Source organism: Dromiciops gliroides, chromosome X (assembly GCF_019393635.1).
Source record: "Dromiciops gliroides isolate mDroGli1 chromosome X, mDroGli1.pri, whole genome shotgun sequence".
In the NCBI taxonomy this organism is placed as follows: Eukaryota; Metazoa; Chordata; class Mammalia; order Microbiotheria; family Microbiotheriidae; genus Dromiciops; species Dromiciops gliroides.
This window is the reverse complement of record NC_057867.1, coordinates 82,175,994-82,248,082: the sequence shown is the minus strand read 5'-3', so window position 1 is coordinate 82,248,082 and position 72,089 is coordinate 82,175,994. Positions and strand designations below refer to the sequence as shown.

Here is a 72,089-nt window from a genome sequence, read left to right as displayed (position 1 = left end):
TCCTAGCTCAGAGGCAAGGTTGAGTTTGATCCCTCCTTTTGTGACCCTTTTGGCCTTTAGGATGTTATGTATCCCCTCTTTTTTAGGGACACCTCACTCTCTTTGTATATACCGGACTCCTTTTTTGGGGAATTGTGTTGCCTACACATAGTATTATACACATAGAATTGTGTTGCCTTTTCATACTGGGATACTGTCAGCGTTCAGATGCATCTAGAACTTGCTCAAAGCCTAGTATTGGTTTAGGGGGGAATTCTGTTCCCCCTGACCAAAAAGGGGAGAATGGCAATCCCTGGGAAACACTGGGATACTTCCCCTGTTCTGACTAGCAGTATTTGATATCCCCTGCCTCCAAGGTAACTGCCTGGGATTCTGGGATTCGCTGCTGTCAGCAGCAGTTTCTCCTTGCCCTTGTTCCTTGACAGAGATTGCTCCAAGGACACTTCTGCAGCCTTTTCTTCTTGCAGTTTGGCTATTCTGTTGACCCAAAGGTGACCTCTGCCTGCCTTTGTAGGCTAGAAGTGGCCTCAAACCCAGCCTGTGGTTTTCCTAGGAATGTGCTAACATCCTGCAATAAATAACTTATGCACCAGCCTCTGTTCCATCTACTACCTCGCCACCCCCTTTTTGAGTGTATTGAACCCTCTATCTGTAAGTCCCCTCACTGAACTTCCCGGTCTGAGTAAGAATACATTGTTGATTCCTTAGCTCTGAATAAATGCCTTATTTTATGTATTGATCCTGGACTTTATGATCCTTGAAGCCCTTGTGATCTCATATCATTCCTGGTTGTTCAGAGACTTTCTTGGGAAATTCAAGAATTCTGCCTTGTATTAGGGCTAAGGATAGACTTGGTGGGAGGTGATCAATGAATCTTGGGCTGGCATTATGGATGGCACGTTTGTTCCGCCTCCTGCTGTAAGTCTCCTTACCTCAGTTGGCAAATATCGTTCCTGCTCTCTTTTCTCTTAATCTTTCAATGGTTCTGTGTGTTTTTATATCTGCATGTGCATATATGGCTATGGGTGATGTTTGGGACAAACTGCCTCAGTTTATCCAAATAACTCGAGGAGACCACCAAGTCAAGCAGAGACAGATTTATTACATCCTCATGAGGACAGGCAAAACCCAATTACACATTGAAGTCTTGCAAAGATATGCCCAGTCCTCTAGGTTTTTATGGTAATCTTGAAAAGGACTGTCCCCATGTACACCTAGGGTGGATAAGCTCACAATCTAACATCCAATCCTGTCTCACCCAAGATGCGTACGCAGCTCGTGATCCATGTATGGAGACATGTCCAAGAACAAAGGGGAGAAGGGGAAGGGGTACAAGTCTGAGGAATGTCAAAGAAAGAGGGAGGCAGAAATCACTCCCTTATCTGCCATGACAGGGACTGGGATTCTGACATGTGAGAGGGGAGTTTTTTTATTACAGGCCATAAACTAAGGTGCAGCTGGCATGTGGGAACTAAGCAGAAGTAAGGTAAATAGTGTTAATTGGTAGAACTGTGACAAGTAATAAAACTTACTGGGGGACTGGATATCTCCCAGACCCCATCCCCAAAGTTTACAGAACTGTCCCAAGTCCATTATCTCAACAATAAAACTTAAAGGAGACAGTGAGAATTTGACAAGCAATTAACTTTTAGGCAAAGCAAGAGGCTAGCTATTCTGGACGGGGCTAGGTATCCTTCATACTCCATCCTCAGAGTTTAATCTGACTCAAATCCATAATTGTCCCACACAGGTGATATCTCCTATTGATTTGTAGCACCTGGGATTTAGGTCTGTGCCCACCTAACTGCTCAGACAAAGTGAGGAAGAAGCCTGCTTCTCTTCTGGGTGGAGGGATCAGAGTAGAGGCCTGAGAAGGAGCTAGCATGAAGGCCAGTGGGATTCCAGGTTTCCTTGGAAACATACCAGTCACCATGGCAACTGGTAATTGAGAGCAGCTGCTACCACTTCCATGGCGGCTGAATTCTTCCTTCTAAGTCTGAAGGGCAGGGCCCCTTCTGCAGAGGCTTTGTCAGCTTCCCAATCCCTCCCATCCCCCCATTCAGGACCAAAAGGAGAGAATCTGAGAAAGCTAGGACCCAGATGAATGGAAAGGAGAGGAGGACAATAATTGGCAGTGCCCGTCCTCAGCACCCCTCCCCAACTACCCCTACAGTCCCAGTGGGGATGCAGGAACCAGCCTCCGGGTTCCTGCCTGGAGTCACCATTGGGATCCCCACCTGCTGCAGAGACTTTGACAAATGCCTTTTCCCATCACCCCCTCCCTTCAATGTCACACACAGATTCTGTCCAGTTATTTAGAAGAATGGGGGCAGGGTTGGGGGGCTCTATTTGGCCTGGACACAGTCCTAGGTCAGGGATCCCCAAATTTGTAGAGACTCTGCCTAGGTTACCCCCATGTTCTCCCCTCACACTGCAAACAGTGATGATGCTGATTCAGACAGAGGAGAGGAGAGTCTAGAGGGAAACTGGGCAGGGGGCCATGCCTTCGGGCTCCAGATTTAAAAAAAAATAGAGGCTTTTCCATCATCCCACAGTGAGGGAGAGGAATTTACAGATCTGTGGTAGAGAGGGCTGGGGATGAGCGAGTGGGCATTTTCTGTGTTCCTAAAATTACCCTTCACAGACAGACCTCTGCTAAATTCAAGATGCACAAAGGTGGAATTAGCTGTTTTCAATTACTGGTTGCCATGGTTACTGGTATGTTTCTGAGGCAACCTCAATCCTGCTTTCCCTCTTGCTGTGTCCTTATCGGGCCTTTATAAACCCTCAGCCAAGAAGAGATATGCATACACAACCATATATGCACATAGAAAGAGAGAGAGAGAGAGAGAGCCAGAGACAGGGAGAGACACACCAACACACACACATACAGAGGAGACACACACACACATACATACATATATATATGATATAGTGGGAAATGGGGTACGGGTTGGGGTTGGGGTTCTTGGGAATTCCTCTTTAAAGAATTACACCCTCTTGCACACAAAACTTAGTTAGAACAAGGTGATAGTTTATTTAGGAGCAAGGGAAGGGAAGGGTGGGGGGAGGGAAACCATGAAAGAAATCCTTAGACTTTTCATGGGGAGATTTGGCATAAAGCACATGGCTCAGAGGTACCAAATCTCCTCGAACAGGAGACCGGAAGGTACTTTTATAGAGGACTGATGGGGGTGGACCATCTGCCCATGAAAAGTTCCTTTAGTGAGAGAGGACCATCCCCCACTGGTGGTAGCTGGGGGAATTGGGTGAGCAGTGGAGGACCATCCCCCACTGGTAGTGACTAAAGGAATTGGGTGAGGGGTGGCTACGGATCCCTCTTCAGGACACAAAGGCCGAAGCCACACCCAAACTTATCTCCCCAGGATAAGGGAGACCGGAATGAAGGGTAGGAATCCCAAGCTAGCTCAGTCCGATTTGGTTCCTCTAGGCCTTATCGGTCCTCTGGTTTAGTTTCTCAAGGAGAAGATTCCTCGGTGTGCCCCAGAGAAATTCTGGGGTGCTCTGCGCCCCATGACATATATATGTATATATATGTATGTGTATATATATACACACACACACACACACACACACACACACACACATATATATATATATATACACACACACACACACACACACACACACACACACACACAGACCCAGAGACAGAGACACACACAGAAAGACAGAGAGACAGAGACAGGGAGGAAGACAGCAAGAAAGAGAGAGAGACACAGACACAGACACAGACACACAAAGAGAGACAAAGACAAAGACAGATACACACAGAAACAGAGAGCCAGAGAGAGACACACAGAGACACAGACAGAGACAGGAATAGGGAGACACAGAGAGAGATAGAGACAGACACAAATTCAGGAACAGAGACAGAGAGAATAAGAGGGACAGAGAGAAGGAAAGAGACTGATAGGCAGAGGCACACACACAGAGACAATAGAGAAGCTGACTGCAGAAAAACATGTATAAGAAGCAGCTGTGGTGACCAGACTTGAGTCAGAAGGAGCAAAAGTGCAATCCATCATGGCAGGAAAAGATTCACTGATGATCTCCCAGCCAGTTGCCAGTAAGTCTGTCCTTAGCCCAAATACATGGCTCAATTCTTGAATTTCCCCAAAAAGTTTCTGAATATTAAGGAATGCTATGCAGATCACAAGTGCTTCAAGGATTACAAAGCACCTTTCACATGCCACATTGGGACTAAGGAGCAGAATCCACAAGACAGTAACATAGAAACAGTTTAGAAGAAGGAACCCAAAATAGGTACCTGAGAAGCTTTAACTCTAGGGAAAAACATCAAGAATAAAGAAAGGCCAATTAAATATAAGGGCCATGAATCAATTAATTAAAGTCTAGAATAGAGAGAAAGTGAAGATTAGTAATAAAGAAAATGAGGGAATGAAATCCTTTTTAGAAAAAGCAGAAAACAACATTTTGGAAACTAATGAATCAAGATGATGAAGGGGGGAGGGGGAGAGGAAGAAGGATTCTTCTTGGTTGCCCGACTGGGAGGAATGAAAAAAGGGAAGAACCAAATAACTAGATGAAAGGAAGCCAGACAAAGGAACCATTAAACAAAACTCTGAAACCAATGAGAGGGTGGAAGTGAGGGTGAGAAGACTGATGGGATTTAAAGAAGATTAGACAGAGTTCCGTGTTTAGAAAGTAAGATGAAAACAAGTCCTAATTTGGTAAAAAGAAAATAATATTCAAAGCAAATGAAGGGAAGTCTAACTCTAACTCATAACTTTAAATGTGAAGGGGGTAGCGAAGAAACCCTGAGAGACAAGGTTTCCAGGTGTTAGTATTTGATTTAAGATAGCCAATAATCACTAAATGGATGGTCAGTGCTTATTCTTGGGAACCAAAGACTCCTAGGGAGACTCTGAAACACCTGAAATCAGCTGTGTTCCTTCTGATAGGGAACTCCGCTCATAAAATAAAGAAGAATGAAATGAGCAGAACCAAGAGAACATTGTGGTTCAAATCTGGCCTCAGAGACTTGACACTTACTAGCTGTGTGACCCTGGGCAAGTCACTTAACCCCAATTGCCTCACTAAAAAAAAAAAAAAAAAGAAAACAAAAAAATTAAAAAACAAAAACAAAAGCAGCCAGAACAAAAATGAGGGGCTAGACAAACATTTATTATGCATCAAGTAAATACACAAAAGCCAATAATCAAAACATTAAAAGAGATACAACAAAGTAAATGCAACTGAAAGGAACCATAGAAAACAAACCAATGTCAGTAGTAAACTTCTGTGCTCCAAATGCCTTAGCATCTATATTCATAAAGAAAACGTTAACTGAATTACAAGAAAATCCAGACAGTATAACACGACAGTAGCAAGAAATTTCAAAGTCCTCGTACCTTTAGATACTTGTGACAGAAAGATAAATTAAAGAGAAAATATGGGAAGAAACAAATTGCTGTAGAAATTAGTGCTAAAAGACTTATGGTGTTTTCTGAATGCCAGTAGGAAAAAAAACCCACCTACATCTCTCTACATGAGATAAAATTTTGGCCCAAAACCATGCTATTATTAAGGAAAATAATAAAATTCTTTTGGGAAAAGAGAAAATCTAGATTGTCAAGGGAAATGTTGAAAAAGGAAAGAAAGGGGAGCTAAATCCTCTGGGACACCGATGGGTGTGATGAATAAGGATCTAGGCAAAAGAGACTGAGATAAGTAAGATAGGTAGTAGGAGGAGAACCAGGAGAGAGTAGACAAGAGCAGCTTGAGAAAAAAATCACTCCAATAACTTCTGGAACTCAGAGGTGGTGATGTGTCAAAGGCTCATTTATTATTATTCTGGTGGGTGACCAAAGATGCAGACTTGAGGGCCAGTTTTTATCTCTTCCCATCCCTAACTAAATGGCCCATCCCTTTTTCAAGGGTTCCCTAGGGATAGAAATCTCTCAATCTGAATACACAACTGATCTTCACCTAGGGATCTTTATTCATTCTGAGAAGAGTCAACCCATCCCCCAATTCCTCACCACCAGCAAACCAAGAGAGGAGAGAATATCTGGGAGCAAAGGGTGACCAACTGTGTCAAAAGCTGCAGAGACAAAGAGTAGAATGAGGATTGAGAAAAGGTCATTTGCACTCATCCACTGTTGGTGGAGTTGTGAAAAGATCCAACCATTCTGGAGAGCAATTTGGAACTATGGCCAAAGGGCTATAGAACTGTGCATACCCTTTGATCCAGAAATACCACTGCTAGGTTTATATCCCAGAGACATCCCCCCAAAGAGAAAAAGACCTCTTTGTACAAAAATATTTCTAGCAGCTCTTTTTGTAGTGGCTAAGAATGGGAAATCAAAAGAATGCCCATCCATTGGGGGGATGGCTAAACAAGCTGCGGTATATGATGGAATATTATTGTGCTGTAAGAAATGACAAAGCAGCATGACTTCAGAAAGACCTGGAAAGACTTGTATGAATTAATGTATAGTGAAGAGAGCAGAACCAGAACATTGTGCACAGTGACAGCAATATTGTTTGATGAAGAACTGTGAATGACTTAACTATTAGCTGCAATACAATTCTAGACAATCCCAAAGGACTATTGATTGATCCACCTCCAAAGAAAGAACTGATATCGATGGAACACAGCCTGAAGCATGATATTTTTCACTTTCTTTCATTTTGAGTTTTCTTGTACAAAATGACTAATATGCTAATGTTTTACATAATTGCACATGTATAACCTAAATTTGCTTACTGCCTCAGGGAGGGGCAGGGAAGGGAGGGAAGGAAGGCTAAAATTTGGAACTCAAAACTTTAAATAAAGATGTTTATTATCAAAAAATAATTTAACCTCAAACAAGAGAAAAGGTCATTTGATTTGGTGATGAAGACATCATTGGTAACATTAGAGGGAGGAATTTTAGTGGAATAATGAGGTCAGAAGCTAAATTAAGGGATTGAGAAGAGAAAGAGAGGAGAACAAGTGGAAAGCCTTTTCAAGGAGTTTAGTCAGAAAGGTCAGAAAAGATAATAGTTAATGGGGATGGAAGGATCAAGTGAGGATTTTGCAGAACAATGGAGGAGACATTGGAATGTTTGTAGTGAGTGGGGAAGAAAGGGAACTTGGTATGACAAAAGACCTCACCATGGATGGACAGGCATCAAAGAGGCTGGATCATGACTGTCAGGGCACTATAGCAAGGGAGACTATAGGAATTGTGGAATCCTGAAGTTCATGGCCTTTGACTTCAAATCACATTGTATTGTATCCAAAAGGAGGAATACTGGAGTCTCTGTTGCTTGAAAAAGAGTCTTTGATAGATTCCTCATGGTATACAGCAATATTGTTGTCATTCCACTAAATGTAACAAATTGTTCCCTTCCCATGGAAAACAATGGAATCTTGCCTTCTGTGAGTCTGCTATCTAGATGAGGATTAGTGACATTCCAGGAAACCAAACTAAGTTTTCTGTCTCTCATGTCCAAGACACACCCTTGGTTAGCCCAATACTGTGCATACCACGGACCCCAGCTGTTTCATTTCGGTTGGGTTTGTATTGTTTTCAATTGGTGGGATAGGTTACTTCAATATAAAGGGATGGTATACTGCTACAGGGAAATCACTCACATTAAATATTTGGAGGAAAATCATCTAATAGGAATAGAGAGCTCCTGTTACCATCACATTGATTTGTATATGGGAAAAAATGACAAACACATCAGATAAAGACTAAGTGAGTATGCCTACAGAATCTTCCCGTCCAGGCCCTGGAATTCAGTACCTTCTGTGCATTTGTGAACCTTTTCTCCATTATGGTTGTTGGATGAAGGGACCTCTCTCTTCCAATTGTCATGGGGAAAATAGGGTAAGGGTTTTGGGGTAGGGGTAGGGGGTTGGGGTCCTTAGGAATTCCTCTTTAAAGAATTACACCCTCTTGTACACAAAAGCAATTAGAATAAGATGGTAGTTTATTAGGGGCAAGGGAAGGGAAGGGAAACCATGAAGGAAGTCCTTGGACTTCTCATGGGGAGAAAGGCATGGCACAGAGAAAGTGGCTCTGAGACACCAATCTCCTCAAGCAGGAGACAGGCAAGTACTTTTATAGAGGACTGATGGGGGTGGACCATCTGCCTGTGGAAAGTTCCTTTAGTGAGGGAGGACCATCCCCCACTGGTGGTGGCTGGGGGAATTGGGTGAGGGGTGGCTGCAGATCTCTCAAGACATCTCCTCTGGACACAAAGGAAGCAGCCACACCTAATCTTATCCCCCCAGGGTTGAGGGAGACTAGAATGAAGGGTGGGGGTCTCCGAGCTAGTTCAGTCCTGATCTGGTTCCACTTATCTCTCTAGGTGTGTCTGTCCTCTGGTTTAGTTTCTCAAGGAGAAGGTTCTTTGATGTGCCCCAGAGAACTTCTGGGGTGCTCTGGGCCCATAACACAATCCTTGACCATCCTTGAGCATGAAGCCTTGCCTTAGGTTGAGAAAACTGCTTTGAATAGAGTAAACAGTATTTGAGTAAACAAAACACAGTGGCATCTCCTGGCACCTTGGCAGAGAGATGGAAATTAGGACCTACATGAAGTCAAACAAATTTCCCAATACTCATTTCATTCACTCCTTTTGTTTCTGTCTGGTTCTCCATCAATGGGATACAAGATATCCCAATAAAGTAATGTTACAGGTTTTGATGTTAGCAAGACACTTCTCTTTAGATTTCTTGTTGATGCTCATCAAGCAGCCGGTCCATCCTTCCATTTCATGTTTACGTTGTGGCATAGAGCAGGAATTGTGGATTCCTTGAAAGTAAAACTCCATAAATCATGGACTTTGAGAAGTGATTTGGGTCTTGTCAAAGAGACTTTTCCTATATTCCTCCTGGTTTAGAGCAATTTTGTTATTATTTAAAATTTAAATTATTTAACTTAAAATATTGTTTAATTTTCATTTATTTATTTATTTAGCGAGGCAATAAGGGTCAAGTGACTTGCCCAGGGTCACACAGCCAGCAAGTGTCAACTGTCTGAGGCTAGACCTGAACTCAAGTTCTCCTGAATCCAGGGCCAGCGCTCTATCCACTGAGCCACCTAGCTACCCGCAAAACAAAACTTTTCAATGGAAAATAAAAGAAAATACTAGCCAGCTGGCAAATACTTCTCTTTTTTGGGGGGGCGGGCAGGGCAACGAGGGTTAAGTGACTTGCCCAGGGTCACACAGAGGCAATTTTTTTTTAATGTGGAAAGGGGGTAACTAAAACACAGATCCCAATCTTGGCCTGAAAAGGGCTGCTTTTTTTTTTTTTAAAGGGTACACACATTCTTTTAGGAGCTTCACTACTGATGTTTAATGGTGGTGTGTCTGTTAATCTGTTGGCCTGATCAGTCTGTGCAATGTTGTCTGTGGAAAGTGTAAATGCTTGTTTCTTCAGTGAAAAGCCTGAACAAGAGTTTGTCTTCTCTGCTATTTTTTTAACGCCAGCCAAATTAAAAAGGCAAGAAGAGACACAGAAGAGAAAAAGGGGTCTTTATTCCCTAGTCTGATAAGGACACCCTCAATGGAGTAAAGATTGGTGGTAGATGAAGGAATGCAATAGCATGGTCTCTTGCGACATCTTGTGATCACATTGGGGGATAGCAAGTATTTGTTCTGTGACAACATTCCTTTGATTCATTTCATTTCCCCTAATGTCATCCCTCTATTTATCCTAGTCTTTATTAACCATCCAAATATTTTCATTGGAAATTTTGTCAGTAACTTCTCCACACTGAAAAGGTACCTTACCTGCCAAGGAGAGGTCAAATTCATAAAGGGAAAGCAGAGACTTCTACTGAAGACTCAGACTAATAGCACCGAGGAATCTTCCTGTTCATCGCTTTAGCACCAGAGTCCATCGGTTTTGTGCCTCTTTATTTGTTTTTTGTTTGGTTGGTTTTTTTGTGAGGCAATGGGGCTGTGCATCACTCTCACCCTGTTACAACGGACCTTTCCTGCCAATCTTCTAAGCTGTCTTTGGCTGGAAAATGATCTCACACCATCTTTTTCTGGATTCTGCTGCTCTAGGAATTGTCTTATGGCATTATTTGGAGGTTTTTGGCATGATCGTGTGGGGAGCTCCGAGAAGTTACTGCCTTCCTCTGCCATTTTGGCTCCACCCTCATTGTTTGGCTTTTAAAGCCCTCTCATGTAAGTTTTAACAGGTTTTTCTGAAAACATCCTGCTCATCATTTCTTTTTGTTTGGTTGGTTTTTTGTGAGGTAATTGGGGTTAAGTGACTTACCCAGGGTCACACAGCTCATCATTTCTTATAGCACAATAGTATTCCATCACAATCATATACAGCAACTTGTTTAGCCAATCCCCATTTGATGCTCATACTCTCAATTTCCAATTCTTAGCCACTACAAAAAGAGCTGCTATAAATATTTTTGTACAAATAAGTTCATTTTCACCTTGTTGACAAAGGTCCATATAGTCAAAGCTATGGTGTTTCCAATGTAATGATTGGAATGATGCCACCTACTGGAGGCTTACTATAGGAAAGCTCCACCATGAGGAAAATGCCTCAGAGGGCAAGGCCATGTGGCTTTTCCTTGGCGTCAGGAAGTGACGTTTGCTCATGGGTGCTGTCTATCAAGGCTACCAGCCAATCAACTTGAGGAGCCTCCTATTTTCTTGGAGGAGACAGGAAGGAGGAAAGAGGGCCTGCGCAGAGAGCTCTCGCTCTTTTGGGTTCCTGACTTGATGGTGGTGGTGGCGGCAGAGGACTTCACAGGAAATTTGAGGAAAGATAGGAATGCCAGGCTGTTGGAATTCTGTTCTCAATCTTTCTCTTTCTATTTTTCAATAAACCCTTAAAAACCTAAACTCGTTTTATCAGTGATTTTAGTCAGTTTCCCCCAAAACTGGGGGAACAGATTAGAACCCACATTTAGAATCTTAAATTACACACTAGTACTAATGTATGGCTGTGAGAGTTGGACTATAAGGGAAGCTAAGAGCCGCAGAATTGATGCCATTGAATTGTGGTGCTGGAGAAGACTTTGGAGGGTCCCTTGGACAGCAAGGAGATAAAATCTGTCAATACTTAAATTAATTCAAGGGGCAGCTAGGTGGCACAGCGGATAGAGCACTGGCCCTGGAGTCAGGAGGACCTGAGTTCAAATCTGGCCTCAGACACTTAACACTTACTAGCTGTGTGACCCTGGGCAAGTCACTTAACCCCAATTGCCTCACAAAAACAAAAACAAAATTAATTCAAGCTTTTCATTGGAAGATCAAATACTGAAGCCAAAGTTTAAATGCTTTGGCTACATAATGAGACGACAGGAACAACTGGAAAAGCCCCTGATGTTGGGAAAGATTGAAGGCAAAAAGAAAAGGGGACGGCAGAGAATGAGATGGATGGATAATGTCATGGAAGCAATGAACATGAGCTTGGACAGACTTTGTTAGATAGTGGGGGGTAGAAAGGCATGGTGTGCTATGGTTCATAGGGTCACGAAGAGTTGGGCACAACTGGAAGACTGAATACCAACAAACAACAATAAAGAGGCTGGACTGGACATCAAAGAACCTGACTCACATCTGGCTTCTGACCCTTGGGTGACCTTGGGAAAATCAGGCCCCCTCACTGGACCTCTGCTCGTCTACTCTATAAAAGTCTCTAAGACCTCTTTCATCTAGAGGAAAGGTGTCAAACATCAGGAAGCATGTTAAAATGTAATTGGGAAATATTTCATAAAAGAAATAGAACTCCAATACAATATGGATAACATTATGGTTTTTTAATAATTTTTGCAGGGCAATGAGGGTTAAGTGACTTGCCCAGGGTCACACAGCTAGTAAGTGTCAAGTGTCTGAAACCAGATTTGAACTCAGGTCCTCCTGAATCCAGGGCCGGAGCTTTAACCACTGCACCACCTAGCTGTCCCCATAACATTATGTTTTAAAATAGAGTCAATATGTGGTCTTCAGAGATCCATATGCACAGATTAGTGATTCCCCATTTCTATCTGAGTTGGACCCTAGCACCCTAGAGAGTCTAGCATCTCCCCTCCAAACCTAGGCCTTTGAATACAACTCAGGAAACATTTATTGTGTCCTTGCTGTGTACAGAGTGGACTCTGTGCTTTTCACTGGCAATACAAAGATGAAAAATAACACTGCATGGACAGGGGGGAAAGGAAGATTAGTGGGAAGGGACAGCGACAAAGGAAAAAAAAAAGAAAAAAAGAGCATCAACATAACATCAAAACACACACAAAAAAATAAAAAATAAGTTCAGAAAAGAACACAGAATAAAGTGGACATTTTGTTACTAAATTATTTAAGAAATGCACAAAAACGGCATGTGACATGAGCTGAGAGTTTCACACATGATCCTCTTTTTCTCTTCTCTGTGGCTTTGAATGTTTGAGCTTGGTGATGACTGCCAAGTTCCTGATCCACAAAGACATACACCTTTCGATCAATCCTTCTTTGTTTCCAGGACCCTAGCCTGGAGGAGTGTGGGGGCAAGGAACGTGGCACTGCGGGGATGGAGGTGGAGACAATGTCCCCCAGAAACCAGCAGGATCCAAGGCAAGAATCAAACCTGATCATCCATGTAAAGTGCTTTGTAAACTTCAAGGCCCCACATAAAGGTCAGCTGGTGGGAGATTGAGACAGCAGCAAGTGAGAGATCCAGATCTCATGGAAAACTGCAGAAAGAGAACATCCTGGTTCCTATCACCATGGGCAATTAAAAATTTCCCAGAGCCTCAGTTTCCTCACCTGCAAAATGAGGGGGTTGGACTAGATGACCTTCAAGGTCCCTTCTCCTGTTCTGACATTTACCATTCAAACATCCCTTCCAGCTCAGACTTACTATGAGTTTATCAATGTATTCCCTCCCCACACACCCCAAATCAGCTGAGCCAGGAGGACACCTACGATTCTCTGACCAAATGCCTCTTTATCCTGCCACTCACCTGCTGCACTGGACACTGAACTCTCTTGTCTGCGGGTTCTAAGGCCTAGGTAGCTTTGTCCCTGGGAGTTTTCACCAAGCAGCAAGTCTTGGAGTGAGGTCTTCTATGTGATTTTTTTTTTTTTTTACATATAAGGTATTTTATTTTTTCCGTTACATGTAAAGATAGTTCTCAACTTTTGTTTATACAGGCTTTACAATTTCCGATTTTTCTCCCTCCCTCCCCTCCCTCCCCCCTCCCCTAGACAGCAGGTAATCTGATATAGGTTATATCTCTATATATCTATATCTATATATAGATATCTATACACACATATATATATATACACTTCTATGTGATTTTTAGTAATAAATAAAGTAAAAGTGCACTTTCTCTAACAAAGCAGCACATGTGAACTCATGTGAACCCAGGAGCCCTTAGCCCCCTGCTAATGCACAACTGACTAATGCTACTTGGTCTTGCTCAATTAATGATTAGTCAATATTCACTGGACAGAAAGAAAGCCACCAATAGTCCCAAGGTAGCTTCACTCTGGGGTAAAATGGTTTAAAAAGGATTGTCCAAACAATAGAGCAAGAGGAGGGTCTTCGATGCCTAGATCAAGGGAGTCAGGCAAACTCTGTTGAACATTCTTTTCATAAGCTCACTAAAGGAAAGATTCAGTGTTTAGGAAGACAGCAGTAGCCAGACCACCTGCCAGGCCTAATTAATCTCTGGCTGCCAGGGAGACTGGTCTATCTCCAAGGATACAATGCATCCTGAATTGCCTGCATTCGTTCTAGCTGTTTACCTGGGCTGTGTTATGATTCAAATGCCAAGAGGAGGGGTTGTGCCTCTAATGCAGCTCACCGGAAGGCTGCTCTGCTTCCTTCATGTTAACAATGTCCCCCCATCCCCCTCTGGCAAAAGACTCCTAGGGACATCAAGGAAAATAAGTGGGAAAGTACGTAAAGGTGACCTAACCAGGGGGCGGATTATAGGATACTATGGCTTTAGCTGTATGGCCAGAAAGGAAATCTGACTTCCAGTTCACCCCATTAGGGCACCTGGCCTCCCATTCACCCCATTACAAAAGGGGAGGTATGTGCACAGGGGCATCCTCCAGGCACACTGCTATGTCCTTAGTCCACCCTTGACAGCTTTGGGGGATTTCCTTATCAATACTCTCCCAGGGAAGCATGTGTGTATACCTGGTCTCTTTTATGTTTGCTTGGTTTGCCCTTCTATATACAAAGGGGACCTTAGATCAGGATGACAGGAAATCCACTTTGTCAGCTGGCCACCAAGGACTACTACCCACCCAGGTGCAGGTGCCTTATCACAAACTTCTCCCTATGATTCCCAATACTGGCTGGCCCAGCCTCCTTCTTCAGTATCTCCTTTACCTCAGCTTATGGGGAGAACTTATCCTTCTGAGCCCCTTCTGTCATCCAACAGCCTTCAAGGAATTGAGACCCAGGGGGAGAGGGAGGAGGGTTGGTACAACTCCCAAATGGATGAATTCCTGTAAGACCATTCTGAGTCGCTTTTTTTTTTTGGCCAGGCAGTGAGGGTTAAGTGACTTGCCCAGGGTCACACAGGTAGTGTCAAGTGTCTGAGGCCGGATTTGAACTCAGGTCCTCCTAAATCCAGGGCTGGTGTTTTATACACTGTGCCACCTAGCTGCCCCATCTAAGTCACTTTTTACTCCTCTAAGGACAAAGACCATTCTCTCTCTTATGTCAGACACTAGAAAGGATACTTGAGCTCCTCTTGGCCTCCCCATGGCACCCATCCCAGGATGGATAGGGGAAAGGTGAGGTTCAAAGGACCCCCATATATGTGCATGAGGATTGGCCTGCTGTCCCAAGTCTGTCCCCACTTCAGTCTATCCTCTATTCAGCAACCAAAGTGATTTTCCCCAAAGCCAAGGTCTGATGTGCCCCCAGCCCCCACTCCCTTAGACTCCAATAGCTCCCTGTGTCCTCCAGGGGCAAATAAAAATGCTCTGGTTGGCATTGAGCCCTTCAACACCTACTCCCCCCTCCTTTCCAGTTTTCTTACACCTTACTATTCTTACTTATACTTCCTTAGTCTACTTCTTATGCCACATGACCCTGGCCTTTTGGCTGTCATGAACAAGACCTTCCATCTCCAGGCTCCTGGGCATTCCCTTGGCCTGTTTTTCCTGGAATGCTCTTCCTCTTCAACCTGACTTGCCTTAAGGCCCAACCAAAATCTCATCTTTTACTCAAACTTTTTTCCTCAATCCCTCTTTTTTTTTTGGTGAGGCAGTTGGGGTTAAGTGACTTGCCTAGGGTCACACAGCTAGTAAGTGTCAAGTGTCTGAAGCCCAAGATCCCACAAGTAGAGATGGCAATCTGTGCATAGGGGGACATAGATATATTTGCCCATAATTATGGCCAACTCAAATTAAAGCACTCAAATAGGGCTTGTTGAGCTCTTTATATAACCTCAGTTAAATCTCACAGCAGCCCTGTGAGGAGGAGAAGGTACCAACAATATTATCCCGATTTTACAGATGAGAAAATGAAGGCTCAGGTCAGTGAAGGGACTCTTCCTGGTTAGAAAGGCTGAGCCAGGGCACACCCACCACCCAAGTTCTAGGAAGTACTCAGCACTACAGAGACAATGGAGGGGAAACAGTGGAAGGAACTGGATCTGGAATCATGGGACCTGACTTTGAAACTTGCCTGCTAGTTTTACCACCTGTGATCTTGGGGAAGTCCCTTGCCCTCTCTGTGCCTTGGTTTCCTCATCTGTAAAATGGGTCCATCTTGAAATGAAAGAAACCAAACAATATGACAAAATGAAGGTCTTTAATTGTGGAAGAAGAGTTACACCTGATGGTACTACCATAGCAAGTGCTAGGAGTACCCAAAGAGTGAGATGGGGAACAGAATTTATATAGGATATTGTGACAGAGAGAGCGAAGAGATTACCTTGTGAGGGGAGAGTTTGAGATTTACAAAATAACAAGAAGCCAGAATGACCATTGTAGTCTTGTGTTTGGTAAACCAAAATAACTGACATTTGTTTTATTTTATTTTTATTATTTTTGGTGAGGCAATTGGGATTAAGTGACTTGCCCAGGGTCAAACAGCTAGTAAGTGTCAAGTATCTGAGTCCGGATTTGAATTTAGGTCTTCCTGAATCCAGGGGCAGTACTCTATCCACTGCGCCACCTAGCTGCCCATAACTGATATTTGGGGACAGGAAATCAGTATCTGACAAAAATTGTTGGTAAAACTAGAAAACAGTTTAGGAAAATCTAGGTATAGATGTACATCTGACTCTATAGTGAAATTAGGTCAAAATCAGTACCTGATTTAATCATAAAGGATTATGAGTTAGGGAAGCATGAGGTATTTTACCTGTAACATGTTATGAGGAATGTATGAACTACCCCACAAGGATTTTATGAAACCCTTGATTAATAAGATCAAAATGCCCTCCAACTGAACTTCAAACTGAACTTAGATAGCTAGCAGATAAATCCCCATCTACTGACTTCTTTCCCCAGGATAGTAAGTCCTTCTCTTGTAAAAACATCTGGGCATCCTTGTTCTTACCAAACACTTTTTGGAAACATAATCTTAGAGTTTTCTTTAAGTCAAACTATCAAAATGATTGGCACTTCAAACGTTCTTGTTACAGTTGAAATTGTTAAATTGACTTGTTTTACACATTCTTGTTAGTAGTATTTGCTTTTAAGTTGAATTGTGTCATAATGATGGAACTGATAACACCCTGTTTATTTACCTTCACAAGGAAGGTGTCTCTGACATCCTGCTTTGAAAGGAGTCTCCACATGATTCATGCCTGCTTGTTCCTGGGACAAATAAACTGGTACTTTTGCTTTTTCCTGTCTGTCTCTGATCTGTTTTTTCCCATAGGAAGCCAGGCATGAAAAATAAAATTTGATGACACAGATTTATGGAAAAGGGCAGAATTTGTAACCAAACAAGAGAGAAAAATGAGATGAAAACTAAGTAATTTTGATTACATCAAATTAAAAATGTTTGCACAAAAAACCTAAGGCAGACAAAATTAGAAATAAAGAAGAAAACTATGGGGAAATTACAGAGTACATAATAAATTTTTTTTGAGGGGCAATGAGGATTAAGTGACTTGCCCAAGGTCAAGCAGCTAGTGTCAAGTGTCTGAGGCTGCACTTGAACTCAGGTCCTCCTGAATCCAGGGCCAGTGCCTTATCCACTGTGTCACCTAGTTGCCCCAATACATTCTTACATAATGTGAATTGGTGCCCTGAGGTAAAGAAGGAAGTCAGGGTTGGATCCAGGAAGGGGATCCTGGCTATGAAGGGAGGGGGCTGGCATATAGTTTAAAGACACATGAGGGGGGCAGCTAGGTGGCGCAGTGGATAAAGCATCGGCCTTGGATTCAGGAGTACCTGAGTTCAAATCCAGCCTCAGACACTTGACACTTACTAGCTGTGTGACCCTGGGCAAGTCACTTAACCCCCATTGCCCCGCAAAAAAAAAAAAAAAAAAAAAAAAAAAGACACATGAGGGAGAGGGAAAAAAGCTGGAGAAATCTAGAAACCAATGGGTGCCAGGACCAGCCACTTGGGGACCTGGCTGTATCTCACAGGAAGAACAGGTGGAGGGCAGATAAGTGAGGACCAGAGATGGACACAGACAGGGGAAGATGGGCAGTTGTGGAGGCCTGCAACATACATGCAGTAACTGAGCTTAACTGGATGGAAGAGAGACCCTTGGGGCTGGACATGCTGGTGGGTGGAACTGGGCAAAGGTCTCAAGCCAAGTCCTGATCCAGAGGTGGTGGTGTTCTTTCTGCTTTTCTCTTCTGCTTTTCTTGGAGACTTTCTCCTCTCTCCCTTGTTCCCTCCCCAATGTCCCCCCTCCCTCTCTGTCTGAGTCTGTGTGTGTCTTTTTCTCTGCCATTTCTTATCTGCCCCCCAGTTCTGCCTCCCCTTTCTCTCTCTCTTTTTTTTTTTTGCGGGGCAATGGGGGTTAAGTGACTTGCCTAGGGTCACACAGTTAGTAAGTGTCAAGTGTCTGAGGCTGGATTTGAACTCAGGTACTCCTGAATCCGGAGCCGGTGCTTTATCCACTGCGCCACCTAGCCGCCCCCCCTCCCCTTTCTCTTACCCCCTTTATTATCCTACTTCCCTAGTTGGTAAGATAAACTTGTATTGCCAATTGAGTATGCAAATATATTTTTCCTTTCTGAAACACTTTAGATGTGAGTGAGGTTCAAATGTTGCCCAACCCACCCTCCCTTTTTCCTTCCATTGTTAAAGTTCTTCCTGGGGCACCTCTTTTATGTGAGACAATTCCAACCCCCAGTCTTTTTCTTTCCCCTTCTCCCACTGTATCCCTCTTTCTCACCTATCCATTTTTTTTTAAGTGAGGCTATTGGGGTTAAGTGCCTTGCCCAGAGTCACACAGCTAGTAAATGTTAAGTGTCTGAGGCTGGATTTGAACTCAGGTACTCCTGACTCCAGGGCTGGTGCTCTATCCACTGTGCCACCCAGCTGCCCCTCACTTATCCTTTTTTAATCTTCTCAACCTAATCACTCAATCCCAGACCCTTCGTCTCTGTAGAGTCATTGTAACTTCCTAATAATGATAAAATTTTGAGAAGATGCATAAATCATCTTCCCCTATAGAAATCTACACAAGTTAACCTTCTTGAGTCCATCATGATTTCTATTTCATGTTTACCTTTTTTGGGTCCTCTTGAGTCTTGTAGGTGATTTTCTGTTCAGCTCGGGTCTTTTCATCAGGAATGTTTGAAAGTCTTCGATTTCAATAAAGATTGCGTTTTGTCTTGAAGGACTATACTCCATTGGGAGTAAGCCTGTGGTCACCGGTTTGTTTTCAGAGACAGTGTCTCCAGCCCCCGGATGTGTTGTCTTCATAATGTTTTAATACTAGATGTGTGTCAGCAGAAAGCAATTTTATAGTTACCGGCATGTTCTCAGAGACTGTGTCTCCAGCCCCAGATGTCTCGTCTAGTGAATGTTTTAAGACTAGATGCGATTTCCCTGAAAGTAATTTTGTAGTAACTGTTAAGTTCTCAGAGACAGTGTCTCCTGTCACAAGTATTTTTTCCTCAGTGTTCAGAGACTAGATGTGCTTCCCCAGAAAGCAAGCCTATAGTAAGTGGAATGTTCTCAGAAACAGTGTCTTCAACCCCAAATGTCTCGTCTGGTGAATGTTTTAAGACTAGATGTGATTCCCCTGAAAGTAATTTTGTAGTAACTGTTAAGTTCTCAGAGACAGTGTCTCCTGCAACAAGTATCTTTTCCTCTGAGTGTTTGGAGACTCGATGCATTTCCCCAGAAAGCAATTGTGTAGTAACAGGAATGTTTTCAGAAACAGTGTTTTCAGGCACAAGTATCTTTTCCTCTGAGTGTTCGGAGACTAGATGTGCTTCCCCAGAAAGCAAGCCTGTAGTAAGTGGAATGTTCTCAGAGATGGTATCTTCATCCACAAGTATTTTTCTTCTGAATGTTATAGTTGTCCTGACTTTGTTTTTCTTTTCTAAAAAAAATATGATATGTCATAAGGGATGGCTCTCAGGGAGGGGGAGAGGGAGAGGTAGGTATGGGATATCATGTTTTAAGAAGGAAAAAACATAGATAATTTTTTAAACCAAGTCAGGTCTCAAGGATATTAATGGAGGGAGGGGGAAGAGGATAAAACAGGGTTTTGAACACATGGAGAGACCACCACCACTGCTGGATCCAGGGCTAGGCTTGGGACCTCCAGTACAGGGAGAGGAGATCTTTGCTCTGTTCTGGCTACCTGCTGGAGTGCCCAGCCCCTGTGTGTCTGGCTTCTGTTCATCCATACTCAGGTATCTTAATGCCTGTCACCAGGCCCCACATGTCACCTGTTCTCTCCTGTCTGGGTCTGTATCCAGGCCCAAAGTGTTTGTACCTAATCCTCTGTGTTCTTTTGTTTTTTTGTTCCAGCCAGGACCCCATGTGGCTGGCACTGGCTTTGCATCTACCTCCTGTTCTCACTTCTCTGTCCCTGGACCCTTGGTGTCCTTGAACCTTGTGCAGATCCCCTCCTTCCACAGACATATGAACGCCTTCCAGCTTCCCCCTCTCCCTTCCCTAAGGGCAAAGTTGCATTTGGTAGAAAACAGAAGAGATAAGTGACACCAATTTGGAAAAATTGGACAGTGTATCAACTCCTAAAATGGAAATGGATAGCAGAGTGGATTACAAATAAAAATCCAACAATATGTTACTTCCTGGAAACACATGTTAAAATGTGAGGTACACATTGAACTTATATGCACCAAATCCCATAGCATCTAACTTTTTAAAAGAAAACTTAAGTGAATGACAGGTAGAAATAGATAGTAATAATATAATACTGGGGGATTTTAATCTTCCCTTCTCAGAATTAGATAAATCTAACAAAAAAGAAATAAGAAAGAAGATAAAGAAGTGAATAGAACCTTAGATAAGCTGGAAATGAGAGGTATCTGGGGAAAACTAAATGGAAATAAAAAGTAATACCCCTTTTCTCAGTGGTACATGGTATCTTTACAAAGATTGACCATATAGTAGGGCAGAAAAATTTTATAGCTAAAAGCAGAAATATTAAATGTTTTCTGTAAAGATCACAGTGCAATAAAATATATTAATTGAGAGACCATGGAAATATAGAAAAAAAAACTAATTGGAGTCTAAACAGACTATTCTTAAGGAATGTATGGGTAAAATAATAGAATCAATCAGTAACTTTATTAAAGAAAGTGACAATTATTAGAAAACAAAATATATATGGGATACAGCAAAAGCAGTAATCAGAGGAAAATTTTAGTGCTTACATCAATAAAAAAGAACAGACTAATGAATGGGGCATGCAATTAAAAAGAAAACTAGAAAAAGGACAAATTAAAAATCTCCAATTAAACACTAAATTGGGCAGCCTAAAAATTAAAGGTGAAATTAATAAACTTGAGTGTAAGAAAACTATTGGAGGCAGTTAGGTGGCCCAGTGGATAGTGCACCGGCCCTGGAGTCAGGAGTACCTGAGTTCAAATCTGGCCTCATACACTTAACACTTACTAGCTGTGTGACCCTGGGCAAGTCACTTAACCCCAATTGCCTCACTAAAAAGAAAAGAAAAGAAAACTATTGAATTAAAAAATAAATCAGGAACTGGTGTTATAAAAAATAAATCAGGGCAGCTAGGTGGCGCAGCGGATAAAGCACTGGCCTTGAATTCAAGAGAACCTGAGTTCAAATCCAGCCTCCGACACTTGACACTTACTAGCTGTGTGACCCTGGGCAAGTCACTTAACCCACATTGCCCCACCAAAAAATAAAAAAATAAATCAAACACATGAAGCAGTGGTTAGTATGACTGAAAAAAGATACAGAAGAAATCCAACTTGCTAGTATTAAAAATGAAGAGCAAATATACTACTTTTCTGTGCTTTTTCTATTTTTTAATATACTACCTAAAGAAGATGAAATCAAAGCAATTATTAGGAGTTATTTTGCCCAATTACATGCCAATAAATTTAACAACTTATGCGAAATAAAAGATTATTTACACAAATTCAAATCCCCTCGATAAGCAGAAGAGGAAATAGCATATCTAAACAGATCTATTAAAAAAAAAGAAATTGAACAGGATAAAGGAGTTTACTAAGTAAAAAGCACCAGGACCAGATGGAATGACAAGCAAATTTTATCAAATATTTAAAGGCCTACTAATTCCAATATAAAATAAATTATTTAGAATAATAGGCAAAGAAAGGGTCCTACCAAACTCCTTGTATAAAACAAGTATGATACTGATACCTAAGCTAGAAAAAATAAAAATAGAGAAAGAATATTATAGAAGAATTTCATTAATGAATATGGATGTAAAAATCCTACATAAAATACTAGAAAAAAGACTTCAACAATATATTACAAAGATTATACATTAGGACAAATTTGGATTCATACATAGAATGCAGGAATGGGTCAAGCTAAGGAAAACTAATAACATAATTGATTATATCAATGAGAAAGGTAACAAAAACATATGGTAATATCAACAGATGCAGAAAAGGCATTTGATAAAGAAGAACACTCATTTCTAATACAAGCACTTGAAAGAATAGGCAAAAATGGATTTCTTTTAAATTGATAAGAAGCATTTACCTATAACCATCAGCAAGCATTGTTGATAATGGGCATAAGCTAGAAGAGCTCCCAGTAAGGTCAGATGGGAATCTAGGTTGCTCACTGTCAACAATATTATTCAGTATTGTAAAGGAAATCCTAGCAATAGTGATAAGAGAAGAAAAAGACAAAGAAAGAATCAGAGGACTAGTGATGAAGCATACTATCCACCTCCAAAGAAAGAACTGATATTGATTGAACACAGACTGCAGCATACTGTTTTTCTCTTTATTTCTTTCATTTCCCCCCCTGGTATTTGAGTTTTCTTGAACAAAATGACTAATATGGCAATGTTTTACATAATTGCACATGTATAACCTATATTTGATTGTTTACTGCCTCAGAGAGGGTGAATGGGAGAGAGGGAAGGAGGGAGAGAAGTTGGAACTCAAAAGTTTGAAGAAAAATGTTTATTAAAATTTAAGAAAAGACACAATAATAAAGATAGCAAGTAAAAAAAGACAAGAAAAGCATAGAGATCCCTTCACAGAATAATGAAGAGCAGAATAGGCAGAATGCAGAGAACATTCTATACAATAATAGCAGTATTGTTTCTGGAACAACTTTGATTAACCAAGTTATTCTGACTATTAGAAATACCCAAATTTATTGCAAAGTGTCCAGGAAGGAAAAAAGCAGCTATAATATAAAAAAAACCCTGACATGTATACATACATACATACATACATACACATATATATATATGTACAGTTTATGTACACAAATATACACACAGACTTACTTCTACTGGTAGCCATCTCAAAGTTTGTGTGGGGAAGGGGAAAAAAAGAAAGGTGCATGATAACTGGGTGGTGTATTTGAAAGAAATAGCAAGTTGTACATTGTATATTGGCGATCTCAGGGCAGTGCTGTTTTTCTATTCCACTATGTTATAGAAATGCTTATTTTATTTCTTTAATTCAGAATAAAATAAATAAAAATCTAGCAAAAGAAATCAATACCTCACCCCATGTATCAAACAGATACAGGCATTAGATATGAAAGGGGAATCATGAGAAAATTAAGGAAACAGCGGGCATCTAGGTGGTGCAGTGGATAACACTGGCCCTGGATTCAGAAGGTCCTGAGTTCAAATGTGGCCTCAGACACTTGACACGTATTAGCTGTGTGACCTTGGGCAAGTCACTTAACCCTCATTCACCCAGAAAAAAGAGAGAAAATTAGGGAAACAAAGAAACAATGATTTTCACATCTATGGATGGGGAAAAGGTCATGACAGAACAAGCCACAGAGAGGATCACAGAAAACTAAAGGTATCATTCTGCCTCTATAACATTGAAATATCTTTGCCCAAGCAAATCTAATGCAGTTAAGTTAGAGTGGTAACAGTTAAATGAGGAAAAACATCTTTGCAGTAAATTTCTCTAATGAATGTTGCATATGCAAGATATATATTGTAACAATTGGAATGACGCCGCCTGCTGGAGACTTACTGTAGAAAAGCTCCACCATGAGGTGAACGTCTCTGAGGGCAAGACCATGAGTCTTTTCTTTGGCGTCAGGAAGTGACATTTGCTGGTGGGAGGAAGAAAGGGGAGTCTGGCGCTCTGACTCAAGTCTCTTTCCTGTGGACTCTGGCAGAGAGTGGAGCTAGAAACGCGCTCTCCCTTTAATAGATAGATAAATGTAGGCCGTTCTCTCTCTCATGACCAAATTCTTATTCTCCTTAATAAATGCTTAAAAGCCTAACTCTTGCTAAAGCTTATAATTTATTGGCGACCACTCATTAGATATTTTAGACAGACTAGCTAGAATTTTAGCCTTTAACAATATGGAATTGATTCCAATAGGAATCATTAAGAGTGATTCTCCAAGAGGTCAATGCATATGAACAGGAAGTTTTCAAAGGAAGAAATCCAAATTATCCATGGCCCTATGCCAAAATGCTCCAAATCCCTTAGAATTACACAAGTGCACATTAAAACAACTCTGTTCTTTTAGTGTATAAGTCAGAGATACCCACAGGTTCAGAGTCTTTGTTACACAACAACCTCCATGGAAGTGCCCCTTTCACCAGATTCTGCTTGAAACCAGAAAACAATATATACCATTAAATGAACCATCACTATACAAAAAAGATGATGGGGGTGAAGGGGAGACAGAGACTGTCTTCTTTCTTCCCATCCCCAAGGCTCTGTAAGTTCAAAGGAAATCTGCTACTGTGAACCGCCCACTGACTTCCCAGGATCTCGTTTGATTCCAACATTAAATCAGAAGGAAAAGGGGCAGCTAGGTGGCACAGTGGATAGAACATGGCCTTGGATTCAGGAGGACCTGAGTTCAAATCTGGCCTCAGACACTTGACACTTACTAGCTGTGTGACCCTGGGCAAGTCACTTAACCCCAATTGCCTCACCAAAAAAAAAAAAAATCAGAAGGAAAAGATTGCTGGTGCTCAAGCCTCTTGGAAGAGCCTGGCACAACAGAGAGATATGCTCAGAGGGTTGGTTTTGCATTCACTGACATGCTCCACATGACAGCTCCTCCTGAACATAGGGTCTGCAGGGCCAAGATTTTTCTTTTATGTTAGAGTCAGACAGGAAGAGGAATCATAACAACAACTGTAGACTGGGAGAATTGGGAACACTATTTGGAGGCTCAAAAAGTTTGAGGAAATGCAGAGGTGACAATCAACAAAATCAGTCAGTCCCATGTCTCACAGACATCAGTGGGGAAGCAACTCCTGTAGAGAAGGGGCCCTTCAACTTCTCAAACTACCAAAGAATTATTTTATACAGCAAGGAAAATAACAAAGTTCATCTGGCAGAACAAAATTTTAAGAATATCATGGGAATCAATAAAATAAAGATGTGAAGGAAGACAGCCTAGCCATACCAGATCTCAAGCTGTATTATAAAGCACTATTATCAAATCAACCTGGTACTGGCTAAGAAAGAGAGTGCCAGATCTGTGGAAGAGATGAACTACACAATTCATTGTAGTAAATGACCATGTTAATCTAGTATGTGATAAACCCAAAGATTCAAGCTTTTGTTACAAAAACTCATTATTTTACCAAAACTGCTAGAAAAATGAGAAAACAGTATGGGAGAAACTAGGTACAGATCAACATATTATATTGTACACCAAGATAAGCTCAAAATGGGTGCATTCTTTACACAGAAAAACTGATACCTTAAGTAAATTAGGAGAGCAAGAAATCATTTACCTGTCAAATCTATGGAGAAAGATAGTATTTATGAACAAACAAGATATAGAGCATAACAAAATGTAAAATGGATCATTTTGATTACATAAAATTTAAAAGTTTTTGTACAAACAAAACCAACACAACCTAAATTAGAAGGAAAGCAGAAAACTGGAGAAGGGGACAATTTAAAAGTATCTCTGATAAATGCCTCATTTCTTTTTTTTTGGGGGGGGGGTTTGTGGGGCAATGGGGGTTAAGTGACTTGCCCAGGGTCACACAGCTAGTAAGTGTCAAGTGTCTGAGGCTGGATTTGAACTCAGGTCCTCCTGAATCCAGGGCTGGTGCTTTATCCATTGCGCCACCTAGCCACCCCAAATGCCTCATTTCTTAGAGAGAAACGAGTCAAATTTAAAAGAATATAAGTCATGCACCAATTGATAATGGGTCAAGGGATATAAAGAGGCAGTTGTAAGACAAAGAAATCAAAGCTATCCTTAGTCATTTGGGAAAATGTCTAAATCCATATTGATTAGAGAAATGCATATCAAAACAACTCTGAGATACCACCTCAGACCTATCCTATTTGATAACATGTCTGACAAGGGCTTCAGAGGGTGGGAAAAATTGGGATATTGATGCACCATTCCTGGAGGTATTGTGAAGGAAAATTTGAAAAGATAGCAAAAGGGGCATAAAACAGTGCATAGCCTTTGTTTCACTACTAGGTCTGTATCCAATAAAGATCAAATAAAATAGTAAAGGAGCTATGTGTAAAAAATATTCTAAACCACACTCCATGGTATATTGTAAATGGAAAAATGACCTTATCATAAAATATCATACCAATAAAAAATCAGAAGAGAAATAGATCATGTACCTGTCAGACAATTATAAAAGGTACAATCAGTAACTTTGATTACTTACAAGTGAAAAGCTTCTGCATAAACAGCACTAATATAACCAGGATAAGAAGGGAAGTTGTTGATTGGGAAAATGTCTCGATCAAATTGGGTGTAATATCCAAGATATACAACTTTCCCCTGTGGATAAATGGTCAAAGGATATGAACAAGTCTCAAAAGAATGACTGCAATGTATGTGTAACTATGAGAAAAAAGTGCTCCAAATCACCAATAATAAATGAAATACAAAACAAAAGATCCCTGAGGTTTTACCTGCAACTCTATGAAATGACAAAAAGGACAAAGAAAGTAGATGTGCATTCACTGGGGAATGGCTAAACAAAGCAGGGGTCATGAGCATCATGGAGTATTACCACTACAATGGGAGAAATGATGGAGGGGATGAAGACAAAGAAACATAGAAAGAGCTTTGAGAACTGATGGTGAGAGAAGTAAGCAGAGGCAAGAAAACAGTAGACATGGTAAGCACAATACTTTAAATGGAAAGAAGAACGCACCAAAAATTAAAAGTATGTGGAACAAAATGTTAAAGATTAATTAGGAATCAAAACAAGATATGACACCATCAACTTAGCCCTTCCTGGAGGGGAGAGGTCCACAGCTGGTACACTGCTCACGTTTTCCAAATGTATCCATCACTCAGGCCGACTTCTTTCTTCCTCCCTACAACAAAAAATACTCTTTGTCACATGGGATGGCTCTCACTGAGAGGAAGGGAGATACATGGGATCTCTTGGTGATGCAAGAAAAGAAAACATCAAAAACATTTTTGAAAGAGGTCAAAAATCTCAAGGATAGAAATGGAAGGAGGCAAGAAAGGGGTCTGGGTAGATGTTAATCAGCAGCAGGTCTCAAATCATACCACAAGTCAATGATTAAGAAACTAAACTGGTACTTCTTTAAGATAGAGGTTAATCAGTGGAAAAGATGAATGATCTGTTATATAGAGAAGCAACCAAACACAATAACATAGTCTTTACTAAATCCAAAGAAAGCTGCTGGGGTAAAGGAAGGGCAGGGGATGACCCACTATGTGATAAAAATCAGGATAAATCAAAAGCAGTTTGGGGAGATATCTGAGAGGAGATCAACACCTCACACCCCATATCAAATTCAACTACAAATGGATACAGGAATTAGATCTAAAGGTGGAATCATTAGCAAATCAGAGAAACAAAGAGGAAATGACTTTCCCCATCTTTGGACAGGGAAGAGGTTGGGACAGAGGGGAATCACAGAAGATGGACAATTCTGCTTCTAAAAAGAAATGTTTTGACAGAGATAAATATAACGCAGTAAAATTAGGGGGGTAAGAGTTAAGTGAGGAAAACATCTTGGTAGTAAAGTTCTCTAATAAATGTTGCATATGCAAGCTATGAGGAACAGACTTAAATTTCAAACATTAAAGAGCCATTCTCCCAGAGGTCAAAGTGATACAGTAGTAGATTTAATTGATCAAATGGGTCAGGAGGTGTCCCAAAGAATTACAAGACTTTGTGACTCAGTTTTCCAAGTTTCATTAAAATACTGTAAGGCCACAGGGAGAAGCATCCAAAGGAGATAGGTGTCTCAGTTTGGGAGATGGAAATGGTTATATTTATAGTGAGACAAAGTAGCTTATCTCCTCATTATCCTAATCTCCTTCTTAAGGAGGTACATGGGAGGTCTGAGCCTAATTTGGACTTCCTGGGGTTCTAAGACAACCCCCAGGAGGGTACCTTTTTTCTTGGAGGTGCATTTTTGGGGCTTATAAGGTGAACTTCATAAGGTGAACCTAGGACACATTTGGCCTTCTCTGCACATGTTCCTAAAGATAGGCTTAAACTCGTCAGACCCAGAGGGTCTCTGTGTTTATGAGATCTCTTTATTTAAGGTCTGGTTTCTAGGTGTCCTGTCATCTAGGAATATTAATGGCTATTAATGGTTAATGGGCCCTGGTTACTGTCTCTGTTGATAGTAAGGGTTGATAGGGACTCTTGGTTACTGTAACGTTCATAAGAACACTAACTTGGAGGGCAGATTGGGGGAAGAAGATAGAAAATAAAGTAAATATCATGGGGAGCAAATAGGATGGAGGGAAACACAGTTAGCTGTAGTACCTGGGGAAAAATTTGAAGCAGAGGCAAGAGCAATATAAGATGAGGATGATGATGGTGGTACTTCCTTTGCTGGGCTGTTGTGAAGAAAATTCTTTGTCAGTTATAAGGTACCATATAAATGTTAGCTATTATTGTGGCAATAATCAACCTCATGGTAAACTCCCTTTAAAGAACACCAACCTTAGCCTCTCTGTTAACCCTTTTAGGTACTAGTGATCTCAGGTTATCTGTTAACTCCTTTTAGCTACAGTTGATAGGTTATCTATTAGCCCCTTTTAGAGCTCTGGTCTTAGTTAGAGCTCAGATCTTAGGTTGTCTGTTAATCCCATTTTAGCCTCCTCCATCAAAAGGATATGAACAGGAAGTTTTCAAAGGAAGAAAGCCAAGCTATCAATAAACATATGACCAAATGCTACAGACCCCTCATAATTAGAGAACTGTAAATGAAAACAACTCTGCTCTTTCAGGCTGTATAAACCATAGAGATCTGTAGGTTCACAGACAGTCCCCTCTTTCTGTCTGACAGTAACTTACATGGAAATGTTCCTTCACCAAGTGCTGGTTGAAACCAGAATAAAAATAAATGTAACATTAAGTTTCACGTGGTCAAACAGAAGAGATGGGGGGCAGCTGGATGGCACAGTGGTTAGAGCACTGGCCCTGGATTCAGGAGGACCTGAGTTCAAATCCGGCCTCAGACACTTGACACTTACTAGCTGTGTGACCCTGGGCAAGTCACTTAACCCTCATTGCCCTGCAAAAAAAACCAACCAAACAAAAAAACCCAAAAAAAACAAACAGAAGAGATGATGGGGAGAAGGTGGAGGAGATTTCATCAACTACGTCCTCTCTTTCTAAGTCCAAGGTCAAGCAGGTGCAGGCCTGGAGGGAGGGAGGAAGAGAAGAAGCCAGCCTTCACTAGAGGATGGGGGAGAGTGTCCCCAAAGGCTTTATCCAGATGGCTTCCACTCCACCCCATTACCCTCCAAGCCCTGAGCCCTCAAGACATTGGGAAGGGAAGTAGCCCAAGGCAAAGTATACATTTACACCCCCACCTACACACACAAAGTCCCACTTACATACAGGACAAGCATAGACAATGGTATCAATACTCCTGCAACACCCCAGGGGGAAAAGGTAGGGGCAGGGACAGCAGGAAGGGCAGGGGCAGGGGAACAAAGAGAGAAAGATCTTACCTCCCACACCCCCAATCATGCACATGCAGGACCCCTGGGAACTGGGGACAGATAAAGGAGATGAGGGGAGGGGAAGACAGTGAAGGGCAGACAGACCTCCCAAGGCTCCCTGCCCAGGCTCCAGAGAACAGGGGACCCAAATCACCTCCTCCAAAGACACAAAGAATTGATGGGGTGGAGGATCAGGATAGTGACATCACAGTAAGGGTGGGATAGTGGTGGTGCTGGCCAGTGGGAGACAGGAGAGCCCGGACCACTGAGGGAGCAGGGCTGACCTACTCCCTGAACAGAGGGAGGAGGGATGTCTGAAGGAGATAGGGAGGGGAGGGGGCTCTGTGACATCATTCCAGAGGAGCGGGGAGCGCCAACCTGCCTTCTGCCCTTTCTTTGTTCTGAGAAATCTTTATCCTAGCTTTTACCTTTTGCCAAATGAGTTTTCAAGAATTGACACAACAGCTTAGTTATCATGAGATATCAACAGATAAAAACCAACACTTCGGCACCAAGACGCTGGATAGCTCCACCAAATATCCTCTCAGTAAACCCCCTAATCTAGTCATAGATACACATGCATGAAACAGAGGAAGCCAGATGATGAATGGGGAGGGGAAGAGGCCAATCACTATGTGCTCTCTTCCCAAGTCCAAGGTCAAGCAGGAGCAGGACTGGAGGGAGAGAGAAAGGAAGAGAAGACCCCAGACTCCACTTGAGGAGGGGAGGGAGCATCCCAAAGACTTTATCCAGCTGGCCACCACCCCACCCCCTTACCCCAGGAGCCCTCAAGACAAAGGACTAAGAAGGGAGGTAGCCAAAGGCAAATGGGAACTCTGGTCGATGCTGGAGGGGCAGGCACACAAAGGTAGAAACGTGTTCCTACACACATATACACACACTCCCACCTACACACACAAGATCCCACATACACATACAGCACAAGCATAAACAATGGTATCAGTACTGCTGCAATACCCCACCCACATCCCTCAGGGCACTGAGACAAGGTTATGGGGACAGGAAGGTTCTGGAGAACTTTGGAGGGGGGCATCTATGAGAAAACTAAGAAGGGGAAAGGTAGGGGCAGGAGGGCAGGGGCAGCAGGAAAGGGAGAGCTTACCTCACCCATCTGCAGTCAAGCACATGAAGCTCCCTTGGGCATTGGTCAGGGGGCAGGGAGGAGGTATAGGAGGGTTGGGGAGTAGAGTATAAGCAACAGGCAAACCTCCAGCTGCCCAGGGCCCCATGCCCAGCCTCCATGGAACTGGGGACCCAAACCTCCTTCTCCTCCAAAGACACAAAGGACTCATGCTGGGGGAGGACCAGAATAAATGCGGTGGTGCTGCCTGACCTCAGCCAATGGGAGTGTGAGATTTAAAATTGGATATTAGATCATAAATCTCCCCTACTTAACCCTTCCCTTAATTTATCTCCCAGACTAGTAAATGGAAGAAGCTTCTGGTTTTCTAGATAGAGCCTTTATTGTATATAAGGTGATGTTGATTAGAAGGATAGGAAAATAGAAATACAGTACAAATCGTCTTAAATCTAGGCTTAGTCTATATTCCTTATAAAAACTCACCAAACCGATTTAGGCCACCTTTGGAGTGAGTCAGACCGTCTGTGCCACGCCGCCAGGAGTCCTGCCAAGCCGGCAAAAAGGCCACTCTCGTTCTCTCCACCCCGGAAGTCAAAAAAACCCCGGCAGGCAGTCTGACATGCGCAGCAGGCGGACTGTACCCAGCAGGCAGTCTGACATGCGCAGCAGGCGGACTGTACCCGGCAGGCAGTCTGACATGCGCAGCAGGCGGACTGTTCATCTCCTCCCCAAAAGGGTGGTCCTTGAAAAACTGGCGTCTTTCAGTTATCCTAACCGACTGTTAAAAACTTTCATATTTTACCACAGGAGACAGGAGAGGTGGGACCACTGAGGGAGCAGGGATGATCTCATCTTAGAGCAGAGGGAGGAAGGATGCAGGAAGGAGGGAGAGGGCTCTGTGACATCCTTCCAGAGGAGTGGGGAGCCCACCTTTCTGCTCTTTCTTTGTTCTAAACTGGATGTGCTAAAGGCAACTCCAAATGAATATGTTTAATAAAGAAGGCGTGGTTCCCCCAGAAACCCATTCCTCTGTTGAGCTTCCTTTTTACTGATAAGGACATAAGTACCCTTCTAGGCACCCAGGGTTGCCACCTGGAAGTCACACTCTGACAGGTGACCTTAGGCCTTACCTTGCCTAGAAAGAACTAAGCCTCCACCTCACTGTCTGGCCACCAGCTCTAAACAATGTTCCCTAAGGTGGAAGATTGGGTCTCTGTCTCTTTGTAGGTTCTGTACCTCCAGAATCCGTTTACAGGCTGGATTTCATGTTGTATCTGAGGGAAACTCTGGAGAGCCCAGGCAACTTCCTGGCTTCTCTCTGCCATCTTGGCCCTGCCCTCCTGAAACTAGAACAAAAAATAAATACACCATTCAATTAAATGACACCACAGAAAAGAGAGGATAGGAAGAATGGGAGGGGAAGAGTTCCTAGACTGTCTCCTCTGCCCAGCCCCAAGGCCAAGCCAAGGATGGGAGGAAGTGAGGAAGAAAGGATGGGAACGTCCACCTGAGGAGGAGAGGGAGAGAGTGTCCCCAAAGGCTTCTCCCTGCATCTTCTACTGCAAACCCCCTCCATGACCCCTGTAAGGGGCTAAAATTCTAGCTATACTATCTAAAAAATCTAATGAGTTGTCACCAATGAATTATAAGCTTTAGCAAGAGTATTTAAATGTTTAAGTATTTATTAAAGAGCATTAAGATCAGAGAGAAAGGTAAAAATCTAACTATTTCTAAGAGACCCCATGATCGGACCAGCCATGGTGAGGTCAGGAACCAAAAGAGAGAAAAAACCCTCTGCCAGGGTCTACTTCCTACTTCATGTCCTCCTCCCAGAAATGGGAGGCTCCTCAAGTTGATTGGTTGGTAACCTTGATAGATAGTACCCACGAACAAACATCACTTCCTGACGCCAAGGACCTTGACCACATGGCTTGCCCTCAGAAGCCTTCTCCTCGTGGAGGAGCTTTCCTATAGTAGCTCTCCAGCAGGTGGTCATTCCAATCGTTATACCCTCCCCCCCAACCCCCAGTCCTCCATACAGAGGCCTGGGCAAGTAGGTAACCCTAGCCAGAAACCATCCTGGAGGACCATTCACACACACACACACACACACACACACACACACACACACACACACACACACACACACACACACACACACGTTTACCCTTGAGCATGCCCACCCACCCTCAAACACACAGCTGATCCTACCGACATACACAACAAAGGTAGAAACAAAGGAATGAAGATCCCCACACCCCTTACACACATCCCTCTGGAAGCTGAGAAGCCAATTGGGGGGAAGCATGAAAAGTTTGGGAGGGAACCGGAAGAGGACAAGAATGGGAGGGGCTGAGGAGGAGCAGGGGAGGGGCCACTTACCTCACACCCAGCCCCTCAGGCAGGACCCTCAGGATCGGTCAGTAGGGAGGATGGGGGTAAAGGAGAGCAGGGGTGTGGTGGGGGAGGGGAAGGGGGGAGGGGGGAGGGGCAGCAGACCTCGAGCTGCTCGTGCCCCTTCTCCAGACTCAAAGGAAGAGGGAAATCATCCATCCTCTTCCTCCTCCAGAGACAAAGAGGACTTATACTAATAGGGTGGGAGGAGATAGCTCCACGGTAACATCACAGTAGGGTGGGGCTAGTCTCCTCCCAGAACATAAGAGAAGAGAGGAGGGAGAAGAGGGGGCTTTGTGACATCAAGCCCAGAGCAGTGGAAACCTTTCCCCGCCCCCCAATCCCTCCTCTCAGTCCCCATCACCCAGCCTGGCTAGGGGAGGGGGCCCCACTGCATCTTGCACCTGGAGGTGGAGTTGAGGCTGACCAGGGTCCCAAGTTCCTGAGGACAGGATGCTGGGTCTGGGATGGGGGCGACGGCTGAGCTCAGCTTGGGGTTGTTGAGGGTCGAAACTGGGAGAGGGAGGGCGAGAAGGGGGAGGGGCAGGTCTCAGCCTCCTTTCTCCAGGCAGGAGGAGACAAAGATCAGGCGGGAACAGGGGGGCACCCAGTCACATCAGCTGCCTTTGTCCATGTGTGGGTACCCTGGTCTAAAGCCTATTATCATGTAAAACTTCCAGAGCCTGGACAAGAGGGAGCCACACCCTCCTCTCTGTAGTCAGTAGAGGGCTACCAAGTGACTTCATCATTTTCTTTCTCAAACTATTTCAGATTTGGGACTTTATTCTCTCCCACACCAGCTTCCTTGCCGTGAATTAGCACAGTGGAGAAACAACTGGAATTGGAGGCTCAAGACCTAGACTAGCGTGCTGCTGCCTTACTAATTGTGTGACCATAGGCAAGCCACTGAAACTCTCTAAATCTCAGTTTTCATGAATGTAAAATGGGGGTGATAATAATACCTATGCTAAGTAAATTACCGGGTGGTTGTGAGGTTCATATGAGATGTTTACAAAGTGCTTTTCAAACCCTGGAGCACCGTAGAAGTGTTTATTATTACTGTCATTATTATTCCTCTCTGTTAATCTTTTGGATGGAGTTTACATATCATGCTATCTAATCTTTTCTTTTGAATGTTCTTTTAGATCACTGCACAGAATTACTGTCCAATGAAAGTAACTAAGAGTGTTGGGATGTTACCTCATCTGCTGCAGGCTCCATGAAGCCGTCTTTAGGGCAATTCTAGGAGGACCCAGGACTGTGGGGATCACATGTTCCTCATACCTTTCCCTTCTTCCCCTAGGTCTCTGTATGCCCAAATCCTTGCATCCATGCAGATTATATATTAGGGACATTGGGAATGCTATTAAAATATTGCTGTTGCATTTTTATGCATCAGTGTTATAACTGGGAGATGGAGGCAAGAGTTTTGTTCCATGGCACTGTTCCAGTTCCAGGACAATTTATTTCTGAATTCTCAATGATATCCCAAGGTCTCCATTGGTAGTTCATGTGAACATTTGTCATTTGGCTATTGTTGAAGTATAGTGAGCTTCTAATGGATAATCCCAGCCACCACTTCATGTCTTGCTAAGTAAAATACACCCTCCAGAACATTCACCGGAATTCAGTAAAATAGACATAAAAGGGGCTTCACGTGTGTTATTTCGTTTGATTGCATTCAGCACCACACCAATGTAAATACAAGAAATGGGAGTCAATGCCAGCCTGCTGCAAACATGCTGGCAGATACAGAGGTTCCTAAGTGGCTTAGCATCCAGGATTCAGAAGGAAGAAGTGAAATTGCAATTCCAGTCCATTCCTTCCAAATTCTGGCCCTGGGTTCTTGTCACTTTCACCAGGAAACTCCTCATGGGTGGTTTGTATTGGCACTTACCTTATGTAGTAAGCTGGGCAATGGGATGGAAGAGGGAAGAAAAACTGAACAGAAACTGCAGGCAGCAGCACCAACATCATCAGAACCGCCACCAGTATCATCACCATCGTCGTCATTGTCATCGTCCCCACCACCAGTCAGCATGATTACTGACAGTCACTATTCTCAGGACCAGCACAAATGTCTGCATTGAACAATTCCAAAAACATCTATTTAGAACCCATCAGCATGACTTCAACTGAGCATCCAGGGGATGCTGCTGCTTTGGTGCCTGCCACAAACACCCCTCCCCAAATTAAGCTACTGAGGTTTCTTCCAAAACCAAAATGAAAAACCAACAATTCTTTTTAGGTTTTTAGTTAGTTTGTTTGTTTTTGTTTTTGGTGAGGCAATTGGGGTTAAGTGACTTGCCCAGGGTCACACAGCTATTAAGTGTCAAGTGTCTGAAGCCGGATTTGAACTCAGGTACTCCTGACTCTAGGGCCGGTGCTTTATCCACTGCACCACCTTGCCACCCCAACGATTCTTTTTAAATGTCACTTTACAATTTGCATGTGCACTTGCTCCAGAGAAAAGACCATTCTGCCACATTCACCATAGTGAGGAGCCCCAGTAATTATAAATACTAAAGCCCATATTAAACTGTCCAGTACCTGCCTGCCATGAGGATCCTGCAGCTGACACCAACCCTGTTCACATGCTTGTCCTTTGCAAGGAGCCCTGCACCAGCAGGAATTCGATGGAATTGAGCGTGAGGGATCTGACAAGGCCTGAAGCAAAGCCAAGAACAAGTTGTAAGCGCCCCACATGTAAAGGTGTGACAGGCCAGGACTGTGTTAGAAGATAAGGGCTACCCTTTCATACCTCCGAGCTTGTCTCTCTATTTGTCTTCAGAAAGTGTTGCTGGCCTCATCTCTCTCCATGGTCTCATCAGTGGCACAGAAAGGTGCCACCACACTTGCTATGTGGACCTGGAAGACAATGCAATGGCCAGAACTGCAGAGCTGAAGGGAAAGGGAGCAGAAGAGCTAAAAGACTTTCAGCTTGGAAGGGCTCCAAGCTCAGCGGGACTTGCATACTGGAAGTTTTGACTTCAAATCCCTTTTCAGCTCCATCTTAGCTGTGGCAACCTGGCTCACTCACTTTGAGAAACCCAGCCTCAGGTAATTCCATTGTCAAACATGGGGAGGAATGGCTCTCACCTCACCCACTGCTCAGGGCAATACAATATCAAATGAAGTTAAAAAAATAACAAGGCTGGGGCAGCTAGGTGGCACAGTGGATAAAGCACTGGCCTTGGATTCAGGAGGACCTGAGTTCAAATCTGGCCTCAGACATATTTTCCAGTTACATATAAAGATCGTTTTAAACATTTGTTTTCATAGGATTTTTAGTTCCAAATTTTTCTCCCACCCTCCCTCCCCTCCCTCCTCCCCAAGATGAAAAGCAGTTTGATATAGGTTGTATATGTACAATCACATTAAACATATTTCTACATTAGTCATCTTGTGAAAGAAGAATCACAGCACAAGGGAAAAACCTGAAAAAAGAAGGAAAAAACAGTCCAAAAGTAGAAACAATATGTTTCAATGTGCATTCATAATCCACAGTTCTTTTTTCTGTATGTAGAGAACATTTCAATCATAAGTTCTTTGAAATTTTTTTGGATCCTTGCACTGCTAAGAAGAGCCAAGTCTATCACCATCGTACATCACACAATGTTGCTGTTACTGTGTATAATGTTCTCCTGGTTCTGCTCCTCTCAGTCAGCATCAGTTCATGTAAGTCCTTCCAAATTTCTCTGAACTCCACTTGCTCATCATTTCTTTTTTGTTGTTGTTGTTCTTTTTTCTTCTTTTTTTAAATCTAGCAACAAACATTTCTTTTATTTTTTACAGTTACATGTAAGGGTAGTTTTCAACATTCATTTTCATAAGATTTAGAGTTCCAAATTTTTCTCCCTCCCTCCCTTCCCTTTCCTCCCCCCTCCACAAGATTGCAACCAGGTTATATATGTACAATCCACAAGTGTTCTTTTTATCAGTTCTTTCTATAGGGGTGCATAGTAAGCTTCCTCATTAATTCCTTGGGATTGTCTTGGATCATTGCACTGCTGAGAGTAGTTAAGTCATTCACAATTGCTCATTGAACAATACTGCTGTCACTATGCACAATGTCCTCCCAGCTCTGCTCACTTCACCATACATCGATGTTCATTAGTCTTTCAAGGTTTTTCTGGGATCATCCTGTTTGTCATTTCCTGTAGCACAAGACCATTCCACTACAATCATATAGCATAGCTTTTTCCATCATTCCTCAATTGATGGACATTCCCTTGATTCTCAATTCTTAGCCTCCACCAAGAGTTGCTATAAATATTTTTTGTACAATTTCCCCCCCTTTTCTCTTTTTCATGATTACTATTGTTAATTGTTTCCCTTCCATCCTATTCCCTTCCCCATGATATTTATTCTATTATCCATCTTCTTTCATCCTATCACTCTTCAAAAGGGATTTGCTTCTGTCTGTCCCCTCCCCCACTCTTCCCTTCCTTCTTTTGCCCTTCTCTCTTTTTTTTTGAAGTATTTCTTTATTTTTTTTTAAGAATAGAATTTTATTTTCCAAAATATATGTAAAAACAAATTTTAACATCAATTTTTTAAAAAAAAAATTGTTCCAACTTCTCTTCCTCCTCTATTCCCACCCCCACCCACTAGAACTCAAGCATTTCAAAATAAATTATACATGAGTAGTCATGGAAAACATTCCCACATTAGCTAGGTTGTGAGGAAAAAACAGTCAAAAAACTCCCAAAACTTCAGACTGAGGAATTGTCAAAGAGAAAAAACATTTTTTTAAAAAATGTGTTTCCAGGGGCAGCTAGGTGGCACAGCAGACAGAGCACCGGCCCTGGAACCAGGAGCACCCGAGCCCAAATCCGGCCCCACACACCCAACACCCACCAGCCACATGACCCCGGGCAAGCCACCCAACCCCAATTGCCTCACCAAAAAAGAAAAAAAAAAGAGAAAAGAAAAAAAAATGTGTTTCCAACTATTTCAGATACTATCACTTCTTTCTCTGTAGATGGGTTGCCATTTTCATAGTCTTTCAGGGTTATATTGGACCATTGCCTTGCTGAAAATAACCACATGCTTCCCAGCAGATCATTTTACACTATTGCTGTTATTTTGTATACAGTGCATTTCACTCTGCTTCAGTTCATGTAGGTCTTTCCAGGTTTTTCTAATAGTATCCTGTTCATCATACCCTAAATAATGTACCTTAAACTTGACAAAGAATTTTCTTCGTATTAGCCCAGCAAAGTCATCATAACTATTTCCCTCCATCCTATTCCCTTCCCATGATATTTACTCTATTTTCCATCTTCTTTTAAACTATTCCTCCTCAAAAGTATTTTACTTCTGACTGTCCCCTCCCCTACTCTACACTCCCTTTTTTTCCACCCTTCCTTCCTTATCCTCTTCCCCTCATACTTTCCTGTAAGGTTAAATAGATTACTCCTCCCAACTGGGTGTGAATGTTATTCCCTTCATGAGCCAACTCTGATGAGTTTAAGGTCTTTGAGCTAATTCTATGTTCCAAATTTTCTTCCTCCCTCTCTCCTCAACCCTCCCTATGAAATCAAGCAATTCAATATGTCATACTTGTGCCGTTATGCAGAACATCTTCACCTTCCTTGAAAGTATTTTGCTTTTTACTACTCTCTCCTAGAATCTGCCCTTCCCTCCTCCCCCCCCCATCTCCCTCCCTTCCATCAGGGCAAAATATATTACTCTACCCACTTGAGTATGTATGTTAGTCCTTCTTTGAGTCAATTCTGATGATATTAAGGTTCAATCACTCCCCAATTCCTTCCCCCTCTTCCCCTCCCCTCCATAAGCTTTTTTCTTGTTTCCTTCATATGAATAACCTCTCCCCAGACCATCTCTCCCCTTCCCCCTCCCCCAGTCTATTTCTCCTACACCTCAACCCTATTTTAAGGATGTCATTATGGGTTAGTTAGGTGGCACAGTGGACAATGCACCAGCCCTGGACCCAGGAGGCCCCAAGCCCAAATCCGGCCCCAGACATAAGACACCCCACAAAGAACAAAACATAACTTCCCTTCGTATTCAGTTCAGACCTGTGTCCTCTGTATTATCTTCCCATATAGGAATGTTAACAGTTTGATCTTTTAATATCCCTCATGAAGTCTTTTTCCTGTTTATCTTTTTATGCTTCTCCAGGGTGTTGTATTTGAAAGTCAAATTTTCTATTCAGTTCAGGTCTTTTCATAACAAATGCCTGAAAGTCTTCTTTCTCCTTGAAGTTCCATGTTTGCCTCTGAAAGAGGATGCTTAGTTTTGCTGGGTACGTGATTTTTGGCTGTAGTCCCAGTTCCTTTGCCCTCTGGAATATCATATTCCATGCCCTCCGGTCCTTTAATGTAGAAGCTGCTAGATCTTGCTTTATCCTTATTGGAGCACCACAGTATTTAAATTCCTTTTTTCTAGCTGCTTGCAATATTTTCTCCTTGACTTGGGAGTTCTGGAATTTGGCTATAATATTCCTGGAGGTTTTCTTTTTGGGATCTCTTTCAGGAGGTGATCAGTGGATTCTTTCAATTTGTATTTTAGCTTCTGCTTCAAGAATATCAGGGCAATTTTCCCTCACAATCTCTTGGAGGATGGTGTCTAAACTCTTGTTTTGGTCATGGTTTTCAGGTAGTCCAATGATTTTCAAATTATCTCTCCTAGATTTATTTTCTAGGTCAGCTGTTTTTCCAAGGAGATATTTCACATTGCCTTCTATTTTTTCATTCAATTGGATTTGCTTTACTGTGTCTTGGTTTCTCATAAGATCACTAGCTTCCATTTGTTCAATCCTAATTCTTAGGCAATTATTTTCAGCAGACAGTTTTTTAATCTCCTTTTCCATTTGGCTTTTCAAACTGTTGACTTTTTTCTCATGACTCTCCTGCATTGCTCTCATTTCTCTTTCCATTCCTTCCTCTCTTTCTCTACATCTTTGTTCTATCTCTCCTACTTTCTCTTCAAAGTCCCTTTTGAGAGCTTCCATGGCCTGAGACCAGTTCATATTTTTCTTGGAAGCTTTGGATGTTGGAGCTTTGACCCTATTATTATCTTCTTCTTCTGAGGATGTATTGTGGTCTACCTTTCCCCCAAAGAAGTTTTCGATGGTCTTCTGCTTTCTCTGCCTACTCATCCTGGCTTACTGTTTCTTGGCTTTTTACTCCTTAAAGTGTAGCGCTGCTTCCCGGACACACCGTTGGTGCTACAGCATGGCCCAGGGCGTGATTGGGCTTCTTCTCAGCCTGCCTGGCTTGTGAGTAATCACAGCCGCTTTCTCTTTGACCCGGAAACAGAAGTCTGATTGAACTCTGATTCTCTATGGTCGGAAGCTTGGCGTGCTTTTACCCCTCCCCCACTGGGCCACCACCACTCGATTCAGCCCACTGGTTCAGACCCAGGGCGCTTTGCCCCAACTCCAGCAGATACTGCCTCCACTTCACCCCGGCCTACCTCTGAACCCCCTCACCAGTCCGTGATCGGAGCCTCAGAAGCTGCTGGTGCTGAAGACTCTGACGTGTTGGAAGCACTGTCCCTGGCTGGGTCCGGACAGTGCGCTGAGCTGTTCAGCCTGATCAGTAGGTGATCAGAGTCGCCCTCTTTTGCTGAGAAACAGTCTCACTCTGTTCTTATGTGCACTAGGCTGTTCTGGGGTTTGATTTTTACCGCATTATTTGGGCGTGAATGGACGGGTTTATCTGGAGCTTGTGGGAGTCACAGCCTCTCCTCGGCCATCTTCTGCCCTTCTCTCTTTATCCCTTTCCCCTCCTATTTTCCTGCAGGGTTATAGAGATTACTCCACCCAATTGAGTGTGTACATTATTCCCTCCTACAGCCAATTCTAATGAGATTGAGGTCTTTGAGCCAATTTTGATGAGTGTTAGGTTTATTTACTGCCCAGATTAAATAGATTACTCCACCCAGTTGGGTGTGTCTGTTAGTCCCTCCTTGAGGCAGCTCTGATGAGTTTAAGATATTTGAGCCTTTTCTGATGAGCGTAAAATGTATTTACTTCCATGCTACTCTCCCATCTCTTCCCCCACTCCATAAACCTTTTCCTGTTTCTTTCAGGTAGGATTTCACCTCTGCCCTTCCCCCTCCCCCAGTGAATTCCCTTCACCCCTCAATTTAACCCTAAAGATGTTATCATCTAGCTAAGTGACACGGTGGACAAATCATCACCCCTGGACCCAGTGGGATCCCAGCCAAAACCTAGCCTCAGACACAAGACAGTCGCCTACTGTACGACCCCAGGTATGTCCCCCAGCTCCAATTTTTTTTTTTATGGTTCTCTAGGGTCTTGTATTTGAAAGTCAAATTTGCCATTGAGTTCAGGTCTTTTCATCACAAATATCTGAAAGTCTTCTTTTTCATTAAAGTCCCATTTTTTTCTGCTGAAAGATAATGCTGAGTTTTGCTGGGTAGGTGATTCTTGGTTGTAATCCCCTTTCCTTTGCCCTTTGGAATATCATATTCCATGCCCTCCAGTCCTTTAATGTAGAAGCTGCTAGATCTTGTGCTATCCTGACTGGGGCTCCACAGTACTTGAATTCTTTCTTTTTGGCAGCTTGCAATATTTTCTCCTTGACCTGAGAGCTCTGGAATTTGGCTATAATATTCCTAGGAGTTTTACTTTTGGGATCTCTTTCTGGAGGTGATCGGTGGATTCTTTCAATTTCTATTTTAGCTTCTTCTTCTAGAATTTCAGGGCAATTTTCCCTGAGAATATCTTTTTTTTTGTATTATTTGTGTTATTTTAAAAGTCCTTTATAGGGGCGGCTAGGTGGCGCAGTGGATAAAGCACCGGCCCTGGATTCAGGAGTACCTGAGTTCAAATCTGGCCTCAGACACTTGACACTTACTAGCTGTGTGACCCTGGGCCAGTCACTTAACCCCAATTGCCCCACAAAAAAAAAGTCCTTTATAACCTAATCCCTTCCTGTCTTTTCTGTCTTCTTACTTCTTACTTCTTATATTTCTCCTCTACCTCACATACCCTGTGATCCAGGAGCAATGGACTCCTTGTTGCAACTAATTTTTGTCTTAGCATTTTCAATTGCTGTCCTGAATGCCTAGAACTCTCTGCCTTCTTATCTCTGCCTCCTAGGTTCCCTGCCTTCCTTTTTTTTTTTTAATTAATAAAGTATTTTATTTTTTTTTCCGTTACATGTCAAGATAGTTCTCAACTTCTGCTTATACATGCTTTACAATTTCAGATTTTTCTCCCTCCCTCCCCTCCCTCCCCCCCTCCCCTAGACAGCAGGTAATCTGATATAGGTTATATATATATATATATATATATATATATATATATATATATATATATGTAATAACATTAATCCTATTTCTGCATTGGTCATGTTATAAGAGAAAAAAATCAGAGCAATGATGGAAAACCTCAAAATAGAAAAAAAACAACAGCATCAAAAACAAAAGAAATAGTATGGTTCATTTAGCATCTATACTCCGCAGTTTTTTTGTTTTTTGCTGGATTTGGAGATCCTCTTCTATCATGAGTTCCCTGGAACTCTTCTGTGCTATTGCATTGGTGAGAAGAATATAGTCCATCACAGTAGATCAACACTCAATGTTGATGTTACTGTGTACAATGTTCTTCTAGTTCTGCTCATCTCACTCATCATCAACCCACGCAAGACCCTCCAGGTTTCTCTGAACTCCTCCTGCTCACCCTGATAATATCTTGGAAGATGGTGTCTAAGCTCTTTCCTTGATCATGGTTTTCAGGTAGAACAATAATTTTCAAATTATCTCTCCTGGACCTATTTTCCGGGTCAGCAGTTTTTCCCAGAATATATTTCACATTGCCATCTATTTTTTTATTCATTTGGATTTGCTTTATTGTGTCTTGGTTTCTCATAAAGTCACTGGCTTCCATTTGTTCCATCCTCATTCTTAGGCAATTATTTTCATCAGAGAGCTTTTGTACCTTCTTTTCCATTTGACTTTTCAAGCTGTTGACTTTTTTCTCATGTCTTTCCTGCATCACTCTCATTTCTCTTTCCATTTTTCCCTCTACCTCTCTAATTTTATCTTCAAAGTCCTTTCTGAGCACCTCTATGGCCTGAGACCAATTCCTATTTTTCTTGGAAGCTTTAGATATAGGGGCCCTGATGTTGACATCTTCCTCTGAGGGTGCCCCTTGGTCTTCCTTGTTACTGAAGAAACTTTCTATGGTCCTCACCTTTCTCTGTCGGCTCATCTTGCCTTTCTTTTACTTGACTTTTAGCTTCTTAAAGTGGGGCACTGTTTCCAGGCTGCAGTATCCCAAGCTTAAATCATACCAGGTTTAAGGAGGATCAGGTTCTTCTCTCACCTGGCCTGTTCCCTGGTCCATAGATGACCCCAGACCAACTTGCCAATCAACCAGCTTTGTGTATTGTGGTTGTTAGCACCGACGAGCCTGTGCCCCTCCCCCACCTGGGCCACTTCTACTGGAGCCTCCTGGTTCTCAGCAGGGGTGTAAAATCCAAGTTCTGCCTCAGCACCAGCATAGACCCCTGTAGTCTCTCCCCTGCCCAGGGCTCAGCCCACTCACCAGACTGTGAGCTTAGTTCCAGATGACACTGGTGCTTCAGCTGATTCAGACACTCTGGGGGTCTCCTTCTCTGGTGAGGACTTCCTGAGACTGGATCTGTGTGAGGGTGACTGTGGGGTTGGGCCCAACTCCTGTCTCAGCACAGCAGCTCCCTCCTTCTGACCTTCCAAGCCGTTCTTGGTTAGAAGATGATTTCAGCACATTCTTCTGTGAGTTTTGCTGCTCCAGGCATTTTCCTATGGCATTATTTGGATGTTTTTTGGAGTGATTGTGTTATGAATTCTATCAAAATATTTTAAAAAATATAACAAGTTGGGGGGCAGCTAGGTGGTACAGTGGATAGAGCACCGGCCCTAGAGTCAGGAGGACCTGAGTTCAAATCCAGTCTCAGACACTTAACACTTACTAGCTGTGTGACCCTGGGCAAGTCACTTAACCCTCATTACTCATGAGGGTGATGCCTGCTTGTTACTTGAGGGGACAGCTCTGCACACAGCTGCTCACAGCTGTTGGGTGGCAACAGCCTTGGCCAGAAAGACAACTCGAGAAATTTCCAAGCACAGATGTGCTGGCAGTTGCTTGAATATCTTCCAATGCTTTTAGATCAGTACAGCCACAGAGAACACGCTCCAGACAATGTAGCTGTCACACTATGGGGTTTATCTGGCAGGCAGACTAGTCTAGAGTTCCAGCCTTGTCTGGTTCCTCCTCAAGTCCTCCGTCACCAGCCTGCTTCAATCATGAACTCACTCTAGATGTTGCTTTTTGATAACAACGCTCCTCACCTGGACACAGAAAGAGGAAGTGGGGATTGGCAATGGGGCCATTTGGGGGTAGAATGGAAGGAGCTTACATTTGGAGTCAGAGGCCTGGGCTCCAATCCTGCTCTGTCACTGATGACCTGTGTCACCCTGAGCAAGGCACTTAAGGCCTCTGCGCTTCATTTCCCAGATCAGTAAAGTGAGAAGATCCCTGTCAGCCCCAGATCTATATTCCTATGTGTGACCTTAAGCTAGTCATTTCTCTCTGGGCCGCAGTTTCCTCATCTATAAATTGAGTAGGCTGTCTATTGATAACCTCTAATATCCCTATCTAAAACCTTGTGCATGACCTTGGGCAAATCACCTCTGTAACATGAGGGGATTGGACTAGATGGTCTCTGAGGTCCCCCCCCCCCCATCCCTAGAACTAGGGTCATATGATCCTGTGGATCCACTGAAGGCCTTAAAGGAATAACTGGGTAGAGAAAGAACTAAGGCCACAGATATACACCATACATTGGACAATGTTGGTCTTACCTGAAAGGACACAGACGGCTTTGTTCAGAAAGGAGTGTATCCGTTGGATAGGGATGGAGACCATGGTTCAGGGCCAGTGAAATGAATGAGAAGCCTGAGAGACAGAGTTTCAGGGTATTTAATGATCAGTTTATTAATTAGGCTAGCTGATAACAAATAAATTGATGGTCTGTGGCCTCTCTCCATTACCAAAGAAAAAGCCATGGAGATCCCTGAATGCTTAAATATCTTTGGCAAAGGAGGTGAAAAATCAGGTGAAAATTAACCTGACTGGTGAACAATTAAGGAGGGGGGGGTATATTAATGAGGAGGTGGGCTAAAGTCTTCAGCTCCTCCTGCTGAGAACATGACTTGATTAGGGAACTCAGCCACCTCCTGCAATCTGGACAAAGGAATCCATCTCTATGGAGACCACCATGGTAGGTTTTCTCTTTCATGACCTTGGTTGCGATAAACCACAGTGGTGGGCTTGGGGAGGGGGTGTCTGCAAGGGCAAAGACTTCATGTTTTAGGGCTGTAATTCACCTAGATTAGCTTCTATTTACACTCTAAACAGGAGTAAGTTCTTGTTGGTTAGGATGCTGCCAAAGATCAAGGAGTATTTTCCATGAGATCTTGAAAATCTCATTTATCAGCAATGTTCTGCAGAGACTGAGTGACTTACATGGGCTGGTCTCTGAATGAGGAAATAGAGTGAAAAGGAGTTAATCCTAATTAATTAATTGGTTATTAATATAATAGAAGAAAATCACTTCTTTGAGGAAGAAGATGAGGTTTTGAAGTAGAAAAGCAGAATTGGAATCTCAGCCCTACTACTGAGGGCAATGATTACAGAGGTAGCTTCACAATCTGACTTTGTGTACTCCCAGGGTTATTGCGGGTTTTCTGTGTTTTCTCTTTTACTAGCCCTGTACAGGGCAGTTAGGTGGTGCAGTGGATAGAACATGGGGCTAGGAGCCAGGAAGATCTGGGTTCAAGCTGGCCTTAGACATTTACTGGCTATGTGACCCTGGGCAGGTCACTTAATGCTTATTTGCCTCAGGTCCTCATCTGTAAAATGGGAACCCATTGGAGAAGGAAAGAGCAAACCCCACAGATAAAAGTCCAAGGATATAATAATGTCAGACATCACTGAGTGACTGAAGTACAACAAGCCCTGGGCAACTGGGCAAATATTTTCCTCAATGCCTGATTTCAACCTGGTAAGGTCTCATTCAAACTCACTATTTCTTTCATAAATTTCCTTCAAAACAAAGATCAGTCATTTTTTTTTAGTGAGGCAATTGGGGTCACACAACTAGTAAGTATTAAGTGTCTGAGGCCAGATTTGAACTCAGGTACTCATGACTCCAGGGCTGGTGCTTTATCCACTGCGCCACCTAGCTGCCCCTGATCAGTCATTTTTTGAAATGATTTCCTAATTGCAATGCAATACTCTCTCTGTCCACAAGAGGTAACTAAATTCTGCAGTGCCTATTTTGACCACTAGATATCACAAAAGACCGTGATGTAATATTCTTCAATATATATATATTTTTTTCCCACCATCAGATGGCAGGACAAGACTGTCCCATAACCTTCAAGGACACTAAAATGGTCAAGAAACATTTCTTAAAAGCATACTATGGGGGCAGCTAGGTGGCGCAGTGGATAGAGCACCAGCCCTGGAGTCAGGAGTACCTGAGTTCAAATCCAGCCTCAGACACTTAACACTTACTAGCTGTGTGACCCTGGGCAAGTCACTTAACCCCAATTGCCTCACTTAAAAAAAAAAGCATACTATGATTGGAAAGCTTGTATAAACAAAAGTTGAGAACTATCTTTACATGTAATGGGAAAAAAAATACTTTATTAATTAAAAAAAAGCATACTATGGCCCACATGCTGCTCTGGGTGCTAAGAGTCCAAAGATAAAAAGGAGACAGTTCCTTCCTCCACAGAAAAGTACATCCTACTGATGGAGACCAATTCTGTATGAGTGATACTAAACTCAACAAACATGGCCCTTGGAAAGAGGAAGAAGACAAGCCTCACCATTCCTTTGCAGAGATGGAAGATCCACAGGGACAGCAGCATGAATTTATTTTCAAACATTTTCAATGTATTGATTCGTTTTCCTGAATTTTTCTTTAACATTCTTTTCTTCTATAGAATGGATCTCTGTATACTTTATTTATTTATTTATTCATTCATTCATTCATTAATTTATTTATTTTAGTGACACAATTGGGGTTAAGTGACTTGCCCAGGGTCACACAGCTAGTAAGTGTTAAGTGTCTGAGGCTGAATTTGAACTCAGGTACTCCTGACTCCAGGGCTGGTGCTCTATCCACTGCACCACCTAGCTGCCCCTCTGTATACTTTTGTTGTTCAGTTGTGTCAGACTCTTCATGACCCCACTGGGGGTTTTCTTGGCAAATCCTGAGGTGGTTTACCATTTCCTTCTCCAGCTCAGTTTACAGATAAGGAAATTGAGGCAAACAGGATTAAGTGAGTTGCCCAGGGTCACAAGCTAGTAAGTGTCTTAGGCCATATTTGAACTCAGTTCTTTCTGATTCTGGTCCCAGAGCTCTATCCACTGAGACACTTATCTGGGATGATCTCTGTACAGTAAGGCAGTGTAGACCATTTATTGGTCAAAGCTCTTAGAGTGAATGGGAGGGGGCAGAGGGCCCTGATGGGGGTCCTTCCTTCCAGCAGCACTGACTGGGAACTTCTTTGTCATTTGCTAATCCAGTCCCCTGCTTCTCTGCCTAATATCCTCTTTTAGCCTCAGTTTCCTCTTCTATAAAATGGGGATGATCCTGGCATTCCCTACCTAACAGGGCTTTTGTCAGGAAAATAGTGTATCCATCTCAAAGTTATACAGAAATATGAGTCATTCTATCATTATGATTAACAAACTTGCATCCCTGTCATCAATTCATTAACCAGTCAATCCTAGAAGTATTTATTAAGCACCTACTATGTGCCAGGCACTTGATGTTTCTCTTTGATTCTAGGTTTCCACACCAAAGACATTGCAAAGTCTAAACCCTTTGCCCTGTAACAGCACTTCAGATATGGGAGGATGGCTTCCCCCAGCTCCTCTGGCTTCTCTATTTAGAGTAAAATGCCACCCACTTAGAGATTCATGGAATTTAGAGCTGGCAGGGTCCAATATCCTCCACTTAAACCAGAGGAAACAGGCTTGGAGTGGTAGGTTCAGTGACTTGCCCAGGATCACACAGGCTGTAGGGAGTAGAGCTGCAATTCAAATCCAGGTCCTGATTCTCCATTCAGGGCTCCTTCCACCATAGCACCCTCCTCTGTTCACCTTTTCCTCATAAGCTGAGGTTTCCCTGCCCCTCCCCATCCCTGTTTGTCCACGTCCTTCCTAAACGTGGATCCTAGAAGGGAACATGTTATTGTAGGTGTGGTCAGACCAGGACCACAGTGAGTTGCTTCTCTTCTTGGCATGATTATTTTATCCAGCTCTGTGCTTTCCCTGGGGAAAGAGAGTCCTCCTGCTCCTGTCAATCAGCCAGGGATTAGGGAGTTGCCTGGGACACAGAGGGGTTCAATGATTTCCTTACAGTCACACGGAGATTATTGTGCATAGTCACAACCATGTTGTAATGATGATCAATGTGGAAAACTTAGCTGCTCTGATGTATACAATGATCAAGACACTTCCAAAGGACTCATGATGACAGAATGTTCCCCTCCTGCAGAGAGAACTGAAAGACTCTGGATGCCAATTGAAATCCACGGTTTCATTTTTCTTGCTTTTTTCATATGGCCCACATGACAATAGGTTTTGCATGGTTTCACGTTTATAACTGATAGCATATTGATTGCTTCTCAGTGGGTGAAGGAACCACAAAAAGGAGAGAGAGAATTTGGAACTCAAAATTTAAAACAAAAAGAATGTAAATAATAAATGAACAATAACATGTTTTTAAATTAATGCAGTAAAAAAGAGATGAGAGAGGGGAAGAATGCCCAGACTAGACCCTCTCTAGAGATTTTGACCTTTCTGAGGATTGCCATGTGGTTTTACCCTCAGGAGAAATTGTGTGGTTTCTCTTGGTTGTGTCCTGCTAGAGACACGGCCTGATTGTGTGTTCTAGGAGAAGAGAGGGCCAAAGGGGGGAGCCTACCAGCTTTGCTTTAGCCTGTAGGAAGTGAGAAGGAAGCAGGAACCTGGCCTTTGCTGAGTGTAGCAGAAAGTGTTGGGAGTCAGGACTGGGCTCCATGTCCCTCCTCCTCTGGGCAAGGTTCAGGTGATTGGTTCAGAGCAGGGGGTCCTTACCTTTTCAGATCCCTTGGATTTTATTTTTTCTGTTTAGATTTTTCCAAATTACATGTAAAAACAAATGTTGACATCAATTTTTTTTTTTTGCGGGGCAATGGGGGTTAAGTGACTTGCCCAGGGTCACACAGCTAGTAAGTGTCAAGTGTCTGAGGCTGGATTTGAACTCAGGTACTCCTGAATCCAGGGCCAGTGCTTTATCCACTGCGCCACCTAGCCACCCCCGACATCAATTTTTAGAAAACTTTGTGTTCCAACTTCTCTTCCTCCGTCCTTTCCCACCCCCCATCCCCAAGAACTCAAGTAATTCAATATGTTATACATGAGTAGTCATGGAAAACATCTCCACATTCGCTAGGTTGTGAGAGAAAACAGATAAAAACAAAACTTCAGATTAAGGAACTGTCAAAAAATTATGCTTCAATCTGTTTTCAGATACCACCAGTTCTTTCTCTGTAGATGGATGGCAATTTTCATAAGTCCTTCAGAGTTATCTTGGATCATTGTATTGCTGAAAAATAACCATGTGTTCTCCAGCAGATCATCTTACACTATTGCTGTTATTTTGTATACAGTACATTTCACTCTGCTTTAGTTCATGTAGGTCTTTCCAGGTTTTTCTGATAGCATCCTGTTCATCATAACCTTTATATAGTACCTTAAACTTGACAAAGAACTTTCTTCACAATAGTACAGCAGAGTAGGTACCATACATTTTGCAATTATAGTCAATCATCCTAACTATTTCCCTCCATCCTATTCCCTTCCCATGATATTTACTCTATTTTCTATCTTGTTTCACCCTATTCCTCCTCAAAAGTATTTGCTTCTGACTGCCCCCTCCCTGGCTCTGCCCTCCCTTCTTTCACCCTTCCCTCCTTGTCCTCTTCCCCTCCTACTTTCCTGTAGGGCCCCCTCGGCTTTTCAAGAAACCTCAAAACTATAAACAAACAAACAAATAAATAAATAAGAAAATGAAGGATTAGGTCAGTGAAGGGACTCTTCATGTTCAGAAAGGCTGAGCCAGGGCATACACAGCACCCAACTTCTAGTAAGTACTAAACACTATAGAGAGAATGGAGGGGGGAAACAGTGGAAAGAACTGGATCTGGAACCACTGGACCTGACATTGAAACTTGCCTGCTAGTTTTACCACCTGTGATCTTGGGGAAGCCCCTTGCCCTCTCTGTGCCTTGGTTTCCTCATCTGTAAAAAGGGTCAATCTTGAAATTAATGAAACCAAACAATATGACAAAATTAAGGTCTTTAATCAGGGCAAAAGAGTTACTCCTGATGGTACCCCACAGCAAGTGCCAAGAGTACCCAAAGAGTGGGATTGGGAACAGAGTTTATATAGGATATTGTGACAGAGAGAGTGAAGAGATTACCTTTGGGAGAGGGGAGTTTGAGGTTTACAAAATAATGAGAAGCCAGAATGGTAATACTGGGTCAGCCCTGGGCAATTCACTGGCTTGGGAATAGAGACCAGGGCAGGATCAATCAGTTCTCAGTCAGCTGTGGCTGTCATTTTATCCTCTTGGCCAAGAGGAAGTCTGGAATTCTGCTGATGACTGAAAAGATGTGACAAGGGTCCAATGTTTCATGGGAACAAGAGTTATCCTGCTAAAGTTGATTTGATTTATAAAGGGGATTGATTTTTTACATATTTACCAATTTTGAAAAATAATTAGCTAATTGGAATAGAAAATACAGAAAGACTAACAAGTAGGGTACATTCAGTACCTGGTACAGGGACATAGGTTGCAAAAGTTCTAAATTAATGTAAGCTGGAACAAGGAACACAGGATTCTCAGGCCATGTCCAATGTTTTAGGAAAGGGGTCTACCCCTGTTGTTGTCTGCTTCTTTTTCCAGGTTAGATGGAGTTTGGGGTCACTGTTAGTGGGCTGGGCTGTCCACTGGGGGATTGGAGCCTTCTTCAGATGTCATAGGTGCACCCAGCTGTCAATTCCCTTCAGTGTTGCAGCAGAGGGGTTGGTCAGCAGGACTTGGTAGGGCCTTTTCTTTGGGTTCTGACTGCAAGGTAGACTGATTCAGGATTGAGTCCCTAGAAAATGACTGAGAAACATGAAAGTTAATGTCTCAAAAAGTTCTGAGTGAATCCCAGCAGTAGGACAGAAGGGAAACCTTGGTGGTGAGGGAGTCACTGAGAGGAAAAGGAGGGTCATAAAATGCCCAGGGATGATTTCAAAGGGTAAAAGAATATTTCCCCAAAGGGGTCACCCTACCTTTCAGAAGACCTAGGACTTTTGGCCATGGCAGACCCCAATCATCCATACATTTGCAAGATGAATCTTAATTCCATTGATAAATTCTACCAGACTAGAGGATTGGGGGTGCTTGGCTAAGTCTGTTGCAGTGGCTTGTTTGAAAGGAAAAGCCTCCACCCACCAGGGAAAACATGCAGACCATGACTAATACAAACATAACTAGAGGAGGTGAAGAACTAAATAGAATCATTCTGTCAGACTCGAAAGGGGGCCTCAAGGGGAGGCAATTTCCCTGACAGGTCTTAGGGGCTTGTTAATATGATATTTGGGACAGATTTCACATTGTAGATAATCGTCAAATTCAGCTGGTCTCATTTTTCCCCACTAATATTTGCATCCCACACTAAGCATCCTGTCAGGGCTCCAGTGATTTAAAGGGTACAGGTATTCCATCACAAGAAGACACAGAGAGAGTCAGGAAGGACTGGGCATCCATTTGGCCCATGCCAGAGTCCATTGTTTTTCTCCTTTTTGCAACTCTCTTCTTAGCCTGTCTTGGATCAAACAAGACATGGCCTCTTAGACAGCAGTAGGCTCTGCTAGGGTTAATGTTAATTTGAGAGCAGGCCAAGCAGATGTAAAGGAAGACAGACCTATAGGGATTCAGGCTTCTGAGAAGTTTACTTGGCATGCAGCTCAGCAAGGGCATTACTCCAGCCATGGGGGGAGTCTTCATAGGAGTGTCCTGGAACTTAAATAACAGCCACTGCTGCTGGCAGCAAGAGGGATTTTCAATGGGCATGCCAGAGGAAGTCAGGAACCCCTGATATTTCCATAACATCCTGAAATCATGTGCCACCCCCAAAACATACCTGCAATCCGTGTCAATGTCCACTCATTTTCCTTTTGGTAATTCACAAGATGGTGTCAGAGCTTCAAGTTTAGCTTGTTGAGCTGAAGAGGCCAAAGGAAGGGGTCCTGATTCAATGACCTGCACAGTGGTGGTGATAGCATTCCCAGAAGTTAATTAACCAGAATCATTTGGAGGCAGGAACCATCAGTGTACCAGGAATAATCTGACCCAAGAGCCACCATTTCACCATTAACACCTTTGACCAGATTGAGGAATAGCCATAGACACATAATATCTTTATTTTATCAGGCATTTGCCAGAGTCTATCATGATGTCAGGGTGTATAAGAAGACAAATGGGGGCCAAACAAAAAGAGGAACCAATCTTTGCTCTTGAGGACCTTAAATTCTATAGGGACACAAGCATAGTGATGGCACATTTATCAAAATTTCAGATGACATGAAGCAAGCAGGAGTAAATCAGAATGAAGACCCAAAGAAATCTGGAAATGCTGAAATCAAAGGTTGAGTATAAACACAAAGGACTAATAATAGGGCTAAATGTCCATCTGTAAACCCAAGTTAAAGAAATCATTTTAGCCAGTAGAAGGTGGAGATCTGGTATAACAAAGCAGTGCAAAGTTCCTGTGATGACACAAATATGATGTTGATACCTAAACCAGGAAGAGCAAAAACAGAGAAAAAAGCTAGAGACCAATATAATCCCAGAATGTTAAATAAAATACTAGCAAGGAGATTACAGCTATCTATCACAAAGCTCATACACTATGACCAGCTGGGATTTATACCAGCAGTGCAGGGCTGGTTCTATATTAAGAAAATGATCACCAAAATTGGTCATATCAATAAGAAAAAACCCAACAAAAATCCACATCATTATCTCAATAGATGCAGAAAAGGATTTCAACAAAATACAACATCAAAATGATAAGTGGGATCTATCTAAAACCATAAGCAAGCATTATCTGTAATGGGGATAGGCTAGAAGCCTTGCCATTAAGGTGAGGTGTGAAGAAGGTTGCCCATCATCACCTCTATCATTCAATATTATTCTAGAAATGCTAGTGACAACAATAAGTCAAGAAAAATGCATTGAAGGAATTAGAATAGGCAGTGAAGAAAAAACTCATTCTTGCAGATGATATGATGATATGCTTACAGAATCCTAGAGAATCAATGTGCTGAAATAATTAACTTCAGCAAAGTTGCAGGATGGAAAATAAACTCACATAAATCATCGGCATTGCTCTACACTCCCAACAAAGTCCAGCAGGAAGAGACAGAAAGAGAAATTCCATTTAAAATAACCACAAACAATAGAAAATACTTGGGAAGCTACCTGCTAAGACATAACCTCACAATTATATGAATACAATTACAAAACATTTTTCATAGAAATAAAGTCAAATATAAACAAGTAGAAAAATATTAACTGCTCATGAGTAAGCCAAGCCACCATAATAAAATGACAGTTCTATATAATTTGCTTATTTAGTGCCAGATCAATTCAATTAAAAAAACTTTATAGAGGTCAGAAAAAAACACTAAAAACATTTGTCTGGAAGAACAAAAGGTGAAGAATATCAAGGGAATCAATGAGGAAAAAAGTGAAGGAAGATGATTTACCAGTACCAGATCTCTCACCAAAAAAGTTGGTACTGGGGAAGGAAGAGTGTGAAGGATCAGTGGAATAGATTAGAAACCCAATAGATAGTACTAAATGACCTTAATTATCTTGTTTCTTATAAACCAAAACAGCCAAGATAGGAGGACAAAAAATCTGTATCTGATAGCAATTTTTGGTAAAAATGGAAAACAGTTAAGGACAAACTAGGTATAGATGCACATCTGACTCTGTATTGTGAAATTAGTTCAAAACTGGCACTTGATTTAATCATAAAGGGTGATGAGTTAGGGAAGCATGGAATATTTTACCTGTCACATGTTATGATGAATGTATGGACCACTTTATTATTCAAAAGGATTTTGTGAAATCCTGGATTAATAAGATCAAAATGCCCTCCAACTGAACTCCAAACTGAACCTAGATAGCTAGCAGATAAATCCCCATCTACTGACTTCTTTCCCCAGGATAGTAAGTCCCTCTCTTGTAAAAACATCTGGGCATCCTTGTTCTTACCAAACACTTTTTGGAAACATACAATATTATCATAGGGTTTGCTTTAAGTCAAACTATCAAATTGATTCGCATTTTCTATGTTCTTGTTATACTTCAAATTGTTAAACTGATTTCTGTTTTATATATTCTCGTTACAGTGTTTGCTTTTAAGCCGAATTGTGACATACTGATAAAACTGATACCACCCAGTTTATATACCTTCACCAAAAAAAGATGTCTTCAAGGGCCTTCTTTGGAAGTACCTGCTTGTTCTTGGGATGAATAAACTATTGCTTTATTTTTCCTGTGTCTCTGATCAGGTTTTTTTTTCATAGGAGGCCAGGTATGAGAAAAAAATTGATGACAGATTTATGTAAAAGGAAGAATTTGTGACGATACAAGAGATAGAGAGCAGAATGAGATGTGAACTGAATAATTTTGATTACATCAAATTTAAAAGGTTTTGCACAAAAAACCCCAAGGCAGACAAAATTAGAAATAAAGCAGAAAACTGGGGGAAAATTACATAATGCATAATACATTCTTGTTGTTGGTTTTTTTTTGCTTTTTTGAGGCAATTGGCATTAAGTGACTTGCCCAGGGTCACACAGCTAAGTAAGTGTCAAATGTCTGAGGCCGGATTTGAACTCAGGTACTCCCGACTCCAGGGCTGGTGCTCTATCCACTACGCCACCTAGCTGCCCCCCCCCATAATACATTCTTACAAAATGTGAATTGGTCCTCTGAGTTAAAGAAGGAAGTAAGGGTTGGATCCAAGAAGGAGATCCTCTGGCCATGAAGGGAGGGAGCTGGCATATAGTTTAAGGACACATGGGGGACTGGGGAAAAAGAGCTGGAGAAATCCAGAAACCCATGGGTGCCAGAACCAGTCACTTGGGGGCCTGGCTATAAATGACAGGAAGAACAGGTAGAGGGCAGATAAGTGGGGCCAGAGATAGATACAGAGAAGGGAAGATGGGCAACTGTGGAGGCCTGAAACAGACATGCAGTAACTGAGCATAACTGGATGGAAGAGAGACCCTTGGGGCTGGACATGCTGGTGGGTGGAACTGGGCAAAGGTCTCTATCACCACCGGAGGTCTCAAGCCAAGTCCTGATCCAGCGGTGGTGATGGTCTCTCTCCTCCTCTCTTCTGGTTTTCTTGGAGACTGTCCTTTTCTCTCCTTCTCCCTCTCATTCTCTCTCTCTCTCTCTCTCTCTCTCTCTCTCTCTGGCTTTTTATCCTTTCCCTCCATAAATGTCTGTTTTGCTTCTGAACTCTGCCATTTTTATCTGCCCCCCAGTTCTGACTCCCCTTTCTCTCATCCCTTTACTCTCCTACTTCCCTGGTTGGTAAGATAGACTTGTACTACCAATCGAGTATGCGTATGTATTTTCCCTTTCTGAAACAATTTAGATGTGAGGTTCAAATGTTGCCCAACCCACCCTCCATTTTTCCTTCCATTGTAAAAGTTTTTCCTAGGGTTCCTCTTTTATGGGAGACAATCCCCTCAATCTTTCTCTTTCCCCTTCTCCCACTGTAGAACCTATCCATTTTTTTGGTGAGGTGATTGGGGTTAAGTGACTTGACCAGGGTCACACAGCTAGCAAGTGTCAAGTGTCCGAGGCTGGATTTGAACTCAGGTACTCCTGAATCCAAGGCCAGTGCTCTATCCACTAGCTGCCCCTTACCTATCCATTTTTTATCTTCTCAACCTAATCAACTCACTCCCAGACCCTTCGTCTCTGTAGAGTCATTGTAACTTCCTAATAATGATAAAATTTTGAGAAGATGCATAAATCATCTTCCCCTATAGAAATCTACACAAGTTAACCTTCTTGAGTCCATCATGATTTCTATTTCATGTTTACCTTTTTTGGGTCCTCTTGAGTCTTGTAGGTGATTTTCTGTTCAGCTCGGGTCTTTTCATCAGGAATGTTTGAAAGTCTTTGATTTCATTAAAGATTGCGTTTTGTCTTGAAGGACTATACTCCATTGGGAGTAAGCCTGTGGTCACCGGTTTGTTTTCAGAGACAGTGTCTCCAGCCCCCGGATGTGTTGTCTACAAAATGTTTTAATACTAGATGTGTGTCAGCAGAAAGCAATTTTATAGTTACCGGCATGTTCTCAGAGACTGTGTCTCCAGCCCCAGATGTCTCGTCTAGTGAATGTTTTAAGATTAGATGTGATTCCCCTGAAAGTAATTTTGTAGTAACTGTTATGTTCTCAGAGACAGTGTCTCCTGCAACAAGTGTCTTTTCCTTTGAGTGTTCAGAGACTAGATGTGCTTCCCCAGAAAGCAAGCCTATAGTAAGTGGAATGTTCTCAGAAACAGTGTCTTCAACCCCAAATGTCTCGTCTGGTGAATGTTTTAAGACTAGATGTGATTACCCTGAAAGTAATTTTGTAGTAACTGTTAAGTTCTCAGAGACAGTGTCTCCTGTCACAAGTATTTTTTCCTCAGTGTTCAGAGACTAGATGTACTTCCCCAGAAAGCAAGCCTATAGTAAGTGGAATGTTCTCAGAGACAGTGTCTTCAACCCCAAATGTCTTGTCTAGTGAATGTTTTAAGATTAGATGTGATTCCCCTGAAAGTAATTTTGTAGTAACTGTTAAGTTCTCAGAGACAGTGTCTCCTGCAACAAGGATCTTTTCCTCTGAGTGTTTGGAGACTCGATGCATTTCCCCAGAAAGCAATTGTGTAGTAACAGGAATGTTTTCAGAAAGTGTTTTCATCCACAAGTAGCTTTTCCTCTGAGTGTTCGGAGACTAGATGTGCTTCCCCAGAAAGCAAGCCTGTAGTAAGTGGAATGTTCTCAGAGATGGTGTCTTCATCCACAAGTATTTTTTCCTCTGAATGTTATAGTTGTCCTGACTTTGTTTTTCTTCTCTAAAAAAAATATGATATGTCATAAGGGATGGCTCTCAGGGAGGGGGAGAGGGAGAAGTAGGTATGGGATACCATGGGGTTTTTTTTTGTTTGTTTTTTTTTAGTGAGGCAATTGGGGTTAAGTGACTTGCCCAGGGTCACACAGCTAGTAAGTATTAAGTGTCTGAGGCCGGATTTGAACTCAGGTACTCCTGACTCCAGGGCCGGTGCTCTATCCACTGCGCCACCTAGCTGCCCCGGATACCATGTTTTAAGAAAGAGAAAACATAGATAATTTTTTAAACCAAGTCAGGTCTCAAGGATATTAATGGAGGGAGGGGGGAAGAGGATAAAACAGGGTTTTGAACACATGGAGAGACCACCACCACTGCTGGATCCAGGGCTAGGCTTGGGACCTCCAGTACAGGGAGAGGAGATCTTTGCTCTGTTCTGGCCACCTGCTGGAGTGCTCAGCCCCTGTGTGTCTGTCTTCTGTCCATCCATACTCAGGTATCTTAATGCCTGTCACCAGGCCCCACATGTCACCTGTTCTCTCCTGTCTGGGTCTGTATCCAGGCCCAAAGTGTTTGTACCTCATCCTCTGTGTTCTTTTTTTTTGGTTCCAGCCAAGACCCCATGTGAATGGCACTGGCCTCACGTCTTCCTTCTGTTCTCACTTCTCTGTCCCTGAGCCCTTGGTGTCCTTGAAGCTTGTGCTGATCCCCTCCTTCCATGGCCATATGAACACCTTCCAGCTTCCTTCCCTAGGTTGCTGGGCAAAGTTGTATTTCGTAGAAAACAGAAGGGAGACGTGACACCAATTTGGCAAAAATCCACCAATACGCTGCTTCCTAGAAACACAGTTCAAAATGAGAGCTACACACAGACTTCAGCCTCAGCCTATACAAAAAGCAGGGATCGCAAGCATGATATCAGAAAAAAAGAAAAAAGAAACTCCATAAAGGAATTTCCTAAGTAAAAAGCACCAGGACCAGATCAAATGACAAGCAAATGTTCTCAAACTTTTAAAGACCAACGAATTCCAATTTAAGTAAATTATTTGGAATAATAGGCAAAGAAGGAGGTCCTCTCAAACTCCTTTATGAAACAGATATGATACTGATCCCTAAGCCAGAAAAAGGAAAAACAGAGAAAGAAAGTTATAGACTAATTTCATCAATCAATATGGATACAAAAATCTTACATAAAATACTAGCAAAAATGTTACAACAATATATTACAAAGATTATACATTAAGACCAAGTAGTATTCATACTGAGAATGCAAAATTGGTTCAATATAAGGAATTGTAGTAATGTAATTGATTATATCAATAAGAAATGTAACAAAAACCATATGGTAATGTCAATAGATGCATAAATGGACTTTTCTTTAAATTGATAACAAGCAATTACTTAAAACCATCAGCAAGCATTTTTTCTAATGGGCATAAGCTAGAAACTTTCCTAGTAAGGTCAGAGGGGAAACTAGGCTGCCCACTGTCAACATATTATTCAATATTGCATAAGAGAAAGACAAAAAGACAAAGAAGGAATCAGAATTAGTGATGAAGCATATTATCTATCTCCAAAGAAAGAGCTGATATTGATTGAACACAGACTGCAGCATGCAGTTTTTCACTTTATTTCTGTTATTTTTTTCCTGTATTCAAGTTTTGTTATACAAAATGACTAATATGGTAATGTTTTACATAATTGTACATGTATAACCTATACATAATTGCTTAATGCCTCCAGGAGAGTGAATGGGAGGGAGGGAAGAACAGAAAGAAGTTGGAACTCAAAATTTTGAATAAAAGTGTTTATTAAAATTTAAGAAAAGAAAGAAAAATAATTAAGATAGAAAGTAAAAAAAGAGAAGAAAATCATGGAGATCTCTCTACAGAATAATGAAGAGGAGAATGAGCAGAACCAAGAGAACATTCTATATAATAACAGAAATATTGTTTTAGAACTTGGAAAAACCAAGTTATTCTAAGTATTAGAAATACCCAAATTGACTGCAAAGTGTCTAGGAAGAAAGAAGCAGCTTGAATACAAAAAAATTAAAAAAAACCTTACATGTATACATATACATTCTTACATAATGCATGCATATATGGGTACAATGTATACACACAAATATATATATATATATATATATAGAGAGAGAGAGAGAGAGAGAGAGAGAGACACACACACACACACACACACACACACATACACACACACAGATTTATGTCTAATTGTAGCTATTTCAAAGTTTGGGTAGGGAAGGGGTAACAAAGGAAAGGTGCATGATGACTGGGTGCTATATTTGAAAGAAATAGCAAGTTGTATATTGTATATTGGCAATATCAGGGCAATGCTCTGTTTTTATATCCCATTTTGTTATAGAAATGCTTGTTTTATTTCTTTAATTCAGAATAAAATCAACACCTCACCCCATGTATCAATTATTACTACAAACAGGTACAAGCATTAGATATGAAAGGGGAATCATGAGAAAATTACAGGAACAAAGAAGCAATGACTTTTCACATCTAAGGATGGGGAAAAGGTCATGACAGAACCAGCCACAGAGAGGGTCTCAGAAAACAAAAGGGATCATTCTGCCTCTATAACATTGAAATGTCTTTGCCCAAGCGAATCTAAAGCAGTTAAGTTAGAGTGGCAACAATTAAGTGAGGAAAAGCATTTTCACAGTAAAGTTCTCTGACGAATGTTGCATATGCAAGATATATATGGAATTGATTTCAATAGGAATCATTAAGAGTGATTCTCCAAGAACAGGAAGTTTTCAAAGGAAGAAATCTGAGCTATCCATGGCCCTATGCCAAAATGCTCCAAATCCCTCAGAATTAGACCAGTAAATATTAAAACAACTCTGTTCTTTCAGTCTGTAAATCACAGATGCCCACAGGCTCACAGTCTCCTCTTTCTGTTGCACAACAACCTCCATGGAAGTGCCCCTTTCACCAGGTTCTGCTTGAAACCAAAAAACTACACACACACATACACACACACACACACACACACACACACACATATATACATATACCATTAAATGAACCATCACTATACCAAAAAAATGATGGGGTGAAGGGGAGGGTAAGGGTTCAGAGACTGTCTCCTCTTTCCACATCCTAAAGGCTCTATCAGTTCAAAGGAAGTCTGCTACTGTTAACAGCCCAATGACTTCCCAGGATCTCATTTGATTCCAACATTGAATCAGAATGAAAAGATTCCTGGTGCTTCAAGCCTCCTGGAAGAGCTTGGCACAAGAGTGAGATCTGCTCAGAGGTTTCTGGATTCACTGACATACTCCACAGGACAGCTCCTCCTGAGTGCAGGTCTTGCAGGGTCAAGATTTTTCTTGTATATTAAAGTCAGAGAAGAAGATGAATCGTAACAACTATATACATGAAAGAGTTGGGAGAATTGGGAATGCCATTCCCAGGCTCAAAAAGTTTGAGGCAGTGCAGAGGCTCACCCCAGTGTCTTTGCCAAGAAACTCATAATAAGCTCATGAAGATTTAGACAAGAATAATCAACTAAATAACATATATTCTAATTCTAAAGAATGAGTACATTAAAGAACAAATAATAGAAACAAATTACTCCATTTAAGAGAATGAAAACAATGAGACAACATACAAAATTCTGTGAGATGCAGGCAGAGCACAACTAAGGAAAAACATTTTATCTCTAAACCCTTTCCTCAGGCAAACAGAGAGAGAACAGGTCAATGACCTGGGCATGAAACTAAAAATCTAGAAAACATGCATCCAAAAGCCCCACTTAACTATCATCCTGGAGATCTTGAAATCCAAAGGAGAAATGAATAACATTCAAAGTAGGAGAACCATAGAACCAAGAAAGAAAATGAGGAGCTGCTTTTATGTAGAATAAAAATGGGGAATTTCATTGGTAGAATAAAAATGGGGAATTTCATTGAAATAAGAAGAAAATGAAGTTAGGAGTTTCAGAAATGAAAAGGTTAAGTTCCCCACCAATGAAGACACAATTAAAGTAATTATCAGGAGCTATTTTGCTCAATTATATCCCAAGAAATCTGACAATTTAAGTAAAACAAATGACTATTAAAACAATGTAAATTTCTTCGATTAAGAGCAGGGGAAATAGAATGCTTAAATAATCCATTTTAGAAAAAGAAATTGAAGAAGCTATAAATGAGTTCCCTAAGACAAAGTCCCCAGGAACAGATGGATTCAGAAATGAATTCTAAGAAACAGTGAAAGAACAATTACTTCCAATACTATATAAAATATATGGAAAAATAGGCAAAGAAAGAGTCCTAACAAATTCCTTTTATGACACAAATATGGTACTGATACCTAAACCAAAAAGACAAAAAGAAAAAAAAGAGTATTAGAGAACCCTAATGAACCCTAATGAACATTGATACAAATTTTTCAAGTAAAATCTTAACAAGGGAATTACAGCAATATATCTCAAAGATCATACATAAACTATGAGCAGGTAGGATTTATACCAGGGAATTCAGGGCTGCTTCAGAGTAAGAAAACTATCAGCAAAACTGACCACATCAGTAATAACAACCAAAAATATGATTTTATCAATTGATGAAGAAAAAAGCTTTTAACCAAATACAACTCCCATTTCTACAGAAAATACTAGAAAGCGTAGCAATCAATAGAACCTTTAAAATATAAGTAGTATTTATTTAAAACAAAGAGCAAGAATTATCTATAATGAATTTATCTATATCATTAAAATATAATATTTTTGTTTTTAAATATTTTTAAATATTTTATATATAATAAAATTATCTATAATATAACTATCTGTAATTATCTATATTGGGGATAAACTTGAAGCCTTTCCAATAAGGTCAAAGGTGGGGCACAGATGTCTATTACAACCACTATTATTCAATAATGTATTAGAAATGCTTGCCATAGCAATAAGTCAAGAAAAGGAAATGAAGGAAATTAGAGTAGGCAAGGAGGAAACAAAACTACCTTGCTTTGCAAGGATATGATGTTTTACTTAGAGCATCCTAGAGAATCAATTCAAAACCTAATTGAGGGCAGCTAGGTGGTGCAGTGGATAAAGCACTGGCCTTGGATTCAGGAGGACCTGAGTTCAAATCCAGCTTCAGACACTTGACACTTACTAGCTGTGTGACCCTGGGCAAGTCACTTAACCCTCATTGCCCTGCCAAAAAACAAAAACAAAACAAAAACAAAAAATAAAACCTAATTGAAACAATTAACAATATTAAGCAACATTGAGCCCACATCAATCATCAGCATTTCTATATATTATCAACAAAACCCATCAGGAAGATATAGAAAAAGAAATTCCATTTAAAATAACAGTAGTCAATATAAAATACTTGAGGGGAGGGACTGTAGGAAGACAATTACAAAACAACCCTGACACAAATAAAAACAAACAATAACAAAATTCATCTGGAAGAACAAAAGGCCAAGAATATCATGGGAATCAATGAAAAAAAGATGTGAAGGAAGATGGCTTAGCCAAACCAGATCACAAACTGTATTATAAAGTAGTATTATCAAAACAATCTGGTACTGGCTAAGAAATAGAGTGGCAGATCTGTGGAAAAGATGAGCTACACAATTCATTATGGTAAATGACCATAGTAATTATACCAGTGATACTAGTGATAAACCCCAAAATTCAAGCTTTTGGGACAAAACTCATTATTTGACCAAAACTGCTAGGAAAACAGTATGGGAGAAACTGGGTACAGACCAACATCTCATATCGTACACCAAGATAAGCTCAAAATGGGTACATGAGTTACACATAAAAGCTGCTACTATAAGTAAATTAGGAGAGCAATGAATCATTTACCTGTCAGATCTATGGAGAAAGGTAGAATTTAGGACCAAACAAGAGATAGAGAGCATTACAAAATGTAAAATGGATCATTTTGATTATATAAATTTTTTTGATTATGTAAAATTTAAAAGGTTTTACACAAACAAAACCAATGCAACCTAAATTAGAAGGAAAGCAGAAAACTGGGGAAGGGAGCAATTCAAAAGTATCTCTGATAAATGTCTCATCTCTTGGAGAAAAAGGAGTCAAATTTAAAAGAATATAAGTCACGTACTAATTGATAACTGGTGAAAGGATATGAAGAGGCAGTTTTCAGACAGAGAAATCAAAGCTATCTTTACTCATATGGAAAAATGTCTAAAGCAATATTGATTAGAGAAATGCACATCAAAACAACTCTGAAATACCACCTCAGACCTATTAGATTGAGGACATGTCTGACAAGGACAAGGACAAATGCTTCAGAGGGTGGGAAAAAATTGGGATATTAATGCACCATTGGTGGAGTTGTGAATTAATCTAACCATTGTTGAGGAAAATTTGAAAATATGCAAATGAGTCATAAAACAGTGCATAGCCTTTGATTCACTACTAGGTCTGTATCCAATAAAGAACAAATAAAAAAGTAAAGGACCCTTGTGTAAAAAAAATATTCTAAACCAAACTCCATGGTGTATTATATTTGGAAAAATGACTTTCTTACAAATATCATACTAATAAAAAATCAGAAGAGAAATATATCACGTACCTCTTACTGCTATGGGTATGAAATGTGTCTTTAATCAAACAAGCAGTAAAGACAATTATAAAAAGTAAAATCAATAACTTTGATTACTTAAAACTGAAAAGCTTGTGCATAAACAGCACTTATATAACCAGGAAAAGAAGGGAATTTGTTGAATGGGACCAAATACCCCTGATAATTGTTTGATATCTAAGACATACAAACAACTTTCCACTATGGATAAATGGTCAAAGGATATGAACAAAGAGTTCTAAAAAAAGAGAGATTGCAATGTATGTGCAACCATTAGGAAAAAAAATACTCCAAATCACCAATAATAAATGAAATACAAAACAAAGGAGCCCTGAAGTTTTACCTGCAACTCTATGAAATGACAAAAAGGACAAATAAAGTAGATGTGCATTCACTGGGGAATGGCAGGGGATATGAGCATCATGGAACATTACTTTTAAAATTTTTCATTTATTTATTTATTTATTTATTTATTTTTGGTGAGGCAATTGGGGTTAAGTGACTTGCCCAGGGTCACACAGCTAGTAAGTGTTAAGTGTTAAGAGGCCGGATTTGAATTCAGGTCCTCCTGAATCCAGGGCCAGTGCTCTATCCACTGTGCCACCTTGCTGCCCCCAAAACAATTTTTTTAGGGGCAATGAGGGTTAAGTGATTTGCCCAGGGTCACACAGCCCATAAGTGTGAAGTGTCTCAGGCCAGATTTGAAATCAGGTCCTCCTGAATATAGAGCTGGTGCTTCATCCACTGCGCCACCTGGCTGCCTGAATATTACTACTACAATGGAAGAAACGATGGATGTGATGAAGACAAAGAAACACAGAAAGAGCTTTGAGAACTGATGGTGAGAGAAGTAAGCAGAGGCAAGAAAACAGTAGACACTGTGAGCACAACAATTTAAATAGAAAGAAGAATGCACCAAAAAATAGAAGTACATGGAACAAAATGTTAAAGATTAATTAGGAATCAAAACAAGATATGACATCATCAACTTAGCCCTTCCTGGAGGGGAGAGGTCCGCAGCTGGTACACTGCTCACGTTTTCGAAATGTATCCATCACTCAGGCCGACTTCTTTCTTCCTCCCTACAACAAAAAATACTCTTTGTCACATGGGATGGCTCTCACTGAGAGGAAGGGAGATACATGGGATCTCTTGGTGATGCAAGAAAAGAAAACATCAAAAACATTTTTGAAAGAGGTCAAAAATCTCAAGGATAGAAATGGAAGGAGGCAAGAAAGGGGTCTGGGTTGATGTTAATCAGCAGCAGCTCTCAAATCATGACACAAGTCAGTTATTAAGAAACCAACTGGTACTTCTTTAAGATAGAGGTTGATCAGTGGAAAAGATGAGGAATGCTGTAAACAGAAGCAAACAAACACAATCTCACATGGTCTTTACTAAATTCAAAGAAAGCAGTTTGGGGAGAGGGAGGGCAGGGCATCACCCACTATGTGATAAAAAACAGACAGGATAAATCAAAAGCAGTTTGGGAGATGTCTGAGAGGAGATCAACACCTCACTCCACATACCAAATTCAACTACAAATGGATACAGAAATTAGATCTAAAGGTGGAATCATTAGCAAATCAGAGAAGCAAGGAGGAAATGACTTTCCCCATTTATGGACAGGGAAGAGGTTGGGACAGAGGGTATCACAGAAGATGGACAATTCTGCTTCTAAAAATTGAAATGGTTTGCCAGAAATAAATCTAATGCAGTGAAATTAGAGGGCTAAGAGTTAAGTGAGGAAAAACATCTTGGTAGTAAAGTCTTCTAAGAAATGTTGCATGTACAAGCTGTACAAGTAAGGATTTAAATTTCAAACATTAAGGAGCCATTCTCCTTTTTTTTTTTGGTGAGGCAATTGGGGTTAAGTGACTTGCCTAGGGTCACACAGCTAGTAATTGTTAAGTTTCTGATGCCGGATTTGAACTCAGGTCCTTCTGAATCCAGGGTCGGTGCTCTATCCACTGTGCCAGCTAGCTGCCCCAAGGAGCCATTCTTCAAGAGGTCAAAGGATATGAGCAGGAAGCTTTCAAAGTTAGAAATTCAAGCTATCAATAAACATATGACCAAATGCTCCAAACCCCTCCTAATTAGAGACCTGCAAATTAAAACAACTCTGCTCTTTCAGGCTGTAAATCCTAGAGATCCATAGGTTCACAAACAGTCCCCTCTTTCTGTCTGATAATAACCTAAAGGGAAATGTTCCTTTCACTAAGTGCTGGTTACAAGTAAAAGAAAAAAATATATTAAGTTCCATGTGGTCAAACAGAAGAGAAGATGGGGAGAAGGGGGAGAGAAAGATTTCATCAACTATCTCCTCTCTTCCCAAGTCCAAGGTCAAGCAGGTGCAGGCCTGGAGGGAGAGAGGAAGGAAGAGAACACACCAGCCATCACTTGAGGAGAGGGAGTGTCCCCAAAGGATTTACCCAGCTGGCCTCCACACCACCCCACTACCCTCCACACACTGAGCCCTCAAGACAAAGAACTAAGAAGGGAGGTGGCCCAAGGCAAACTGGAAGTCTGGGCAATGATGGAGAAGCAGGCACACACAGGTAGAAACATGTGTACATACACATATATACATACACCCCTCCCACCTACATGCACAAGATCCCACTTACACACCCAGCACAAACATAAACAATGGTATCAATACTCCCACAAACCCCACCCACATGCCTGAGGGCACTGAGAGAGGTTACAGGGGCAGGAAAGTTCTGGAGTAGTTGAGAGTCAGGGTTGTCTAAGAGAATAAGGAGGGAGGGGAAATGTAGGGGGTAAAAGAGGAGGGGTAGGGGCAGGAGGGCAGGGACCGCAGACCAAAGAAAGTTCTTACCTCCCACACTCCCAATCAAGCACATGAAGGACCCTTGGGAATTGGGGGCAGGGAAAGGAGATGAGGGGAGGAGAAAACAGGGAGGGGCAGGCAGAGCTCCAGGTTTCCAAGGCCCCCTGCCCAGGCTCCAGAGAACAGGGGACCCAAACCACCTCTTTGTCCAAAGACACAAAGGACTGATAGGGGTGGAAGATCAGGAGACAGTGACATCACAGTAGGGGCGGGGTAGTGCTGGTGCTGGCCAATGGGAGACAGGAGAGCCTGGACCACAGAGGGAATAGGGCTGACCTACTCCCTGAGCAGAGGGAGGAGGGAAGTCTGAAGGACATAGGGAGGGGTGGAGGTTCTATGACATCATTCCAGAGGAGCGGGGGAGCCCCAACCCCCCCTTCTGCTCTTTCTTTGTTCTGAGAAATCTTTATCCTAGCTTTTACCTTTTGCCAAATCAGTTTTCAAGAACTGACACAACAGCTTAGTTAGCATGAGATATGAACAGATAAAAACCATCACTTCAGCACCAAAGACAATGGATAGCTCTACCAAGTATCCTCTCAGTAAGTGCCCTAATCTAGTCATAGGCACACATGCATGCAACAGAGGAAGCCAGATGAGGGAGAGAATGGGGAGGGGAAGAGGTCATTCATGATGTCCTCTCTTCCCAAGTCCAAGGTCAAGCAGGTGCAGGACAGGAGGGGGTGGAGAAAGGAAATAGGAAGCCAGCCTCCACTTGAGGAGGGGAGGGAGCACCCCCAAAGGCTTTACCCAGCTGGCCACCACCCCACACCATTACCCAGTCCTCAAGACAAAGACCTGGGCAGGAAGGTAGCCCTAGGCTAATGGGAAGTCTGGGCAACCCTGGAGAAGCAGGCACACACAGGTACACACATGTATAGATACACACATACACCCCCGACCTAAACATACAAGATCCCACTTACACACCTAGGAAAAGCATAAATAATGGTATCAATACTCCTGCAACACACCATCCACATCCCCCAGGGCACTGAGACAAGGTTATGGGGGCAGGAAGGTTCTGGAGAACTTTGGAGGGGAGGGTATCTAAAGAGAAGAATAAGGAGGGGACAGGTAAGGGAAATAAGAAGAGAGGAAGGGGCAGTAGGGCAGGGGCAGCAGGAGAGGGAGAGCTTACCTCACACAACCATGATCAAGCACATGCAGCACCCTTGGGCAATGGTCAGGGAGGCGGGTTGGAGGTTAAGGAGGGCTAGGGAGCACAGGAGAAAGCACAGGCAGACCTGCAGCCTTCCAGGGCCCCATGCCCAGCCTCCATGGAACTGGGGACCCAAACCTCCTTCTCCTCCTCCAAAGACACAAAGGACTGATGCTAGGGGAGGACCAGAATAAATGCGGTGGTGCTGCATGACCTCAGCCAATGGGAGACAGGAGAGGCGGGACCACTGAGCAAGCAGGGATGATCTCATCCTAGAGCAGAGGGAGGAAGGATGCAGGAGGGAGGGAGCTCCGGGAGGGGGCTCTGTGACATCCTTCCAGAGGAGTGGGGAGCCCACCCTTCTGCCCATTCTTTGTTCTGAGAAAGCCTGATCCCAGCTTTTACCAAATGAGTTTTGAAGACTTGACACAACAGCTTAGTTAACATGAGATATCAACAGATAAAAAACCATCACTTCAGCACCAAAGATAGTGGATAGCTCTTCCAGGTATCCTCTCAGTAAACCCCCTAATCTAGTCCTAGGCACACATGCATGCCTCAGAGGAAGCCCAAGGGCACATGGCAGCACAACCACCCTGTGACTCTTCAAACACATGATGGATGCCACAGGCTGATGCACCCAGAACCACACTGGTCATCTGCCACCCCCACCATGCTGTGTAAGTCCAAAGTAAACCTGCTGTTGTTAAATTCAGTGACTTGAGAGTGCTCCACCTCATGCCAACAGTGATTTTGAACTCAACACTAGCATTAGACCAGGCTCTCACATTTGGCATAGTTGGCCATTGGGATGAGAGTCAAAGGCCTCATGACTCACACTGAGGGTGAAGGAAGCACCGAGCCCAGAATTCCCTGGTTGGTGTTGACTGCCAGAGTAATAAGACCAACAGTTAGGTCAGCCCATTCAGCAGCCAGAGACAGTTCTTAGCCTCCAGGAATTGTGCAATGATCATCTAAGACCAACTGATGGTACTGGTGGCTGTGCATATGAAGGGATCTCTCCTAATGGGAATGGGGATGGATGGACTACAGCCAAGGCCAAACCTTATGGCCTCTTAATGTGAGAAAATAATGGGATTTGACAGATGCCCAGGGGCCCCACCTGAAGATTTATTTGGAATTGATTGAATTGGGTGAGACTGACTGAGAACCTACTTAAGGTTGATTAAATTGAGACCACACCTGCCTAGCCCTGAGTGGGGTGTTGTTCTCAGAGGCTGTGGACTATGACATCAATATGAGGCCACCCTCAACCAATCAGCTTGAAGGACAGCCCCTTCCAGGGAGGGAGACAGGAAGTAGGAAGGGAGGCTGGCTCCCTAGCTCTGGCCTTTTCTTCCTTCGGGAACCTTGAGTTGGGCACTGAGAGAGGAGTCCAGTCTGAACACTAGGGAAGATAGGCTTCTTTTTCTGAACTCCACGTGTTCTATCTTTACTAACCTATAATATATTTTAATAAATGCTTAATGCCAAAAAACTGGTGCTGACATTTCTAGCTTATAAGTAAACCTTAGCTGGTTCTCCCCAACATTGGGGGTAGAAAAAAGGGGACCACACATTAAATTTTTTTTCTGGTGGGGCAATTGGGGTTAAGTGACTTGCCCAGGGTCACACAGCTAGTGTTAAGTGTCTGAGGCTGGATTTGAACTCAGGTACTCCTGACTCTAGGGCCCGTGCTTTATCCACTGCGCCACCTAGCTGCCCCCACACTTTAGATTTTAAATGTCACATTACCCAGAGGCCCAACTACCAGCTGAGACTGGAGCCCTGAGATGGGAGAGAAGACATAGGGTAGATATTGGGAACTTCCTGCCCAGTTGGGCTCCTCATGCCAGGCAGAGCTCCCACCCAATGGAAGTGGTCCTCAAGCTGTCCTCATCAGCCAGAATGGTAATCTCCCATTACAGGGAATATGTTTGCCTCAATAAGCATCTGCAGCTACATCTCCCAGGTACTCCCAGGACATGTGCCCAACCTCCCAGAAGTCATGTCAGTAACAGATCAACGCCACCCTGGGAAGGCCAGGGAACTCTTGGGCCCTGTTCTTGGGAGTTGAGTCTCCAGGACAAATTGCCTGATAAGAAAAGGCTGTTTCTAAAAATAGTTCTGGCTGATCTTCTCCAGTCCTTCCTTTTTCTGTTTCCAGTTCAGAGATGTCTTGGTCTCAGTCTTTCTTCCATCAGAAGGTTTTATACATTTTGCAAAAACATCTCAGGTGCTCCTCTAAAGCCAGGCTTGCATTCCTCTGGGATAGTTAAGTCAACTCACTCCCCAAAATGGCTTGGTGGACCAAGGGATGGAATTATTGGGACCTTCCTTCTTTGTAACAGAACGAAGGAGGGGAAGCTGACACTACTCTGGTAGGGAAGCATTTGCTTGGAAGAAATGGTGGGTAAAGTGATCTTCCCAACACAGGTCTTGCCATGTCACTCCCCTATTCAAGAAACTCCTCATGGCTCAAATATGAGCTCCTTTGTTTGGCAGTCAAAGCCCACCATAAACCTTGCCCTAGATTTGTGCTCTTTCTACACCCTATCCTCTCCCCCCAGGTAGTCTGTGACCCAGTGAAACTGACCTCCTTGCTGGTCTTTGCACAAGACTCTTCATTTCCCAGCTCTGGCCCTTTTCAGAGGCTGTCCCCTTTCCCTCCTCATCTCCACATCCTGGTTTCCCTGACTTCTTTCAAGTCAAATTTATCATCCCAGCTTTCGTGAGAAGCCTTTCCCGAGCCCTCCTAAGTTCTGGGGCCTTCATTCTCTTGCTTATTTCCAAATCATCCTGTATAGAGCTTGTTTATACTTTCCTGTTTGTATATTGTCTCCCCTATGAGTCTGTGAGGTCCTTAAGGAAAGGGATTGTCTTTTAGTTTTCTTTGTGTCTTAGGTGCTTAGCAAAACATCTTGCACTTAGCGGGAACTTAAAAATCTTTATGGACTGAATCCCTGACCGCTAGATCATAAGTTCCTGCATTAGATTGTAAGCTCCCCCATTAGAATGGAAGCTCTCCCATTAGACAATTCTCCTCTAGTTGACAGTAAGCCTTGGGGCAGCTAGGTGGTGCAGTGGTTAGAGCACTGGCCCTGGATTCAGGAGGACCTGAGTTCAAATCCGGCCTCAGACACTTGACACTTACTAGCTGTGTGACCCTGGGCAAGTCACTTAACCCCAATTGCCTTACCCCCCCCCAAATAATTCCTGATAGTAAGCCCTGATGTCAGATCCTAAGCTCCCCCATTAGACTGTAAGCTCCTTGAGGGTAGGGACAACTGTTGCCTTTTTTGTACCCCCAGCACCGAGCATAGTGCCTGCCACATAGAAGGCACTTAAGAAATGTTTGTCTATTGATGGCTTGATTGTTAACATTGGAGTTTCTTTAAAGTTATGCCTTTTCCCTTCCTTGGCTATAAACACAGTTATATGTTCCTTCAGTTGCTTTAGCTTATTCTTTTTCACACGGACCTATTCCCAGTGGCTCTCTTCTCACCCTAATCACCTCCTCCTGTTAGCCCTTGCTCTTAGAGGATCAGGGCATTGCTGGTAGAATGCCTTATGACCTACCATAGCCTTTATAGCCAATAAAGCTGAGAAGGCCATAGGTTCCCAGAAGAAAGATCTTGACTTCCTGGCACTGGTGGTTTTAGCCTACACGCTACCCTAGGTTTCCTGCTAGTTAGTGTAAGAGGCATCTGGGCCATGGCCAATCCTTCATGTTGCTTTGGGGTGACTCTCTGTGGGGAAGTGGCCACATCCACAGAGAAGATTAGGGAGCAGCTCACTTGGTTCTCCAAGTTCAAGCAGAAAGAGCTAAGGGATTTCTTCCCCTGGTCCAGGCTAGGCTCTTGGGGAGGGTGACTCAGAGGCCTTCCTCAATCAGTTTCTCCAATCATCTTATTTGTCATAGATTCCTATGTAGGTGCAATGCAGTCTGCACTGTATCCAATGAACAGTATATACTCAGCCATTTTCTGTTCTGCTAATTGAGATGAATCTCCTTTGAAGGTAAGACTTATGCTGAGGCAGTCTGGGACAGAGGGGTCAGGGCTGTATTGAGTAGCCAGAGCTGCCTATGGACCCATTTTCCAGGCATGGCTCCTGCTAAGGCTGACCTGCCATCAGTTCTCATTAGAACTGGCCAATGCAACTCTTCCACAAGCTTGCTGATGTGGCGCAGTTATCATT

General features: G+C 42.3%; 2 long non-coding RNA genes across 4 annotated transcripts; both read right to left on the bottom strand.

Moving 5' to 3' along the window:
* Positions 1–17,493: 17,493 nt before the first annotated feature.
* Positions 17,494–30,827, bottom strand: LOC122734160. 3 transcript variants are annotated; one of them, XR_006354012.1, is made up of 5 exons: positions 30,659–30,827; positions 28,349–28,422; positions 26,813–26,912; positions 26,252–26,367; positions 17,494–19,498 (listed from the first exon to the last, which is right to left on the bottom strand). It is a non-coding gene; the product is annotated as an uncharacterized LOC122734160 (long non-coding RNA). The 3 variants fall into 3 exon arrangements; XR_006354011.1 differs by lacking the exon at positions 28,349–28,422; XR_006354010.1 differs by lacking the exons at positions 26,252–26,367; positions 28,349–28,422.
* A 19,591-nt stretch (positions 30,828–50,418) lies between these two features.
* Positions 50,419–68,048, bottom strand: LOC122733468. Its single transcript, XR_006353867.1, has 3 exons — positions 67,869–68,048; positions 64,854–64,955; positions 50,419–52,390 (listed from the first exon to the last, which is right to left on the bottom strand). It is a non-coding gene; the product is annotated as an uncharacterized LOC122733468 (long non-coding RNA).
* Positions 68,049–72,089: the final 4,041 nt, after the last annotated feature.